Raw genomic sequence first — 70,575 nt, forward strand, 5'->3', positions numbered from 1 at the left:
TCTCTCTGGCCTCTCTCTGGCCTCTCTCTGGCCTCTCTCTGGCCTCTCTCTCGCCTCTCTCTGGCCTCTCTCTGGCCTCTCTCTGGCCTCTCTCTGGCCTCTCTCTCTGGCCTCTCTCTGGCCTCTCTCTGGCCTCTCTCTCTCGCCTCTCTCTCTCGCCTCTCTCTCTGGCCTCTCTCTGGCCTCTCTCTCGGCCTCTCTCTCTCGCCTCTCTCTGGCCTCTCTCTGGCCTCTCTCTGGCCTCTCTCTCTCGCCTCTCTCTCTCGGCCTCTCTCTGGCCTCTCTCTGGCCTCTCTCTGGCCTCTCTCTGGCCTCTCTCTCTGGCCTCTCTCTGGCCTCTCTCTGGCCTCTCTCTCGCCTCTCTCTGGCCTCTCTCTGGCCTCTCTCTGGCCTCTCTCTGGCCTCTCTCTCTGGCCTCTCTCTGGCCTCTCTCTGGCCTCTCTCTCTCGCCTCTCTCTCTCGCCTCTCTCTGGCCTCTCTCTCTGGCCTCTCTCTGGCCTCTCTCTGGCCTCTCTCTCTGGCTCTCTCTCTGGCCTCTCTCTGGCCTCTCTCTGGCCTCTCTCTGGCCTCTCTCTGGCCTCTCTCTGGCCTCTCTCTGGCCTCTCTCTGGCCTCTCTCTCTGGCTTCTCTCTCTGGCCTCTCTCTGGCCTCTCTCTGGCCTCTCTCTGGCCTCTCTCTGGCCTCTCTCTGGCCTCTCTCTGGCCTCTCTCTGGCCTCTCTCTCTGGCCTCTCTCTGGCCTCTCTCTGGCCTCTCTCTCTCGCCTCTCTCTCTCGCCTCTCTCTGGCCTCTCTCTCTGGCCTCTCTCTGGCCTCTCTCTCTGGCCTCTCTCTCTGGCCTCTCTCTGGCCTCTCTCTGGCCTCTCTCTGGCCTCTCTCTCTGGCCTCTCTCTGGCCTCTCTCTGGCCTCTCTCTGGCCTCTCTCTCTGGCCTCTCTCTCTGGCCTCTCTCTGGCCTCTCTCTCTGGCCTCTCTCTGGCTTCTCTCTCTGGCCTCCCTCTGGCCTCTCTCTGGCCTCTCTCTGGCCTCTCTCTGGCCTCTCTCTGGCCTCTCTCTGGCCTCTCTCTCTGGCCTCTCTCTCTGGCTTCTCTCTCTGGCCTCCCTCTGGCCTCTCTCTGGCCTCTCTCTGGCCTCTCTCTGGCCTCTCTCTCGGCCTCTCTCTGGCCTCTCTCTGGCCTCTCTCTGGCCTCTCTCTGGCCTCTCTCTCTGGCCTCTCTCTGGCCTCTCTCTGGCCTCTCTCTCGCCTCTCTCTCTCGCCTCTCTCTGGCCTCTCTCTCTGGCCTCTCTCTGGCCTCTCTCTGGCCTCTCTCTCTGGCTTCTCTCTCTGGCCTCCCTCTGGCCTCTCTCTGGCCTCTCTCTGGCCTCTCTCTGGCCTCTCTCTGGCCTCTCTCTGGCCTCTCTCTCTGGCCTCTCTCTGGCCTCCCTCTCGCCTCTCTCTCTGGCCTCTCTCTCTGGTCTCTCTCTGGCCTCTCTCTGGCCTCTCTCTGGCCTCCCTCTCGCCTCTCTCTCTGGCCTCTCTCTCTGGCCTCTCTCTGGCCTCTCTCTGGCCTCTCTCTGGCCTCTCTCTCTGGCCTCTCTCTGGCCTCTCTCTGGCCTCTCTCTGGCCTCTCTCTGGCCTCTCTCTCTGGCCTCTCTCTGGCCTCTCTCTGGCCTCTCTCTGGCCTCTCTCTGGCCTCTCTCTCTGGCCTCTCTCTGGCCTCTCTCTCTGGCCTCTCTCTGGCCTCTCTCTGGCCTCTCTCTGGCCTCTCTCTGGCCTCTCTCTCGCCTCTCTCTGGCCTCTCTCTGGCCTCTCTCTCGCCTCTCTCTCGCCTCTCTCTCGCCTCCCTCTCGCCTCTCTCTCTGGTCTCTCTCTGGCCTCTCTCTGGCCTCTCTCTGGCCTCCCTCTCGCCTCTCTCTCTGGCCTCTCTCTGGCCTCTCTCTGGCCTCTCTCTGGCCTCTCTCTCTGGCCTCTCTCTGGCCTCTCTCTGGCCTCTCTCTGGCCTCTCTCTGGCCTCTCTCTCTGGCCTCTCTCTCTGGCCTCTCTCTCTGGCCTCTCTCTGGCCTCTCTCTGGCCTCTCTCTCGCCTCTCTCTGGCCTCTCTCTGGCCTCTCTCTGGCCTCTCTCTGGCCTCTCTCTGGCCTCCCTCTCGCCTCTCTCTCTGGCCTCTCTCTGGCCTCTCTCTGGCCTCTCTCTGGCCTCTCTCTCTGGCCTCTCTCTGGCCTCTCTCTGGCCTCTCTCTGGCCTCTCTCTGGCCTCTCTCTCTGGCCTCTCTCTCTGGCCTCTCTCTCTGGCCTCTCTCTGGCCTCTCTCTGGCCTCTCTCTCGCCTCTCTCTGGCCTCTCTCTGGCCTCTCTCTGGCCTCTCTCTGGCCTCTCTCTGGCCTCTCTCTCTGGCCTCTCTCTCGCCTCTCTCTCGCCTCCCTCTCGCCTCTCTCTGGCCTCTCTCTCTGGCCTCTCTCTCTGGCCTCTCTCTCTGGCCTCTCTCTCTGGCCTCTCTCTGGCCTCTCTCTGGCCTCTCTCTCGCCTCTCTCTGGCCTCTCTCTGGCCTCTCTCTGGCCTCTCTCTGGCCTCTCTCTGGCCTCTCTCTCGCCTCTCTCTCGCCTCCCTCTCGCCTCTCTCTCGCCTCTCTCTCGCCTCTCTCTCGCCTCCCTCTCGCCTCTCTCTGGCCTCTCTCTGGCCTCTCTCTGGCCTCTCTCTCTGGCCTCTCTCTCGCCTCTCTCTCGCCTCTCTCTCGCCTCCCTCTCGCCTCTCTCTCGCCTCTCTCTCGCCTCTCTCTCGCCTCTCTCTCGCCTCTCTCTGGCCTCTCTCTGGCCTCCCTCTCGCCTCCCTCTCGCCTCTCTCTCGCCTCTCTCTCGCCTCTCTCTCGCCTCCCTCTCGCCTCTCTCTGGCCTCTCTCTGGCCTCTCTCTGGCCTCTCTCTCTGGCCTCTCTCTGGCCTCTCTCTGGCCTCTCTCTGGCCTCTCTCTCTGGCCTCTCTCTGGCCTCCCTCTCGCCTCTCTCTCTGGCCTCTCTCTCTGGCCTCTCTCTGGCCTCTCTCTGGCCTCTCTCTGGCCTCTCTCTCGCCTCTCTCTGGCCTCTCTCTGGCCTCTCTCTCGCCTCTCTCTCGCCTCTCTCTCGCCTCCCTCTCGCCTCTCTCTCTGGTCTCTCTCTGGCCTCTCTCTGGCCTCTCTCTGGCCTCCCTCTCGCCTCTCTCTCTGGCCTCTCTCTGGCCTCTCTCTGGCCTCTCTCTGGCCTCTCTCTCTGGCCTCTCTCTGGCCTCTCTCTGGCCTCTCTCTGGCCTCTCTCTGGCCTCTCTCTCTGGCCTCTCTCTCTGGCCTCTCTCTGGCCTCTCTCTGGCCTCTCTCTGGCCTCTCTCTGGCCTCTCTCTGGCCTCTCTCTGGCCTCTCTCTGGCCTCTCTCTCTGGCCTCTCTCTCGCCTCTCTCTCGCCTCCCTCTCGCCTCTCTCTGGCCTCTCTCTCTGGCCTCTCTCTGGCCTCTCTCTGGCCTCTCTCTGGCCTCTCTCTGGCCTCTCTCTGGCCTCTCTCTCGCCTCTCTCTCGCCTCTCTCTCGCCTCCCTCTCGCCTCTCTCTGGCCTCTCTCTGGCCTCTCTCTGGCCTCTCTCTGGCCTCTCTCTGGCCTCTCTCTGGCCTCTCTCTCTGGCCTCTCTCTGGCCTCTCTCTGGCCTCTCTCTGGCCTCTCTCTCTGGCCTCTCTCTGGCCTCTCTCTCGCCTCTCTCTCTGGCCTCTCTCTCTGGTCTCCCTCTCGCCTCTCTCTCTGGCCTCTCTCTCTGGTCTCTCTCTCTGGCCTCTCTCTCTCGCCTCTCTCTGGCCTCTCTCTCTGGCCTCTCTCTCTGGCCTCTCTCTCTGGCCTCTCTCTCTGGTCTCTCTCTGGCCTCTCTCTGGCCTCTCTCTGGCCTCTCTCTGGCCTCTCTCTGGCCTCTCTCTGGCCTCTCTCTGGCCTCTCTCTGGCCTCTCTCTGGCCTCTCTCTGGCCTCTCTCTCGCCTCTCTCTCGCCTCTCTCTCGCCTCTCTCTGGCCTCTCTCTCTGGCCTCTCTCTGGCCTCTCTCTGGCCTCTCTCTGGCCTCTCTCTGGCCTCTCTCTCTGGCCTCTCTCTGGCCTCTCTCTGGCCTCTCTCTGGCCTCTCTCTGGCCTCTCTCTCGCCTCTCTCTCGCCTCTCTCTCGCCTCCCTCTCGCCTCTCTCTGGCCTCTCTCTGGCCTCTCTCTGGCCTCTCTCTGGCCTCTCTCTCTGGCCTCTCTCTGGCCTCCCTCTCGCCTCTCTCTCTGGCCTCTCTCTGGTCTCTCTCTGGCCTCTCTCTGGCCTCTCTCTGGCCTCTCTCTCGCCTCTCTCTCGCCTCTCTCTCGCCTCCCTCTCGCCTCTCTCTGGCCTCTCTCTGGCCTCTCTCTGGCCTCTCTCTGGCCTCTCTCTCTGGCCTCTCTCTGGCCTCCCTCTCGCCTCTCTCTCTGGCCTCTCTCTGGCCTCTCTCTGGCCTCTCTCTCGCCTCTCTCTCGCCTCTCTCTCTGGCCTCTCTCTGGCCTCTCTCTGGCCTCTCTCTGGCCTCTCTCTCTGGCCTCTCTCTGGCCTCTCTCTCTGGCCTCTCTCTGGCCTCTCTCTCTGGCCTCTCTCTGGCCTCTCTCTCGCCTCTCTCTCGCCTCTCTCTCGCCTCTCTCTCGCCTCCCTCTCGCCTCTCTCTGGCCTCTCTCTGGCCTCTCTCTGGCCTCTCTCTCTCGCCTCTCTCTCGCCTCTCTCTGGCCTCTCTCTGGCCTCTCTCTCGCCTCTCTCTCGCCTCCCTCTCGCCTCTCTCTGGCCTCTCTCTGGCCTCTCTCTGGCCTCTCTCTGGCCTCCCTCTCGCCTCTCTCTCTGGCCTCTCTCTGGCCTCTCTCTGGCCTCTCTCTCTGGCCTCTCTCTGGCCTCTCTCTGGCCTCTCTCTGGCCTCTCTCTCTGGCCTCTCTCTCTGGCCTCTCTCTGGCCTCTCTCTGGCCTCTCTCTCTGGCCTCTCTCTCGCCTCTCTCTGGCCTCTCTCTGGCCTCTCTCTCTCGCCTCCCTCTCGCCTCTCTCTGGCCTCTCTCTGGCCTCTCTCTCTGGCCTCTCTCTCTGGCCTCTCTCTCTGGCCTCTCTCTCGCCTCTCTCTGGCCTCTCTCTGGCCTCTCTCTGGCCTCTCTCTGGCCTCTCTCTCTCGCCTCCCTCTCGCCTCTCTCTGGCCTCTCTCTGGCCTCTCTCTGGCCTCTCTCTGGCCTCTCTCTGGCCTCTCTCTGGCCTCTCTCTGGCCTCTCTCTGGCCTCTCTCTGGCCTCTCTCTCTGGCCTCTCTCTGGCCTCTCTCTCGCCTCTCTCTGGCCTCTCTCTGGCCTCTCTCTGGCCTCTCTCTCTCGCCTCCCTCTCGCCTCTCTCTGGCCTCTCTCTCTGGCCTCTCTCTCGCCTCTCTCTGGCCTCTCTCTGGCCTCTCTCTGGCCTCTCTCTGGCCTCTCTCTCTGGCCTCTCTCTGGCCTCTCTCTGGCCTCTCTCTGGCCTCTCTCTGGCCTCTCTCTGGCCTCTCTCTGGCCTCTCTCTGGCCTCTCTCTGGCCTCTCTCTGGCCTCTCTCTGGCCTCTCTCTCTGGCCTCTCTCTGGCCTCTCTCTGGCCTCTCTCTGGCCTCTCTCTGGCCTCTCTCTGGCCTCTCTCTGGCCTCTCTCTGGCCTCTCTCTGGCCTCTCTCTGGCCTCTCTCTGGCCTCCCTCTCGCCTCCCTCTCGCCTCTCTCTCTGGCCTCTCTCTCTGGCCTCTCTCTCGCCTCTCTCTGGCCTCTCTCTGGCCTCTCTCTGGCCTCTCTCTGGCCTCTCTCTCTGGCCTCTCTCTGGCCTCTCTCTGGCCTCTCTCTGGCCTCTCTCTGGCCTCTCTCTGGCCTCTCTCTGGCCTCTCTCTGGCCTCTCTCTGGCCTCCCTCTCGCCTCCCTCTCGCCTCTCTCTCTGGCCTCTCTCTCTGGCCTCTCTCTGGCCTCTCTCTGGCCTCTCTCTGGCCTCTCTCTGGCCTCTCTCTCTCGCCTCTCTCTGGCCTCTCTCTGGCCTCTCTCTCGCCTCCCTCTCGCCTCCCTCTCGCCTCTCTCTCTGGCCTCTCTCTGGCCTCTCTCTGGCCTCTCTCTGGCCTCTCTCTCTGGCCTCTCTCTGGCCTCTCTCTGGCCTCTCTCTGGCCTCTCTCTCTGGCCTCTCTCTGGCCTCTCTCTCTGGCCTCTCTCTGGCCTCTCTCTCTGGCCTCTCTCTCTGGCCTCTCTCTGGCCTCTCTCTCTGGCCTCTCTCTGGCCTCTCTCTGGCCTCCCTCTGGCCTCCCTCTCTCCTCTCTCTGGCCTCTCTCTGGCCTCTCTCTGGCCTCTCTCTGGCCTCCCTCTGGCCTCCCTCTCTCCTCTCTCTGGCCTCTCTCTGGCCTCCCTCTGGCCTCTCTCTGGCCTCTCTCTGGCCTCTCTCTGGCCTCTCTCTGGCCTCTCTCTGGCCTCTCTCTGGCCTCTCTCTGGCCTCTCTCTCGCCTCCCTCTCGCCTCCCTCTCTGGCCTCCCTCTCGCCTCTCTCTCGCCTCCCTCTCGTCCTCTCTCTGGCCTCCCTCTGGCCTCTCTCTCGCCTCCCTCTCGCCTCCCTCTGGCCTCCCTCTCGCCTCCCTCCTCGCCTCCCTCTCGCCTCCCTCTCGCCTCCCTCTCGCCTCTCTCTGGCCTCTCTCTGGCCTCCCTCTCGCCTCTCTCTCGCCTCTCTCTCGCCTCTCTCTCGCCTCCCTCTGGCCTCTCTCTCGCCTCCCTCTGGCCTCTCTCTCGCCTCCCTCTCGCCTCCCTCTCACCTCCCTCTCGCCTCCCTCTGGCCTCCCTCTCGCCTCCCTCCTCGCCTCCCTCTCGCCTCCCTCTCGCCTCCCTCTCGCCTCTCTCTGGCCTCTCTCTGGCCTCCCTCTCGCCTCTCTCTCGCCTCTCTCTCGCCTCTCTCTGGCCTCTCTCTGGCCTCCCTCTCGCCTCCCTCTCGCCTCTCTCTGGCCTCCCTCTCGCCTCCCTCTGGCCTCTCTCTCGCCTCTCTCTCGCCTCTCTCTGGCCTCTCTCTGGCCTCTCTCTGGCCTCTCTCTCGCCTCTCTCTCGCCTCTCTCTCGCCTCTCTCTCGCCTCTCTCTGGCCTCTCTCTGGCCTCTCTCTGGCCTCTCTCTGGCCTCTCTCTGGCCTCCCTCTGGCCTCCCTCTGGCCTCCCTCTGGCCTCCCTCTCTCCTCTCTCTGGCCTCTCTCTGGCCTCCCTCTCGCCTCCCTCTGGCCTCCCTCTGGCCTCTCTCTGGCCTCTCTCTGGCCTCTCTCTGGCCTCTCTCTGGCCTCTCTCTCGCCTCTCTCTGGCCTCCCTCTGGCCTCCCTCTCTCCTCTCTCTGGCCTCTCTCTGGCCTCTCTCTGGCCTCTCTCTGGCCTCTCTCTGGCCTCTCTCTGGCCTCTCTCTCGCCTCCCTCTCGCCTCTCTCTCGCCTCTCTCTGGCCTCTCTCTCTGGCCTCCCTCTCGCCTCTCTCTCTGGCCTCTCTCTCTGGTCTCTCTCTGGCCTCTCTCTGGCCTCTCTCTGGCCTCTCTCTGGCCTCTCTCTGGCCTCTCTCTGGCCTCTCTCTGGCCTCTCTCTCGCCTCTCTCTGGCCTCCCTCTGGCCTCCCTCTCTCCTCTCTCTGGCCTCTCTCTGGCCTCTCTCTGGCCTCTCTCTGGCCTCTCTCTGGCCTCTCTCTCGCCTCCCTCTCGCCTCTCTCTCGCCTCTCTCTGGCCTCCCTCTCGCCTCCCTCTCGCCTCCCTCTCGCCTCCCTCCTCGCCTCCCTCCTCGCCTCCCTCCTCGCCTCAGACAAAGGCTCCGGGTCTCTCCGCCGCCGCTCGCTCCTAATTGCCGCTGGAGGATCCGCTTGAGCCTCACAGATCGATCCTCAGAGCCTTTATTGCGCCTCTTTGTGCCGAGGCGAAAGCGAATCCCCGGTTTTGTCGCGTTCATTATGTCGGGACGAGCCGGGAGCGCGACACGTTCGGGTTTCCGGGAGGCGCCGGCGAGGCCCGCGAGGCGCCGGCGTTTGTGAGGAGGAGAAAGGACGAGATGCAGATCGAGAGTGACAGGCGGCGGAAGAAAGAGGCGCGTTTGTGCGGCGCCTCCTCACAAACGAGAGGGAAGAAAAGGAGCCGAGCGGCGCAGACGAGTCCAGGCGTTTAGAAAAGCAGAGGCTGTCAGTCCATCACGTCCTCATTACTGAAGCTTTCAGTCGTCCAGAGGAAAAACAAACACATTAAAGATGAAATGATGAAAGTAAATTAACCTCTTAGCTCCCGCCTGAACCGAGCACGTTTTCTCCAGCTTTACCCCAATCCAAAAGCTTCTGGAAAACAGGTGTGAAAATAGCGACAGCACTGAGACGAAAACAAGGATGGAAATGTGACAAAAAAGCGCCGAAAAAAATTATGAAAAAGTGGCAAAAATGTCACAAAAATGTCACAAGAAATTGACAAAATGTGAAAAAAATGACAAAAAATGGACAAAAAATTGATACAAAATTGACGAAGAAATGACAAAAAAAACCAAAATTTGATAAAAAATGGACGAAAAAATGGACGAAAAAATGACAAAAATGTGACAAAATGTGACAAAAAATGGACAAAAATGTGAAAAAAAAGACAAAAAATTGATTAAAAAAATTGACGAAAATTACGAAAAAAATTACGAAAAAATAACAAAAATGTGACAAAAAATTGACGAAAATGTGACAAAAAATGACAAAAAATTACCAAAATTTGATAAAAATTTGACTAAATAATTACAAAAAATGTGACAAGAAAATTACAAAAAATTGATAAAAAAATTGTTCGAAAAATGCCAAAAATGTGACAAAAAAAAAGAAAAAGTGACAAAAAAATTATTAAAAAATTGACGAAAACATTTACGAAAAAATGACAAAAATGTGAAAAAAAAGGACAAAAAATTGATAAAAAATTGACAAAAAAATGACAAAAAAGTTACAAAAATGAGTTGAATACCCAACAAAAAAATGATGGAAAACAAAATCTGATGACGTGAGGAAAAAGCTTCTCTCTGTTCAGGCGGGAGTTAAGAGGTTAAAAGACACATGTTTGATCCTCGGGCAGATCCAGGCTCGTCTTTACGCCGGGTTTACTCATAAAGTCATGGAAGTAACGACACGACTCACGGTCATAGATTTGTGTCTCAGGCTGATGAGACTTTAGGCCGGAGCCGAGGCAGATCCACAAAGCGGGTTCACCGTGCGCCCTCTGCTGGTGTGTTTTATGTTTCACAATTACACTGTTCAGGGTCATTAGGGAACAAATATAAGCAGTTCGTTTGCAGAATGATCTCGTTACACTTTCCAAATTTGTTCATGAGACATTAATCTCTTACCACCCGCCTAAACCGAATGCCTTCTGTCCTCTTTGGCTGTAGGCCTGTGTAACATCTCATTTGAAAGCTAAGACCCGCAAAACTGATCTTTTTTCCCTGCGTTAATGCTGTGTTGTGTCACCTTTTTATGTTTTATTTATTTTATTTTTGTCACATTTTTGTTGAATTTTTGTCACTTTTTTGTTGAATTTTTGTCACTTTTTGTTGAATTTAACGTTAACGTGTGGCGCCTCAGCTAAACACTCGCCTTCTGAACCTGAAACTGCTACGATAAAACTCTGGTCGCAGCTACGATTGTCTCTGAACAATCGATGTTTCCATCCACACGTCTGTGATGTGAATCTAAAAGTCCCACATTGAAGACCAGGCATAGACGCTCAGAAAGGAACAGGTGTGAAATACTGGCAGGAAACGTCCACACCAGACCTTCAGGAGGGAACTGTCACTGACCACGAGTTTCTCAATGTCCAGGATCCTTCCTCTGTGTCCACTTCCTTACGTCCTCAGGAGGAAAAGCTCCTCCAAAGCAGAGCCCAGAGTCTCTAACGCCGAGTCTGAGCTAAAAAAAATGACTAAAAAATTGATAAAAAATTGAAGAAAAAATGGACGAAAAAATGACAAAAATGTGACAAAAAATGTGATAAAAAATGACAAAAATGTGAAAAAAAATTGACGAAAAAATGACAAAAAAAATGAAAAAAATGACAATTTTTTTTTTTTTTAATTGACGAAAAAAATACCAAAATGTGACAAAAAAATGACAAAAAAGTGACAAAAATGGACTAAAATGTAAAAAAAAAAAAAACTCCAAAAATGAAAAAAAAAATAAAAAAAAAATGAAATAAAATTGACGAAAAAATGACAAAAATGTGAAAAATTTTTTTAAAAAGAGACAATTTTTAAAAAAATGAAAAAAATGGACGAAAAAATGACAAAAAAAATTGAAAAAAAATGGAGAAAAAATTGACGAAAAAATGACAAAAATGTGACAAAAATTGACGAAAAAAGACCAAAAAATTGAAAAAAATGACAATTTTTTTTTTTTAATTGACGAAAAAAAATACCAAAATGTGACAAAAAAATGACAAAAAAGTGACAAAAATTGACTAAAATGTAAAAAAAAAAAAATACAAAAAAAATACAAAAAATGACAAAAAAATGAAAAAAAAAATGAAATAAAATTGACAAAAAAATGACAAAAATGTGAAAAAAAATAAAAATAAATAAATTAAAAAAAAGACAACAATTTTAAAAAAATTGAAAAAAATGGACGAAAAAATGACAAAAATGTGACAAAAATGTGACAAAAATGAGTTGAAAACCCAACAAAAAAATGATGGAAAAAAAAATCTGATGTGAGGAAAAAGATCCTCTCGGTTCAGGCGGGAGTGAAGAGGTTAATCAGCTAAAGAGCGACGAAAAATCCATCTGCACTGAACAAATACAACTGTTTAAGAAGCCGTTGATCAAATATGAACCTCTCACCTTCCACTTTAACCGATCTTCTCCAGTTCGGCTCAGGCCCCTCTGCGAGCCCGGCCTGTGGTGGGGAGTGGAACCTGTGACCTGCTTCTGCCGAGGCTGTTGGAGCCTGAGAGCGGCTGCAGTCTGTGGTCGGCCACTTCCTGCTGCTCGGAGCTGATACAGAGAAACACGGACAAATCTGAAGCAACTGAAGTGCGGCTCATCCCTGTTTCCTGTGAGAGGAGCTGCTCCGACCACAGACACTTCATCATCTACTCAATCCTTTAACATCATCTACTCAATCCTTTAAGACTCAAACATCATCTACTCAATCCTTTAACATCATCTACTCAATCCTTTAACATCATCCACTCAATCCTTTAACATCATCCACTCAATCCTTTAACATCATCTACTCAATCCTTTAACATCATCTACTCAATCCTTTAACATCATCCACTCAATCCTTTAACATCATCCACTCAATCCTTTAACATCATCTACTCAATCCTTTACAAAAACATCATCTACTCGATCCTTTAACATCATCTACTCGATCCTTTAACATCATCTACTCGATCCTTTAACATCATCTACTCAATCCTTTAACATCATCTACTCAATCCTTTAACATCATCTACTCAATCCTTTAACATCATCTACTCAATCCTTTAACATCATCCACTCAATGCTTAAAAAAAATGACTAAAATGTGACAAAAATGTGATAAAAAATTGACACAAAATGACAAAAATTTGATAAAAAATTGATAAAAAATGGACAAAAAAATGACAAAAATGTGACCAAAAATCGATAAAAATTTGATTAAAATGTGACTTCTTTTTTTTTAAATGTAAAAAAAATGACAAAAAATGTATAAAAAATTACAAAAAAGTGACAAAACTGTGACAAAACATCATCTACTCAATCCTTTAAAAAAATGACACAAATGTGACTAAATGTGATAAAAAATGACTAAAAAATGACAAAAATGTGACAAAAAAATTATAAAAAATGTATGAACAAATTGACGAAAAAATTACAAAAATGTGATAAAAAGTTACAAAAAATTACAAAAAATTGACGGAAATGTGACAAAACATCATCCACTCAATCCTTTAACCCCTTAACTCCCGCCTGAACCGAGCACATTTTCTCCAGTTTGGCTTTACCCCAATCCAAAAGCTTCTGGAAAAAAGGTGTGAAAATAGCAACAAAACTGAGACGAAAACAATGAAGATGCGACAAAAAATTGACCAAAAAAGACAAAAAAAATGAAAAAAAAAGTGACAAAAAAATGACAAAAATTTACAATAAAAATGAAACAAAACAAAAAATGGACCAAAAAATTACAAAAAATGTGACAGAACTGTGACAAAAAAGACAAAAAAGTAAGAGTTGAAACCCCCCCCCCCAAAAAAGACGGAAAAAAATGTGATGACATGAGGAAAAAGATCCATTTAGATGAGTTCTGTAGATCTTAGCTTTCAAATGAGGCGTTACACTGGCCTACAGGATTTGGGTAAAGCTGAACTGGAGAAGATGCTCTCGGTTCAGACGGGAGTTAAGAGGTTAAGACTCAAACATCATCAAACCTGCAGTTACGCGTAAGACCTGAGGTGGCAGTGATGAGTAAAAAAACGGCAACTTCCATTTAGTCCCTTTAATAAAGCAAATCATAAATAACAAAACAGAGACGATCAGAATTTAAAAAACGGAACAACCCGGACCTGACGACAACTGCCGTTAATTCATAAAGACGAATCTATAAAACAAAGACTGTTATAGAGAAAAGGGAACAGGGGAAAAAAGTAAATGTAGAGATATTAATTTGAAACTTCTGCTGTAGATTATTCACATAAACACGAGGAAAAAATGTACTGCAAGTTTTCTGTCATTTTATCTTTTCCTATAAAAATAAGAGTTTTTTGGTTCAAAGCTCGAAGTCTCGCTGTTCATCTGTAAAGCACTGTATAGTAGGGCTGTGCAATTAATCGAAATTCGATTACGATTACAACAGTAAACGATTACAAAATTAGCATAATCTCAAAAAATCGATTGTAATTATTTTTTCAATTTTTTTTATTTTTTCCAAAAAAAAAAAATTCAATTTTTTTTTTCAAATTTCAAATTTTTGGATTTTTGTCTTTTTTCTGCTGGATTTTCGTATTTTTTTTGCTGGATTTTTGTCACTTTTTTGATGGATTTTTTTAAATGCAACAAATAATCGTGATTTCAATTATGACAAAAATAATCGTGATTATTATTTTTTCAATAATCGAGCAGCCCTACTGTATAGTTGTATTAAGGTGGTACTAAGGTGGTATTAAGGTGGTACTAAAGTGGTATTAAGGTGGTACTAAAGTCTGATTAAAGGATCATCTCCCGCAGCCGAAGGTCTGGTTCCACCCCTCGTACAGCTCCAGGTCTCGGCCGCAGACGCTCGGCCTCACCGTCTTCAGCGCCTCCTGGAAGTCCTCGAAGGCGATGGGCCGGACCTGCTCCGCGGAGATGGTGGCGATGTCGCTGAAGCGGAGGCTCCTGATTGGCCCGAGCGCCGCCTCCCTGCACAGCTGCGTCATGTCGGCCCCGGAGAAGCCGTCGCTCGCCGTCACCACGCGCTCCAGCTCGTCCGGGCGCAGGACGTTCCTCTCCCGCGACATGAGGCCGCTCACGATCTGCCTCCGGGCGCCCCCTTCAGGCAGCGGGATGTACAGCCGCTTGGCCAGGCGTCTGCGCGCCGCCTCGTCGATCTCCTGCGGGCGGTTTGTGGCGCCCACCACCAGCACGCGGTCCTCGGCCGCCGTGGTGGCGCCGTCGAGCTGGACCAGGAACTCCGTCTTGATCCTTCGGGAGGATTCGTGTTCGCTGTCGGACCTGGAGAAGCAAAGGGAAGGAAAACAAATGTAAATAATATAATAGAGATGATTGTCCTGAACAGAAAAAACACTTTCCACATTTTCTGTTCCATTTTCTTACACATTTATTACTCGAATATGGTCAAACAAAGCAGCTCCTATAGGGCTGTGCAATTAATCGAAATTCGATTACGATTTCGATTATTACACTAGACGATCACAAAAATAGCATAATCGAGAACAAACGATTATTAAGGATGCTCACGCTCGTCCATCCAAAGCGCAAAAAGTCCGTCCTGCGCGGTTTGTGTGACGCGTCTGATCAGCTGAAACACCAGCGTGATAGAACTGTGAATAATATCGTACTCATATTTTTATACCTAACTCTTGAGAAAACGCCACTGTTCAGAGTTCACCTTGTGCTGAAGGAGAACAGCTGTTTTAGAAGACTCGACATCCTTTGGGCCCTGGTTTTGTTTAGTAGAAAAGTCTAAAACTCTTCTTCAGGAGCAGATCAGCGGAGCTCAAAGCAAACTCTTATTATTTCATGCAGCTGTGATGATTGTTTCTGTTCCCTTCGTATTTCACGTGCTAGAGGCTCAGGCTTTGGTTTGACATAAAAACATTAGCGCTGTGTGATGATGTCATCAGGCCGCGCCGCCCCGTTGGACAGGTGTGAGGGCTGGCCAGCAGGGGGCAGGTGTCGTGAGCATATTAAAAAAAAGCTTTTATTGTCCAAAGAAAATGTAGTCCAGAGTTGTTTTTTAAAATAATAATAAAAATGAATAAATAAAATAAAGATTTTTTTTTTTAAGGCAACAAATAATCGTTTGAATAGTCGCGATTTCAATTATTACTAAAATAATCGTGATTATTATTTTTTCTATAATCGAGCAGCCCTAGCAGGTCCAGTTGGTCTTTTGATTCGCTGCATCTGACCTGTTATTGTATAAAATGACCAGTAAGATATGAGACGTTATTGATCTAAACATGAACCTGTTACTGCACTAAATATTTATGGAGGCGTTATGGGCAGTTCCCCGTCTTAAATAAAATGTTTTAGTTTGTGCTAACGTTAAAAGAGTCTGTTCTGAGTCTGTTCTGGTGAATTTTCTTGGGAAAATGTTTCCAATCTTTTCAACTCCTCATTACACGCAGTTTAGTGCTAGATCGTCTGCTCCGGAGGGACGGTCTGCTGTGAGTTTGTATAGATCTATGAGTTGGTTTGTCTAAAAATACAAATAATCCTAATCCTTAAAGTTAACCCCTTAACACCCACCTGAACCGAGCACATTTTCTCCAGTTCGGCTTTACCCCAATCCAAAAGCTTCTGGAAAAAAAGGTGTGGAAATAGCAACAGAACTGAGACGAAAACAATGACGGAAATGTGACAAAAAAAGTGACATTAAATTAACGAAAAAATGACAAAAATGTGACAAAAAAATGACAAAAAATTGATAAAAAATTGACAAAAATGTGACAAAAAGTGACAAAAATGTGACAAAAAATGACAAAAAAATTATAAAAAATGACAAAAATGTGATAAAAAAATGACAAAAATGTGACAAAAAATGACAAAAAAATGACAAAAAATTGATAAAAAATGACAAAAATGTCACAAGAAATTGACATTAAATTGACGAAAAAATGACAAAAATGTGACAAAAAAGTGACAAAAATGTGACAAAAAAATGACAAAAATGTGACAAAAAAATGACAAAAATGTGACAAAAAAGTAACAAAAAATGACAAAAATGTGACAAAAAAATGACAAAAATGTGACAAAAAAGTAACAAAAAATGACAAAAATGTGACATAAAAGTAACAAATATGTGACATAAAAGTAACAAAAAATGACAAAAATGTGACAAAAAAATGACAAAAAATTGATAAAAAATTGACAAAAATGTGACAAAAAATGACATAAAAATTATAAAAAATGACAAAAAAATGATAAAAAATGACAAAAATGTGACAAAAAAATGACAAAAATGTGACAAATAATGACAAAAAAATGACAAAAAATTGATAAAAAATGACAAAAATGTGACAAAAATGTGACAAGAAATTGACATTAAATTGACGAAAAAATGACAAAAATGTGACAAAAAAGTGACAAAAATGTGACAAAAAAGTAACAAAAAATGACAAAAATGTGACAAAAAAGTAACAAATATGTGACATAAAAGTAACAAAAAATGACAAAAATGTGACAAAAAAATGACAAAAAATTGATAAAAAATTGACAAAAATGTGACAAAAAATTACAAAAAAATTATAAAAAATGACAAAAAAATGATAAAAAATGACAAAAATGTGACAAAAAAATGACAAAAATGTGACAAAAAATGACAAAAAAATGACAAAAAATTGATAAAAAATGACAAAAATGTGACAAAAATGTGACAAAAAAGTGACAAAAATGTGACAAAAAAGTAACAAAAAATGACAAAAATGTGACAAAAAAATGACAAAAATGTGACAAAAAAATGACAAAAATGTGACAAAAAAGTAACAAAAAATGACAAAAATGTGACAAAAAAATGACAAAAATGTGACATAAAAGTAACAAAAAATTGATAAAAAATTGACAAAAATGTGACAAAAATGTAACAAAAAATGACAAAAATGTGACAAAAAAATGACAAAAATGTGACAAAAAAATGACAAAAATGTGACAAAAAAGTAACAAAAAATGACAAAAATGTGACAAAAAAATGACAAAAATGTGACATAAAAGTAACAAAAAATTGACAAAAAATGACAAAAATGTGACAAAAAAGTAACAAAAAATGACAAAAATGTGACAAAAAAATGACAAAAATGTGACAAAAAAATGACAAAAATGTGACAAAAAAGTAACAAAAAATGACAAAAAAATGACAAAAATGTGACAAAAATGTGACAAAAAAGTAACAAAAATGTGACAAAAAAGTAACAAAAAATGACAAAAATGTGATAAAAAAATGACAAAAAAGTTGGAAAAAAAATGTGATGACGTGAGGAAAAAGATCCTCTCGGTTCAGGCGGGAGTTAAGAGGTTAAACCATTTCCCTGGCCCTAACCTTAATTTGTGTCATGATATCTCACGTTTTCACAGCAGACTGTCCCTCCGGAGCAGACGATCCAGCACTAACCTTTTTCTAATGATGCAATAACAAAGCTCACCACTGGAGGGCGCCACAGACATTTAAGAAACACTTCTTAAAGAGGGGGTGTTCTGCTTTTTTCAGTCCCATAGCACCAGTCTATATCACACTACAATGATGACAAACCTTCTGTTGGTCTGTAAATGCAGTAAATTAGAATAACTGCCTTGTATAAAATGTCTCTCTCAAAATGGCTGTAGTGAATGTCTTGAAATAGGCGTCTGTCTCTTTAAGAACCTCTGAGCCTTTAGACACGCCCCCTCCACACGCTGTCTGTGGCATCAGTGGGGAGGGGGTTCTGCTGAGGAGCAGTGGTTGGTTACTCGGCTGGTGACCAAAGCTCGGAGGCGTCTCCAGGAGGTGGGGGCGTTCCTAGGAGGACTCAGGCAAACCTATCCCTAAAATGGCCGCCACCAGCCAAAAAATCAACAAAAAAGTGACAAAAATTCAACAAAAATATGACAAAAATTCAACAAAAATTCAACAAAAAATCAACAAAAAATCAACAAAAATTCAACAAAAATGTGACAAAAATTCAACAAAAATTCAACAAAAATGTGACAAAAATTCAACAAAAATTCAACAAAAATTCAACAAAAATTCAACAAAAAAGTGACAAAAATTAAACAGAAAATGACAAAAATTCACCAAAAATTCACCAAAAATTCAACAAAAATGTGACAAATTCAACAAAAAATTAACAAAAAATGACAAAAATTCAACAAAAATTCAACAAAAATTCAACAAAAAATCAACAAAAAATCAACAAAAATTCAACAAAAAAAGTGACAAAAATTAAACAGAAAATGACAAAAAAATCAACAAAAATGTGACAAATATTCAACAAAAATTCAACAAAAATGTGACAAAAACCTATCCCTAAAATGGCCGCCATCAGAGTTTTTACAGATTACTCAGAAATACGTGAATGTGCCAAGGCAACACTTCAGCCATGTTTTTAATGAGGGAGTGACAGAATAACATGATGGAAAGCTGGAAAAAGTCCATTTTGCAGAATACCCCCCTTTTAAAATCACTACATATGATTGTTTACAAGGTTATATTGTGCCTTAGTTGTTTCTCTTTAACTTCCTTCAGCTCTTTTCATGTTTGGGCGGTATGTTTGTACAGATTATGAAATATTCGATGTCCCAGTTTTGCAATAAGGATATTACTGTGTACAGGACTTCTCTCCCCCCTCTGGCCTGTGGCTGTAGGGGGCGCCCTCTCCCGTCCTCTCACACACAACCCCCTCTGGCCTGTGACTGTAGGGGGCGCCCTCTCCCGTCCTCTCACACACGACCCCCCTCTGGCCTGTGACTGTAGGGGGCGCCCTCTCCCGTCCTCTCACACACGACCCCCCTCTGGCCTGTGACTGTAGGGGGCGCCCTCTCCCGTCCTCTCACACACGACCCCCCTCTGACCTGTGACTGTAGGGGGCGCCCTCTCCCGTCCTCTCACACACGACCCCCCTCTGGCCTGTGACTGTAGGGGGCGCCCTCTCCCGTCCTCTCACACACGACCCCCCTCTGGCCTGTGGCTGTAGGGGGCGCCCTCTCCCGTCCTCTCACACACGACCCCCCTCTGGCCTGTGACTGTAGGGGGCGCCCTCTCCCGTCCTCTCACACACGACCCCCCTCTGGCCTGTGGCTGTAGGGGGCGCCCTCTCCCGTCCTCTCACACACGACCCCCCTCTGGCCTGTGACTGTAGGGGGCGCCCTCTCCCGTCCTCTCACACACGACCCCCCTCTGACCTGTGACTGTAGGGGGCGCCCTCTCCCGTCCTCTCACACACAACCCCCCTCTGGCCTGTGACTGTAGGGGGCGCCCTCTCCCGTCCTCTCACACACGACCCCCCTCTGACCTGTGACTGTAGGGGGCGCCCTCTCCCGTCCTCTCACACACGACCCCCTCTGGCCTGTGGCTGTAGGGGGCGCCCTCTCCCGTCCTCTCACACACGACCCCCCTCTGACCTGTGGCTGTAGGGGGCGCCCTCTCCCGTCCTCTCACACACGACCCCCCTCTGACCTGTGACTGTAGGGGGCGCCCTCTCCCGTCCTCTCACACACGACCCCCCTCTGACCTGTGACTGTAGGGGGCGCCCTCTCCCGTCCTCTCACACACGACCCCCCTCTGGCCTGTGGCTGTAGGGGGCGCCCTCTCCCGTCCTCTCACACACGACCCCCCTCTGGCCTGTGGCTGTAGGGGGCGCCCTCTCCCGTCCTCTCACACACGACCCCCCTCTGACCTGTGACTGTAGGGGGCGCCCTCTCCCGTCCCCTCACACACGACCCCCCTCTGACCTGTGGCTGTAGGGGGCGCCCTCTCCCGTCCTCTCACACACGACCCCCTCTGGCCTGTGACTGTAGGGGGCGCCCTCTCCCGTCCTCTCACACACGACCCCCCTCTGGCCTGTGACTGTAGGGGGCGCCCTCTCCCGTCCTCTCACACACGACCCCCCTCTGACCTGTGGCTGTAGGGGGCGCCCTCTCCCGTCCTCTCACACACGACCCCCTCTGACCTGTGACTGTAGGGGGCGCCCTCTCCCGTCCTCTCACACACGACCCCCCTCTGACCTGTGGCTGTAGGGGGCGCCCTCTCCCGTCCTCTCACACACGACCCCCCTCTGGCCTGTGACTGTAGGGGGCGCCCTCTCCCGTCCTCTCACACACGACCCCCCTCTGACCTGTGGCTGTAGGGGGCGCCCTCTCCCGTCCTCTCACACACGACCCCCTCTGGCCTGTGACTGTAGGGGGCGCCCTCTCCCGTCCTCTCACACACGACCCCCCTCTGACCTTTGCGACAGCAGCGAGTCGATCTCGTCGATGAAGATGACGGCGGGCTGGTGGCAGCGAGCGATGGCGAACAGGGCGCGCACCATCTTCTCTCCCTCCCCCACCCACTTGGACGTGAGCGAGGAGGCGCTGATGCTGAAGAAGGTGGCTCCGGATTGGCTGGCGATGCACTTGCCGATGAGCGTCTTGCCGGTGCCCGGGGGCCCGAACAGCAGGATGCCTTTGGGGGGGCCGCGCAGCCCGCTGAAGATGTCCGGCCGCAGCATGGGCCACACCACGATCTCTTTGATGGTGGCTTTGGCGAAGTCCAGCCCCGCGATGTCGTCCCAGGACACCGGGGGCCCGTGGTCCATGATCTCGCTCAGGATCAGCTCCACGATCTTCGGCTCGAAGTTCTTCAAACGCTCGTCCAGGACGGCGCCGTCGCGGGTCCCGGCGCCGCCCTGGAGGCCTGTCCCGAGAGAGATGTGGAGGGTGAGATTGAAAGGCAGGAAAATATAAAAGATATTATTGACTATAAAGATACTGGATACTGTCGAGCATAAAAACAATTAACATAATATCGGCATCGGAAACCAAGTATCGTTAACCTCTTAACTCCCACCTGAACGTGTTTTCTCCTGTTCTCCAAATTCTCCAAATCTAAAAGCTTCAAAATGGCAACAAATAAGGAGAAGAAAATGAGGATGTGAATTGACAAAAATGACAAAAATCCAGCAAAAAAAAGACAAAAAAAAGACAAAAATCCAGCAAAAAATTCAGCAAAAAATTCAGCAAAAAATTCAGCAAAAAAAGACAAAAAAAGAGACAAAAATCCAGCAAAAAATTCAGCAAAAAAAAGACAAAAAAAGACAAAAATCAAACAAAAAAAAACAAAAATCCAGCAAAAAAAGGACAAAAATCTAACAAAAAAAGACAAAAAATTCCACAAAAAAGTGACAAAAATTCTACAAAAAAAGACAAAAATCCAGCAAAAAAAAAAAGACAAAAAAAGACAAAAATCCAGCAAAAAAAAAAAGACAAAAAAAGACAAAAATCCAGCAAAAAATTCAGCAAAAAAGTGACAAAAATTCAACAAAAAAAAGACAAAAATTCTGCAAAAAAAGACAAAAATCCAGCAAAAAAAAAGACAAAAATAAAAAAAAAAGACAAAAATCCAGCAAAAAATTCAGCAAAAAAAAAAAAAGACAAAAATCCAACAAAAAATCCAACAAAAAAGTAACAAAAGTGCCATAAAAAAAGTGACAAAAACACATGAGGGAAAAAAAAAGTGAGGACAATGGCAAAGAGGAGAGAATGCATTTGGTTTTGGCGGGTGGTAAGAGGTTAAAGTACATGTATCTATTTTTCATGTACGGTCTCCACCCCGAGTGATTAGGGCGGGGCACCGTAGCATTACATGTTTTGACACCAGTACTTTAGCGATACTTGGTTTCTGATACTGACTAAAATATTTGTAAAATGGGGAATGAATTGGGTAAAAAAAACAACAACCCTGGACCAACAACATGAAAACCTGGATCTAAAGATGGAGGATTTACTTTCCTGTCTCTGATTAGAACCTAAACCTTTCCTCCGATAACCGACTGATATCGTAGTCATTTACTGAACCAGAAGTCGTTACCGCTCTCGCTCGCGTTCTGCTCCTCCTCCGGCCGCGGCAAAGGCGACACGAACTTGGAGAAGGCGCCGCGGGGTCTGTTGGCGCCGAGGGACTTCTTCATGGCCGCCGCGCTGCAGGAGGAGGAGGAGGAGGAGGAGGAGGAGGAGAACTTCTTCTGCTGCTCCACGAGGAGCTGCTCGCGCGCCGTTTTGAAGTTTCCTCCCGGTCTCGCCGCTGGTTGAGCTCCACACTGCCCCCTGCTGGTTTCTCCCACCTCTGACCCGGAGAAGGCCTTTCGTTTCGACGGGTTTGAGACGTTCACTGCAAAGAGAACAGCACCAGATCAGATTAAATGTCTCTGTTTGGGCATAATCATGAATGGGTTTATCGCAGGGGCCATTAACAAAAGCTCCTAAGTAAAAACATGTTTTGATTGGAAAAATACAATTGAGGAAACTTTTATCAGTAAATGAAAAGTAATGAGCCTGACTGTGTTGTTTGTAGGGCTGCTCGATTATTGAAAAAATAATAATCACGATTATTTTTGTCATAATTGAAATCACGATTATTCAAACGATTATTTGTTGCCTTTAAAAAATCCATCAAAAAAGTGACAAAAATCCATTAAAAAAAAGACAAAAATCCATAAAAAAAAGACAAAAATCCATAAAAAAAAAACAAAAATCCATCAAAAAAGTGACAAAAATCCATCAAAAAAGTGACAAAAATCCATCAAAAAAGTGACAAAATTCCATCAAAAAAGTGACAAAATTCCATCAAAAAAGTGACAAAATTCCATCAAAAAAGTGACAAAAATCCAAAAATTAAAAATTATAATCAAAAAAATATAATCGATTTTTTGCGATTATGCTAATTTTGTAATCGTTTACTGTTGTAATCGAAATCGTAATCAAATTTTGATTAATTGCACAGCCCTAGCTGTTTGTATCCTGATCTCTCATCATGTCAGCGCCCTCTGCTGGACACGCGTGGAATTCTTTCCTCTTATCTTTATTGAAGCCGCCCCCTAGTGGCTGGAGTGAGCGCTCTGGTCGTTTCTTTAAAAAGGAATGGGCTGAGTCTTTTTTTTTTTGACATACTCAGGAATTTATGTCCTACAAGTCGAGGGCCGGATTCAATCATCTCACAGGCCGGATGTGGCCCGCGGGCCGTAAATTGCAGTACAAAACATGCTCCCAATGAGCAGCTCGACCCAGGAAATGCTCTTACTGCAGTGAGAAATCAAAGAATGGATTTGGATGGGAACCTAACCTGTTTAAATGTCACATTCTGCTGCCTTTAGTCGATATCTCCATGGAAACGAGCTGGAGACGTCCCCACTCCCGGTAAAGTTATGTCATGTCTTAGGAGAGCTGAGCCGCTCACAGCAAAATCACATGTATCACAGGTGTTTGTCAATGCTGAAAATATCTGTCACAAAATAAAAGCTCGTATTTCAATTTCATTTTTTGGGTAAAATTCTACGCGGTGTGGCTTTAAGATGATGTTTCAATTGTGTTTTTTCCTCAATTTACCCCCATTTTTTCCAAAATTTCCAAAAGTTTTTTCTTCAAATATTCCCCCAGATTTTATTTTATTTTTAATAAGTTTTCCTTAATTTCCTTAAATATTTCCTAATGTTTTGTTTTTTTTCCCTAACTTTTCCCATTGTTTTCTGCATTTCTTAACTTTTTTCTACATTCGTTCCTCAATTTTCCCCCCATTTTTTCCACTTACTTTTCCAATTTTATACTTGTCGAATTGGCCGTTTTACTTCATTATTTCAAGCGAGTTTGTGTTTTTGTGTGTTTTGTGTTTCTTTGTCATCCTCAGGTTAACAGCTTAAGCCGATGTTTGATATTTACTTTTCGTGGCGTTGTGGTTGGAAAAGGCGGGCGGCGGCGGCGGGTTCAGAGGAGGACAGAACGCGGCGCTCGAGTTCGGAGAAGGATTTCCAGAAGTCGAAGTCTGGAAGCTTCTCGTTTGCTCAAAGGCGGAGGAAGTATCTGTGGATTTGAAAAGTGCGTTCTCAGCTCTGAAGTCGCCTCCCACGGTGACGTCCGCCTCCTCCGGCCTCACCGCCGCCGCTCGCTCGTCTCCTTCCGCTCGGATCATCCTCTGCACGCAGGGCATGGCGCGCAGGCTCTCGGCGCTCAGCCCGGACTCCCAGCGGGCGCTGTGGTTCTTCTGGCTGCGCGCCAGGTGCAGGGCGCTGTCCGCGTAGTTGTTGAGGCCGGCGCGGGGGTCGTCGGAGTCCAGCACGGCGGCGTAGCGCTCGCTGTACACGCGCAGCAGCCGGGACCGCGCGGCCCGGGACAGCCGGGAGTCCGCCCATGCATACTGAATGTCCAGGACGTGGGCTCGCAGCGCGTCGGCCGTCTGGCGAGGGGAGGCGCTGCCAGACGAAATGTCAAAGGACCGACGCTGCCACTCGTCCAGGTGTGCGGCGTCGCTCATGCCTGGCCTGAAGGAGGAGGAGATGAAACATGAAACAAACATGAGACAAACATGAGGGCACGCGACACCTCTGACCCGGGACGAGGAGCGGAGCTGGACAAGAGTCACGCTCAGCTTTCAAATCAAGACCAGACACGCAAAGATAACTGTCCTCAACACATTACACTTTATACATGATGTTTCCTACATTTTTATCCTCCTTTTTCCCCCAAACATTTTTCACATTTTTCTTTCTTTTTTCCCCCATGTTTTCCTTAAAGGGGGGGTATTCTTTTAAATGGACTTTTTCAAGCTTTCCATCCTGTTATTCTGTCACTCCCTCATTAAAAACATGGCTGAAGTGTTGCCTTGGCACATTCACGTATTTCTGAGTAATCTGTAAAAACTCTGATGGCGGCCATTTTAGGGATAGGTTTGCCTGAGTCCTCCTAGGAACGCCCCCACCTCCTGGAGACGCCTCCGAGCTTTGGTCACCAGCCGAGTAACCAACCACTGCTCCTCAGCAGAACCCCCTCCCCACTGATGCCACAGACAGCGTGTGGAGGGGGCGTGTCTAAAGGCTCAGAGGTTCTTAAAGAGACAGAGGCCTATTTCAAGACATTCACTACAGCCATTTTGAGAGAGACATTTTATACAAGGCAGTTATTCTAATTTACTGCATTTACAGACCAACAGAAGGTTTGTCATCATTGTAGTGTGATATAGACTGGTGCTATGGGGCTGACAAAAGCAGAACACCCCCTCTTTAAATTTTCTAATACTCCCTGCATTTGTTTTCCTAAAACAACCCATTTGTAAATAGCACGGAGTCTGTGTGAATGTAGGTGTGAGCGAACACAGTGTGTGTGAGTGTGACTGACAAAGTTTTATACAAATGTTGTATTTATGTATTTTATTATTGTAAACTGTGTAGAAAGGCCCAACCAGGGACATGAGCTGCGAACTAGCACTAGCTACAAGCTCTTCATGCATCGCATCAGCTGCAAATATTAATTGTAACTATGTTGATTGTATCGTCCCTGATAAATAAATAAATAAATAAATAAATAAATTTTTCCCACTGTACTGATAATATTGAAAAAACACTTTCCACATTTTTTAACACAATTTTCTATTTTTTTTCTCTAAATTTTCCCCTATTTTTTTCAAATATTTTTCTAAATGTTTCCCTAATTCTCATTGCATTTATTTTCCTCATTCCCGCACTTCTTAACATACAGAACTGCCCTGAACATAATACAGAAAAAAAAAAACTTTCCACATTTTTCCATGTTTTTATATATATATCCGTCAATTTTTACCGTATTTTTCCCTCTTTTTTTTTTCAATACTCCTAATTTTTATCGCATTTCTTGACTTTTTTCCCCTCCAAATTGTCATTTTTTAAACCTTTTTTTCTTTCTTTTTTTCCCCAAGTTTTCCTTATTTTTTCCAATTCTCCCTGCATTTGTTTTCCTCATTTTTCCCGCTGTATTGAACATAATACTGAAATACACTTTCCACATTTTTTTCGACACAATTTTCTATTTAAAAAAAATATATTTTTCAAAATTTTTCCCAATTTTTCCCTGCATTCATTTTCCTCATTCCCGCACTTCTTAAAGAAATAGGCCACCTATTTTATATACTGAGATATGTTCTTACCTAACCTTAGCCGAGTTAATATATCCCCGTCTGGTCTTTGTCCGTGCGCTCACACATACGCAGCCTCTCCCACATGTCATATAGCTCCAAAAAAGCTCACGATAGAAGCTACCAAGCTCTTCCATGTGTTCCCTATTTAAATAAAGTTACGTGAAGTGTTTTCATGCGAAGTATATTTACCCAGAAATGTAGCATGTGGATTTTATAAGCAGATAAAAAGGGGGACTATATTGTGAGGCGTAATGATACGAGGAGTAAAACGTCCGCGCAGTAACTCCTAAAGACTTCCCCCCGCTCACTTCCGTCAATAACCTTTAGGAGTTACTGCGCGGACGTTTTACTCCTCGTATCATTACGCCTCACAATATAGTCCCCCTTTTTATCTGCTTATAAAATCCACATGTTACATTTCTGTGTAAATATACTTCGCATGAAAACACCTCACGTAACTTTATTTAAATAGGGAACACGTGGAAGAGCTTGGTAGCTTCTATCGTGAGCTTTTTTGGAGCTATGTGACATGTGGGAGAGGCTGCGTATGTGTGAGCGCACGGACAAAGACTAGACGGGGATATATTAACTCGACTAAGGTTAGGTAAGAGCATATCTCAGTATGTAAAAACGGTGGCCTGTTCCTTTAACATACAGAACTGCCCTGAACATAATACAGAAGAAAAAAAACACTTTCCACATTTTTTTCCTTGTTTTTTCCCCACATTATTCTGCATGTCTTCCTCCCCCCCCCCCCCCCCCCAAAAAAAAAATGTCTATTTTTTATTTTATGTTTTCAAATATTTTTTCTAATTTTTTCCCAAATACATCCGTCAATTTTTACCTTATTTTTCCCCATTTTTTTCCTCAATTCTCCTCATTTTTTCCGCATTTCTTAACTTTTTTTTCTCAAATTTTCGCTTATTTTTCCTCGTAATTATTCAACAGTAACGTTACTCTTGAGTAAACATTTTGTCGAATCTACCACATTCTCAGCTTTGACAGAAATGCTGGAAAACTCTCTTGAGGGTTGATAAATGTAATACAAACGCTTATAATTAGTGTTATTGCCACAATGTCAGAGTTTATTACACTATGGAGGACGAAATACAGTTTGTTCCATTAATCAGTGACAGTACTCACAGTGGGAAAAGTACAATGTACCGTATAATAAAACTATTCTTTAAGGAGGCGTTTTTCTGTTTCTTTAACCACTTTAAAACTTCTCTTTCAATAAAACTAAATCTGGCACAACGGAGCAGAAACAAAACCAAACTTACGGTTAAATATCCAGTTCATTTCACAGAGAAAAGGAAAGAAAAGGTGAATCTTCCGGAAAATTACTAATGTTTTGTTTTGGGTCGTTCCCGCCGCGCATGCGCATTTATGCTTCTCCGACTTCCTGCTCAGCTTTGTAACATCCGGTGCGTATCTTTCGACTTTTATTTATTTTTATTGTTTTATTGCGTGAATAAACTCTAATATCACGGCTAGTTTTCCATAAATCGGATTTTGGTTATATAAAAATCTACAAGAAAAAATGAAGAGAAAAAAAGTATAAACGTGGTCACCGATTAGCTTAAACATACTTTATTTGTGCTTTAATTGGGTTAGATAAAATAATAAGGATAAAATTGGTGAAAAATGTGAATTATATGGGGACAAAATAAAACTAAATGTTTTGCCCCAACATATTTTCCTAAATGTTTAAAAAATGTTCCCACTTTTTTTTTTCTTGCATTAAAAAAATATTTTTTCATTCCTCAATTTTCCCACATTTTTCCCTCAATTATTCAAATGTTTTTCCTCAAAAGTAAAAGTATAAACTTGCGGTTTAAAGCACGTTTCTATTAACCTATTAATTTAACTTTAAAAAAATATATATATTATTATAATATAATATAATATAATATAATATAATATAATATAATATAATATAATATAATATAATATAATATAATTATTATTATTATTTATATAATAATTGTTTCGCTCACTAATGTGAATAATATTTATTTTATTTTAAACGTGGCTCAGCCTCTACACTTTCGTGGACTTGGCCTCCATCTTGTGGCCATTTGGAAGAACTACACTTTACGCTAAAAGCAGTCGTATTGCCGCAATGCTTTCTGGGAAGAGTAGTTCAAATCAGAATTCGCTTGCTTGTCTTTTACATATCTAAATGACTTTATTCTCAGACGCGATTACATAAATACATATTTTAATTCCCGTTACTTATTTGCTTAAAATCGCGTGAAACGTAAGAAAAATGACGTAGTTTTGGGGAAACCCCGTAGCGGAATAAAACTCCATCCCCCAGCGCCGCTAAGCCCAGTGTTTACAGCGATGACAGCAGCTGCGGAGAATAAAGCACGCTGCCGGGTGGAAACTCTCCCTTCTACGTTTAAGTACGCCTGGTTAGCTAACTTTGAACACACGCTAGCGACTTCTCGGACACATTTAGACATTTACAACAGGTCTCCGGCAGATTATTCAGCTTTATCTCCGCCATTTAGCCCCAGACCGGCCGGGATGACAGTGAGCGCTGTCGGGACCAGGCTGCAACGCCAGGAGACGCGGTAGCACCAGTCAGTCACACCCTTTTCCTGGGGATTTAAATGACAATATTGTTGCAGCGAATGTACAAGACTCTGCCTATATCCATATTTAATGCGCATGACAACTTTTTGTAGCGTTAGCCTTGTAAACCGCTGCGTAATAGCGAGTTTCTGCGCGGTGAACATGACAGAAGCATCATGCCACGGCAGGATGAGATAGCCCGGAGTCCTCCTGCTGCAGTGACGAGGGCGAGTCCGCGAGGCTAAGCTCCCAGGAACACTTTTTGAAGCCCCTTTTTTTTATGTTTGCACGCGCAGTTGGGCAAGTATGAGCGGCCCACTGTACACGTTTGTCAGCAGAGATGACAACAGCACCGTGTACGCTGAAGTTTCCAAGATCCTGCTCGCAACAGGACACTGGAAGAGGCTGAAGAAGGACAACCCCAGGTTCAACCTCATGCTCGGGGAGAGGAACCGGCTGCCCTTTGGGCGTCTGGGTAAATTATGCTGTCATACAGTGTCACGACTGTTTTACTATAGTGAAGGAAACATGGAAATGATGTATGGGAGGAAGTGAGGAAATATAGGAAAAAATACTGGAATAAATATTTAGATAAAGTAGGTGACAAAGTGGGGGGTGTTTGTAAATGGGAGGAAAATAGGAAAAATATTTAGGAAAAAATAAGGAAAAAACTGGTGACTTTTTTTTTTTTTTACAAATATTGCTCAGTTATTTAGAGAAAAATGGGTGAAAAAGTGTGGGGGGAATGAAAAATGGGGAATAATAGGCAAAATATTTGGGGAAAAATAAGGATTTTACATGAATGCAGAAAAAAAATAGGAACAATTTGAGAAAAATTAAGATGAAATTGATTAAAAGCAATAAATAGGAAAAAATGTAGGGGGAAAATTAGGAAGATTGGAAACATATTTAGCAAAAATGTAAAAAAAAATTGAGGAAAAAAATTTGGTGGAAAAAAATGTTATAAAACGTTTTTCTCCGCTTTTGTATGATTCATGTGATTTCTGTTTGTCGTCATTAACAATAAAATCCCCATATCTAATGATTTATTAATTGTCAGTTTAGCCCAGACCTCGTCACATAACAGCTCATTAAACATACATGATATGTCTGTATGTTAATGTTTATACTAAAGTGATAAACGACTGAAATAATGTCACTGTGGGGTTTTCCTTCCTTTGTATTTGCCATGTTTTTGTTCTCTGTAAAACTCTAACGTGTGTTTTCTGTGAACTCTCCCTTTGCTGCGTGTCTCTCCAGGTCACGAGCCGGGCCTGGTGCAGCTGGTGAACTATTACCGAGGCGCCGACAAGCTCTGCAGGAAGGCGTCGCTCGTCAAGTGAGAGTCGACTCCGGTCGTTTTACTAACTTCTGTCGACTCCTTTACTCACACGTGTCCTTCTGTAACCGCTAACGCCCTGACTGTAGCCGCTAACGCCCTGACTGTCGCCGCTAACACCCCGACTGTAGCCGCTGACGCCCTGACTGTAGCCGCTAACGCCCTGACTGTAGCCGCTAACGCCCTGACTGTAGCCGCTAATGCCCTGACTGTAGCCGCTAACGCCCTGACTGTAGCCGCTAATGCCCTGACTGTAGCCGCTAACACCCTGACTGTAGCCGCTAACGCCCCGACTGTAGCCGCTAACGCCCCGACTGTAGCCGCTAATGCCCTGACTGTAGCCGCTAACACCCTGACTGTAGCCGCTAACGCCCCGACTGTAGCCGCTGACGCCCCGACTGTAGCCGCTAACACCCTGACTGTTGCCGCTAACGCCCTGACTGTAGCCGCTAACGCCCTGACTGTAGCCGCTAACGCCCTGACTGTAGCCGCTAACGCCCCGACTGTAGCCGCTAACGCCCTGACTGTAGCCGCTAACGCCCCGACTGTAGCCGCTAACGCCCTGACTGTAGCCGCTAACGCCCTGACTGTAGCCGCTAACGCCCTGACTGTCGCCGCTGACGCCCTGACTGTCGCCCTGACTGTCGCCGCTGACGCCCTGACTGTAACCGCTAACGCCCTGACTGTCGCCGCTGACGCCCTGACTGTCGCCGCTGACGCCCTGACTGTCGCCGCTAACGCCCTGACTGTCGCCGCTAACGCCCTGACTGTCGCCGCTAACGCCCTGACTGTAACCGCTAACGCCCTGACTGTCGCCGCTGACGCCCTGACTGTCGCCGCTGACGCCCTGACTGTAACCGCTAACGCCCTGACTGTCGCCGCTAACGCCCTGACTGTCGCCGCTAACGCCCTGACTGTCGCCGCTAACGCCCTGACTGTCGCCGCTAACGCCCTGACTGTAGCCGCTAACGCCCTGACTGTCGCCGCTAACGCCCTGACTGTCGCCGCTAACGCCCTGACTGTAGCCGCTAACGCCCTGACTGTAGCCGCTAACGCCCTGACTGTAGCCGCTAACGCCCTGACTGTAGCCGCTAACGCCCTGACTGTGACCGCTAACGCCCTGACTGTAACCGCTAACGCCCTGACTGTAACCGCTAACGCCCTGACTGTAGCCGCTAACGCCCTGACTGTAGCCGCTAACGCCCTGACTGTAGCCGCTAACGCCCTGACTGTAGCCGCTAACGCCCTGACTGTAGCCGCTAACGCCCTGACTGTAGCCGCTAACGCCCTGACTATAACCGCTAACGCCCCGACTGTAGCCGCTACCGCCCTGACTGTAGCCGCTAACACCCTGACTATAACCGCTAACACCCTGACTGTCACCGCTAACGCCCCGACTGTAGCCGCTACCGCCCTGACTGTAGCCGCTAACACCCTGACTGTACCCGCTAACGCCCTGACTGTCACCGCTAACACCCTGACTGTCACCGCTAACGCCCCGACTGTAGCCGCTACCGCCCCGACTGTAGCCGCTAACACCCTGACTGTACCCGCTAACGCCCTGACTGTCACCGCTAACACCCTGACTGTCACCGCTAACGCCCCGACTGTAGCCGCTAACGCCCTGACTGTCGCCGCTAACGCCCTGACTGTACCCGCTAACGCCCTGACTGTGACCGCTAACGCCCTGACTGTAACCGCTAACGCCCTGACTGTAGCCGCTAACGCCCTGACTGTAGCCGCTAACGCCCTGACTGTAGCCGCTAACGCCCTGACTGTAGCCGCTAACGCCCTGACTGTAGCCGCTAACGCCCTGACTGTAGCCGCTAACGCCCTGACTGTAGCCGCTAACACCCTGACTGTAGCCGCTAACACCCTGACTGTAACCGCTAACGCCCTGACTGTAGCCGCTAACACCCTGACTGTAGCCGCTAACGCCCTGACTGTAGCCGCTAACACCCTGACTGTAACCGCTAACACCCTGACTGTAGCCGCTAACACCCTGACTGTAACCGCTAACGCCCTGACTGTAGCCGCTAACACCCTGACTGTAGCCGCTAACGCCCTGACTGTAGCCGCTAACGCCCTGACTGTAACCGCTGACGCCCTGACTGTAGCCGCTGACACCCTGACTGTAGCCGCTGACGCCCTGACTGTAGCCGCTAACGCCCTGACTGTCGCCGCTAAAACCCTGACTGTAGCCGCTAACGCCCTGACTGTAGCCGCTAACGCCCCGACTGTAGCCGCTAACGCCCCGACTGTAGCCGCTAACGCCCCGACTGTAGCCGCTAACGCCCCGACTGTAGCCGCTAACGCCCCGACTGTAGCCGCTAACGCCCCGACTGTAGCCGCCAACGCCCTGACTGTAGCCGCTGACGCCCCGACTGTAGCCGCTGACGCCCTGACTGTAGCCGCAAACACCCTGACTGTAGCCGCTAACGCCCCGACTGTAGCCGCTAACGCCCCGACTGTAGCCGCTAACGCCCTGACTGTAGCCGCTAACGCCCTGACTGTAGCCGCTAACGCCCTGACTGTAGCCGCTAACGCCCCGACTGTAACCGCTAACGCCCCGACTGTAACCGCTAACGCCCCGACTGTAACCGCTAACGCCCTGACTGTGGCCGCTAACGCCCTGACTGTGGCCGCTAACCCCCTGACTGTGACCGCTAACGCCCTGACTGTAGCCGCTAACGCCCTGACTGTAGCCGCTAACGCCCTGACTGTCGCCGCTAACGCCCTGACTGTAGCCGCTAACGCCCTGCCTGTAGCCGCTAACGCCCTGACTGTGACCGCTAACGCCCTTACACTAACCGCTAACGCCCTGACTGTCGCCGCTAACGCCCTGCCTGTAGCCGCTAACGCCCTGACTGTAGCCGCTGACGCCCTGCCTGTAGCCGCTAACGCCCTGACTGTAACCGCTAACGCCCTGACTGTCGCCGCTGACGCCCTGACTGTCGCCGCTGACGCCCTGACTGTAGCCGCTAACGCCCTGCCTGTAGCCGCTAACGCCCTGACTGTGACCGCTAACGCCCTTACACTAACCGCTAACGCCCTGACTGTCGCCGCTAACGCCCTGCCTGTAGCCGCTAACGCCCTGACTGTAGCCGCTGACGCCCTGCCTGTAGCCGCTAACGCCCTGACTGTAGCCGCTAACGCCCTGACTGTAGCCGCTAACGCCCTGACTGTAGCCGCTAACGCCCCCTGACTGTCGCCGCTAACGCCCCCTGACTGTCACCGCTAACGCCCTGACTGTAGCCGCTGACGCCCCGACTGTAGCCGCTGACGCCCCGACTGTGACCGCTAACGCCCTGACTGTCGCCGCTAACGCCCTGACTGTAGCCGCTAACGCCCTGACTGTAACCGCTAACGCCCCGACTGTGACCGCTAACGCCCTGACTGTGACCGCTAACGCCCTGACTGTGACCGCTAACGCCCTGACTGTCGCCGCTAACGCCCTGACTGTAGCCGCTGACGCCCCGACTGTAGCCGCTGACGCCCCGACTGTGACCGCTAACGCCCTGACTGTCGCCGCTAACGCCCTGACTGTAGCCGCTAACGCCCTGACTGTAGCCGCTAACGCCCCGACTGTAGCCGCTAACGCCCCGACTGTAGCCGCTGACGCCCTGACTGTAGCCGCTAACGCCCTGACTGTAACCGCTAACACCCTGACTGTAGCCGCTGACGCCCTGACTGTAACCGCTAACACCCTGACTGTAGCCGCTGATGCCCCGACTGTAACCGCTAACACCCTGACTGTAGCCGCTGATGCCCTGACTGTAGCCGCTAACGCCCTGACTGTAGCCGCTAACGCCCGACTGTAGCCGCTAACGCCCGACTGTAACCGCTAACGCCCTGACTGTCGCCGCTAACGCCCTGACTGTAGCCGCTAACGCCCTGACTGTAACCGCTAACGCCCCGACTGTGACCGCTAACGCCCTGACTGTGACCGCTAACGCCCTGACTGTAGCCGCTAACGCCCCGACTGTAGCCGCTGACGCCCCGACTGTAGCCGCTGACGCCCTGACTGTAGCCGCTAACGCCCTGACTGTAGCCGCTAACGCCCGACTGTAGCCGCTAACGCCCGACTGTAACCGCTAACGCCCTGACTGTAGCCGCTAACGCCCGACTGTAACCGCTAACACCCTGACTGTAGCCGCTGATGCCCCGACTGTAACCGCTGACGCCCTGACTGTAGCCGCTGACGCCCTGACTGTAGCCGCTGACGCCCTGACTGTAGCCGCTAACGCCCTGACTGTAACCGCTAACACCCTGACTGTAGCCGCTGACGCCCTGACTGTAACCGCTAACACCCTGACTGTAGCCGCTGATGCCCCGACTGTAACCGCTGACGCCCTGACTGTAGCCGCTGACACCCTGACTGTAGCCGCTAACGCCCTGACTGTAACCGCTAACACCCTGACTGTAGCCGCTGACGCCCTGACTGTAACCGCTAACACCCTGACTGTAGCCGCTAACGCCCTGACTGTAGCCGCTGATGCCCTGACTGTAGCCGCTAACGCCCTGACTGTAGCCGCTAACGCCCTGACTGTAGCCGCTGATGCCCTGACTGTAGCCGCTAACGCCCTGACTGTAGCCGCTAACGCCCTGACTGTAGCCGCTAACGCCCCGACTCTAGCCGCTAACGCCCCGACTGTGGCCGCTAACGCCCCGACTGTAACCGCTAACGCCCTGACTGTAACCGCTAACGCCCTGACTGTAGCCGCTGATGCCCCGACTGTAACCGCTAACACCCTGACTTTAGCCGCTAACGCCCGACTGTAACCGCTAACACCCTGACTGTAGCCGCTGATGCCCCGACTGTCACCGCTAACGCCCTGACTGTGACCGCTAACGCCCTGCCTGTAGCCGCTGACGCCCTGACTGTAGCCGCTGACGCCCTGCCTGTAGCCGCTAACGCCCTGCCTGTAGCCGCTAACGCCCTGCCTGTAGCCGCTAACGCCCTGACTGTAACCGCTAACGCCCTGCCTGTAGCCGCTAACGCCCTGACTGTAGCCGCTAACGCCCTGCCTGTAGCCGCTAACGCCCTGCCTGTAGCCGCTAACGCCCTGCCTGTAGCCGCTAACGCCCTGACACTAACCGCTAACGCCCTGACACTAACCGCTAACGCCCTGCCTGTCACCGCTAACGCCCTGACACTAACCGCTAACGCCCTGACACTAACCGCTAACGCCCTGACACTAACCGCTAACGCCCCGACTGTAGCCGCTAACGCCCTGACACTAACCGCTAACGCCCTGACTGTAGCCGCTAACGCCCTGACACTAACCGCTAACGCCCTGACTGTAGCCGCTAACGCCCTGACACTAACCGCTAACGCCCTGACACTAACCGCTAACGCCCTGACACTAACCGCTAACGCCCTGACTGTAGCCGCTAACGCCCTGACTGTGACCGCTAACGCCCTGACACTAACCGCTAACGCCCTGACACTAACCGCTAACGCCCTGACTGTAGCCGCTAACGCCCTGACACTAACCGCTAACGCCCTGACACTAACCGCTAACGCCCTGCCTGTCGCCGCTAACGCCCAGACTGTAGCCGCTAACGCCCCGACTGTAGCCGCTAACGCCCTGCCTGTCGCCGCTAACGCCCTGACACTAACCGCTAACGCCCTGACACTAACCGCTAACGCCCTGCCTCCCTGCCAGGCTGATAAAGACCAGCCCGGAGCTGCGCGACTCCTGCACCTGGTTCCCCGAGTCGTACATCATTTACCCGACGAACCTGAAGACGCCCGTGGCCCCGGCGTCGTCCAACGGCATCAGCCACCTGAAGAGCCACCCCAGAACCGACGAGCGCGAGGTGTTCCTGGCCTCCTACAACGCCAAGAGGGAGAGCGGCGAGGGCGGCGAGGGCAGCGCGTGGATCGCCAAGTCGTCCGCCGGAGCCAAAGGTGAAAACGCTGAGATTTAGATTCGTTTCCTCCAGAACGTCTTAGCTTGAAAGCGATACTTCAGGATTTTTCACATAGTAATTCATGCAGTTCTTATATTTGAAGAGTTTCGTGGCGCTAGGCTAATGCTAGGCTAGTGCTAGGCTTGTGCATTTCTATGGTATCAGCTAGCCTGCATTAACTTCTTAACTCCCACCTGAAAGTTTTTTCTCCAAATTCTCCAAATCTAAAAGTTTCTTCAAAACAGAGACAAAAAAATGAGAGGAAAATGAGGATGTAAACGCAAAAAAAAGATAAAAAATGACAAAAATCCGGAAAAATGTGACAAAAGAGCAGCAAAAAAGTAACAAATGAGCAAAAAGATGACAATGATCCAGCAAAAAAGTGACAAAAATCCAGCAAAAAAACAAAACAAAAATCCAGCAAAAAAAGACAAAAATCCAGCAAAAAAGTGACAAAAATCCAGCAAAAAAGTGACAAAAATCCAGCAAAAAAAGTGACAAAAATCCAGCAAAAAAGTGACAAAAATCTAGCAAAAAAGTGACAAAAATCCAGCAAAAAAAAATCCAGCAAAAAAGCAAAAATCCAGAAATAAAACACAAAAAATCAGCAAAAAAGGAAAAAAATCCATCACAAAAGAAAAAAATCCAGCAAAAATGTGATAAAACAGCAGCAAAAAGGGAGAAAAATGCATTAAAAAAGGTAACGAAAGTGCCATTAAAAAGTGACAAAAACACATATGGGAAACAAAAAGTGATGACAATGGCAAAGAGGAGATAATGCATTTGGTTTTGGCGGATGGCAATAGATTAACCCCTTAGCTCCCACCTGAACCGAGCACATTTTAAAAGGAAAAAAAGGTGTGAAAATAGCGACAGAACTGAGACGAAAACAATGATGAAGATGTGACAAAAAATTGACGAAAAATGACAAAAATGTGCCAAAAAATGATAACAATGACAAAAAAATGACGAAAAAGAAAAGAAAAAACGACAAAAATGACTTGAATACCAAAATAAAATGATGGAAAAAAAATCTGACGTGAGGAAAAAGATCCATTTAGATGAGTTTTGTAGATCTTTCTTTCAAATGAGGCGCTACACTGGCCTACAGGATTTGGGTAAAGCTGAACTGGAGAAAATGCTCTCGGTTCAGGCGGGAGTTAAGAGGTTAAAACTCTGTCAGAGAAAAAAAAAAAATCTCTCTTTACGATGTTTATTCTGTGATTTATCCAGGAAGTGACTCCAAAATGGCCGCCCCTGTTTTTTCCCGCGCTTCATTCATTCACAAATACTCACATGTTTGGTATCCACGTGTAGCAGGAAAGGCTGTGAACGAGATGACGCTGTGATCCAAATATGGTCATTTCCTTTGTGGGGACAGATTTAGAAGAATTTTGATTTTTGAAATATTGTTTTTGAGAATGGCGGTTCCTGGTCCCGCAGGAGCCGGGATCCTGATCTCCCATGATGCCGCAGAGCTGCTGGATTACATCGATAACCAGGGCCAGGTCCACGTCATTCAGAAGTACCTGGAGAGGCCGCTGCTGCTGGAGCCGGGACGCCGCAAGTTCGACATCAGGCGAGTCACGAAAACCAGAGTCTGAAAACCAGAGTCTGACTGTAAAACATACTGTAAACACACGGTAAACACACTGTAAACACACTGTAAAACATACTGTAAACACACGGTAAACACACTGTAAACACACTGTAAAACATACTGTAAACACACAGGAAAACACACTGTAAACACACTGTAAAGACAAACACTGACATACAATTAAAACTACCATTAAAAGTAATTTATATTTATAGATAAGATTAATTTGGGGTTGATTTATTCCTTTTGAAACAGGACTGTGGTTTGTGGATTATTTAAATGTAAATGAAGTCAGATCTAAAAACCCATCTTCAGTGAGTCTGGGATTGTTTAACCCCTTAACTCCCGCCTGAACCGAGCACATTTTCTTCAGTTTGGCTTTACCCCAATCCAAAAGCTTCTGGAAAAAAGGTGTGAAAATAGCGACAAAACCGAGACGAAAACAATGATGGACATGTGACAAAAAAGTGACGAAAAAAGGACAAAAATGTGACAAAAAACACACAAAAAAATACTAAAAATGACCAAAAATATGACAAAAAATGACAAAAATGTGACAAAAAAATGACCAAAAAAAATACTAAAATGTGACAAAAAAGACAAAAAATGTAAAACAAAAAAAAGACAAAAAAAGACAAAAAAAGACCAAAAGGTGACAAAAATATGACAAAAAAATGACAAAGAAATGACAAAAAATGACAAAAAATGACCAAAAAAATGACAAAAATATGACAAAAAAATGACAAAAAATGACTAAAAAATGACCAAAAAAATGACAAAAAATGTGACAAAAAATGTGACAAAAAATGACAAAAAAAAATACAAAAATGTGACAAAAAATGACAAAAAGTGACAAAAATATGACAAAAAAGACAAAAAAATGTTTAAAAAAAAAAAAAAAACAAAAAAAAAAAAATGACAAAAAATGACAAAAAAAATGACAAAAATGTGACAAAAAAGACAAAAAAATGTAAAACAAAAAATGACAAAAAATGACCAAAAAAATGACAAAAATATGACTAAAAAATGACAAAAAATGACCAAAAAAATGACAAAAATGTGACAAAAAAATGACAAAAAGTGCCAAAAAATGACAAAAATGTGACAAAAAAAGTTACAATAATGAGTTGAATCCCCCCCCCCCAAAAAAAACAGATGGAAAAAAATCTGATCCATTTCCAAGATCCATTTAGATGAGTTTATTAGACCTTAGCTTTCAAATGAGGCGTTACTCTGGCCTACAGGGTTTGGGTAAAGCTGAACTGGAGAAAATGCTCTCGGTTCAGGCGGGAGTTAAGAGGTTAAAGACACAGAGAACATGAGAAGAAATGTAAATGATGAGTAATAGGAAGTATGTTTAAAGTAGTTTTTTTTATTTATCGTGATGCATCGTAGGTTATTTTTGTGGAATATATCGATTATCGCAGTATCGAATCGTGAGGTACCCAGAGGTTCCCAACCCTGTGTGTGTGTGTGTGTGACCAGTTTCAGTTTTTAACAGAGTGAGGACATTTTGGGTGGTTCTCTCTTATTTGAAGGACAGTTTGAAGGTCGAGATGTGGTTTTGGGCTAGAACTGGGTTTACATTAGGGTTAGGATTAAGGTCAGGGTCTGGGTAAAACATCATGTCTGAGTGTCCTCACTAAGACAGCGCTCCAAACGTGTGTGTGTAGGAGCTGGGTGCTGGTGGACCATCAGTACAACATCTACCTGTACCGGGAGGGCGTTCTCAGGACGTCCTCGGAGCCGTACAACAGCCAGGACCTCGGGGACATGACCAGTCACCTGACCAACCACTGCATCCAGAAGGAGCAGTCGCAGAACTACGGCCGCTACGAGGAGGGCAACGAGATGTTCTTCGACGACTTCAGGCTCTACCTCCTCAAGGCTCACGGGGTCACGCTGGAGACGAGCGTCCTGCCGCAGATCAAGCACATCGTCAAGTCAGTGCCTCCTCCTCCTGTTCCTCCTGCTCCTCCTCCTCCTCCTGTGGTTCTGAGACAGATGTTTTCTCTGCAGGAGTTGTCTGTCTTGTGTCGAAGCCGCCATCAGCACCAAACATCTGTCGTACCAGAGTTTCCAGCTGTTCGGCTTCGACTTCATGCTGGACGAGAACTTCAAAGTGTGGCTGATCGAGATCAACGGAGCGCCGGCCTGTGCACAGTCAGTACATGCTAAATACACGCTTCATACACGCTAAATACACGCTAAATACACCCCAAATACACTCTTAATACATGCTAAATACACGCTAAATACACTGGACTGGCGATCTCTCCTTAAGCTCCGCCCACCCCCCATCTCTGCCCGTTTCACTGAGCAGCTGGACCCATATATTTGTGTTTTACCGAATCGGCTCAAGTGACTTTACTTAGAAAGACGAGTCAGAAGCAGTGACACAAATAAATAAGAGTAAAAGTACCTGAGGACAATACTACTCGAGTATTACATTTTTCTAAACTGTAAAGTCTCTTCGTTCTGTTCTCAGAATTAAACATCTTTATTCCTGTAATAACTTTAATGTCATGTCACTTCTACAGCAGCAAAGATCTGAACGTCCTGGTCTTTTGACAGATTATGGTGTTGATCAATATTTTGACGTCAGATGAATAAATATTTCATGAAAACTTAAAGATTTAAATGAGACTCACACGACAGCTTGAAATAAACATTATGAAACTTAGAATCAAATAAAACACAAGTCTGTCATTAAAAACAAATATTACTTTTTAAAATAAAGGTTTTCTGAAAATGAAAGTCCATCCCAGGACACTTAACTCGTGTATAATACTTAGAGATGCACTGATCCAGCTGTTTTGCCACCGAAACCGATACTGGGTTTTGTGTATCTGCCGATACCCGATATTTGCCGATACCACTGTCTTAAAAGTGTCTTTCTCCGAGTGAAACTCAACTTTCAAGTTCAAGTTTCAAGTTTAATGGTTTTGTATAGCCCAATATCACAACAGAAGTCGCCTCAAAGGGCTGCAACAAATATCAAGGCAATAAAACACAGCAATAAATATGACAATTAAAAGTTCAGGTGAATCCAGGCAAATATTTTTTTTCCACATTAAAGATAAATAAAGTCATATTTTATTGTCATGATATTACGGATCAATTATTTCTATTGATAAACTCTTGGATAAACGATTAACAAAGATCACTGGACTTTTCTACAATGAATATCCTCAGGAACCACAGGAGTACACAGTAGAATTAAAAGTTTTGTTGTGAGTATTTCTCGCCTCCATGAACGACGTCTCCAGAACCAAACGTTTTCCCGTCTTTACTTTGGGGAAAGTTGAGTCAGAGATTTAAAGGAACAGCCAGTATTTCCAGACTGAGATATGTTCTCACCTGAGCTTAGACGAGTTGATGTGTACCTGTCTGGTCTTTGTGTGTGTCCTCAGTCACACACAAAGACCAAAGATGTTGTTAGTGTTTGGCAAAAAAATGACAAAAAGTGACAAAAATGTGACAAAAATTCAACAAAAAAATGACAAAAAATCAACAAAAAAGTGACAAAAATTCAACAAAAAATGACAAAAAATCTACAAAAAGTGACAAAAACTCAACCAAAAAAGTGACAAAAATTCAACAAAAATGTCACAAAAATTCAACAAAAAGTGACAAAAACTCAACAAAAAGTGACAAAAACTCAACCAAAAAAGTGACAAAAATTCAACAAAAAGTGACAAAAACTCAACAAAAAGTGACAAAAACTCAACAAAAAGTGACAAAAACTCAACCAAAAAAGTGACAAAAACTCAACCAAAAAAATGACAAAAACTCAACCAAAAAAGTGACAAAAACTCAACCAAAAAAGTGACAAAAACTCAACCAAAAAAATGACAAATCAACAAAAAATGACAAAAAATCAACCAAAAAAATGACAAAAAACTCAACCAAAAAAGTGACAAAAACTCAACCAAAAAAATGACAAAAAGTGACAAAAAACTCAACCAAAAAAGTGACAAAAACTCAACCAAAAAATGACAAAAAGTGACAAAAAACTCAACCAAAAAAATGACAAAAATTCAACAAAAATGGAAAAAAAAAAAAAAAGGAAAAAAACCTACAAAAGGTGACTCAACACAGCAACAACGTGAGGAAAAAGATCAATTTTGTGGGTCTTAGCTTTCAAATGAGGTGTTACACAGGCCTGTATAATGACCAAAGAGGACAGAATGCATTGGGTTCAGGCGGGTGGTAAGAGGTTAACATTTGCTCATGAATAATCGGTCTCTTGTATCGGTTAATATCGGATATCGGTGAATCTCTCTGACTGTGACCTGGTGAAAGGCGTATATTATGTTTAACCCCTTAACTCCCACCTGAACGGATCCCATTTTCTCCAGTTTGGCTTTACCCTAATCAAAAAGCTTCTTGGGGAAAAAGCAACAAAATAGCCACAAAAATGAGGAGAAAACAAGGATGTAAATGCAACAAAAATGTGACAAAAAAATGACAAAAATTCAACAAAAAAAGACAAAAAGTGACAAAAATTCAACAAAAATTCAACAAAAATTCAACAAAAATTCAACAAAAAATCAACAAAAATTCAACAAAAATTCAACAAAAATTCAACAAAAAAAGTGACAAAAATTCAACCAAAAAAGTGACAAAAATTCAACAACAAAAATGAAAAAAATTCAACAAAAAAATGACAAAAATTCAACAAATTCAACAAAAAAAATGAAAAAAATTCAACAAAAAAATGACAAAAATTCAACAAAAAAAGTGAAAAAAATTCAACAAAAAAATGACAAAAATTCAACAAATTCAACAAAAAAAATGACAAAAATTCAACAAATTCAACAAAAAAAATGACAAAAATTCAACAAAAAAGTGAAAAAATTCAACAAAAAAATGACAAAAATTCAACAAAAAATGACAAAAATTCAACAAAAAATGACAAAAATTAAACAAATTCAACAAAAAAATGACAAAAATTAAAAAAAAAAGTGACAAAAAATCAACAAAAAAATGACAAAAATTCAAAAAAAAAGTGACAAAAATTCAACAAAAAAATGACAAAAATTTGATTAATAAATGACAAAAATTCAACAAAAAATTCAACAAAAAAACACAAATTCAACAAAAATTCAACAAAAAGTGCCAAAAAAAATTGAAAAAAAGAAAGAAAGAAAAAAAAGCAAAAGGTGACACAACACAGCACGTGAGGAAAAAGAATAATCAGTCTCATGTATCGGCTGATATCGGTTAATATCGGTTAATATCGGTAAATATCGGTTAATATCGGATATCGGTGCCTCTCTCTGACTGTAACTTCCTCTGCCACAGGAAGCTGTACTCGGAGCTGTGCCAGGGCATCGTGGACGTGGCCGTGGCGTCCGTCTTCAGCCTGAGCGGAGACTCGGGCAGCTCCTCGCCGTACTCCTCCTCCCCCTCCTCCACCTTCAACCTGTCCACCGCCAACGCCAACGCCTGCTCCTCCCCCAAGCTCCGCGGGCCGCTGCACGTGGGGCCGTTCACTCGCCTGTGAGCTCACACGAGGGCCACAGCGCCCCCTGCTGGCCGCTGTGGGAACCAGTCATGTTAAAGGTCGAATATTCCTCCAATACAAGCAGAAGTTACCAGGAAAAGTACTACAGTATTCAAAGTATTCAGTCCAAACCTGTTTAAACAAGAGTCAGGAAGAACAACCTCCTCTTCGCCGTGAGTCAGTGACAGTAACATCTGCACAGCGCCACCTGCTGTTCACAGAAGCCGCTTTATATGGACTTTAGAGACAGTGTTATATTTATCTTTCTAATGTGATGAAGGAAAAGGAACGAAATCAGTCCCTCCAGGATCCGTGATGTTGTGATCGCAGCTTTTAACACGACGGGAAATCAGAGGCTTCGTGAGTCGTGTTTCTTTGCGTTCCATGTTTATAGAGGGATATTTTCTTCTTAAAGAGGGGGTGTTCTGCTTTAAAGAGGGGGTGTTCTGCTTTAAAGAGGGGGTGTTCTGCTTTAAAGAGGGGGTGTTCTGCTTTTTTCAGCCCCATAGCACCAGTCTATATCTCACTACAATGATGAGCAAACCTTCTGTTGGTCTGTAAATGCAGTAAAAAACATGACAAAAAAATTACAAAAATTTGATAAAAAAATTAGAAAAAAATGATAAAAAATTTGACAAAAAATGTCAAAAAAGGACAAAAATTTGACCAAAAAATTTGACCAAAAAATTAGAAAAAATTGATAAAAAATTTGATTAAAAAATTGACAAAAAAAAATACAAAAATGTGACAAAAAATGACAGAAAAATTACAAAAAATTACAAAAATTTGACCAAAAAATTAGAACAATTAGATTAAAAAATTGATTAAAAAAATGGACCAAAAAATGACAAAAAAGTTACAAAAATGAGTTGAATACCCAACAAAAAAATGATGGAAAAAAAATCTGATGACGTGAGGAAAAAGATCCCCTCGGTTCAGGCGGGAGTTAAGAGGTTAAAGAGGGGGTGTTCTGCTTTAAAGAGGGGGTGTTCTGCTTTAAAGAGGGGGTGTTCTGCTTTAAAGAGGGGGTGTTCTGCTTTAAAGAGGGGGTGTTCTGCTTTAAAGAGGGGGTGTTCTGCTTTAAAGAGGGGGCGTTCTGCTTTAAAGAGGGGGTGTTCTGCTTTTGTCAGCCCCATAGCACCAGTCTATATCTCACTACAATGATGACAAACCTTCTGTTGGTCTGTAAATGCAGTAAATTAGAATAACTGCCTTGTATAAAACGTCTCTCTCAAAATGGCTGTAGTGAATGTCTTGAAATAGGCCTCTGTCTCTTTAAGAACCTCTGAGCCTTTAGACACGCCCCCTCCACACGCTGTCTGTGGCATCAGTGGGGAGGGGGTTCTGCTGAGGAGCAGTGGTTGGTTACTCGGCTGGTGACCAAAGCTCGGAGGCGTCTCCAGGAGGTGGGGGCGTTCCTAGGAGGACTCAGGCAAACCTATCCCTAAAATGGCCGCCATCAGAGTTTTTACAGATTACTCAGAAATACGTGAATGTGCCAAGGCAACACTTCAGCCATGTTTTTAATGAGGGAGTGACAGAATAACATGATGGAAAGCTGGAAAAAGTCCGATTTCCCGATGAATCGATGAATCGCTTGGCTGTGAAAGGTTTCTGACATGTATCACATGACGCTAAAGAGGCACCACTTGAGGACATGGAGGCTGTTTACTCTAATTCTGCTTCTGATGAGACACAGACACAATATTCAATGTACAAAATGGATCTAAACTAAACCTGATCTGAACAGAGTCACGACTTTTGCAGAAATGTGTTAAAACTCGTGCGTAAAGTCTGAGAGGAGAACGACTTATTCAGAGCCTCAACTCCTCCTCAATACCAAGACTCTTTTCACACTAATACAAATGTAAATCAGAGCTTATTATTTACGTAATGTTTAAGAAACAGTGGGTGAACGGGACAATATTTACACGTTAGCGTCGTAGCTACGTGTTTGAAGCCGCTCCACGCGCCGCCCGGTCTGTGAGCTCGTAACCTCGTACCTCCTGCCCCGCCTCTTTCTCTCCTCTCTCTCCTCTCTCGGCCCTTCGTGAGAATAATCCAAACCCATGCGCGATGTGAGAGCCCTCTCGTCATTTTAAGTAAGGGATAATGTATAGAACGCTGGTCATTATCGGGAAAATAATGACCAGCGTTCTATACATGATCCGCTTATTATTCAGCCATTTGCCAACTGAACACACACAACATAAACTTCGTACACTTTTATGAAGGTCCAAAGGTTTATTTAATGACTTCCGCGACAAATAGTTCCCAAAAGTTTGCGCATAAAGCAGCTAGGCTAGCAGCTAGCCTAGCTACTTAGCTGAAGGCGCAGTTGGAGGAATGGTGGTGAATCTCTGGGTAAGTTGAAAGTCAGACTCACGATTCCCCGACTTCTCTCTCAGTGACGGGACAGATAGTGTCGCTGCTACGTACGTGTGGAGTGATATGAAAGCACCAACTCAGAGGAACTTTATCAGGAAATAATGACCGGGAGAACGATGGGAAATCCCATTCAAATCAACAGAGCTTCTACTGACGTTGTGAAGAGCCGTGTAATAAAATGGTTTAAATGCAGAGAGAGAGAGAGCAGCTGCGTCTTTACTTTAATAATTACGGCGAACACATCACGGCTTCTGGCAGGTACTGAAACTAGTGCGTATATTAGTTATATCCGTGACTTAATTTACAGTGCAATCCCTGCAAAGTTTGTAGGTTTACAAGGCCCACAGAAGATCAGTGCGTGTTTCTGACAGGAGGGGGCGTGGCCCATCGGCACAACCCTACAAAACACCACAGACCCAAACTTTAAAAACAAAGCAGGTTTCCATAAAAGATACACATGTCATTTTCCTTTGAGTCTGTGTTTACTAGAGAACATGGAGATCACTGAATAGTTGTCGACTCAGTAATCGTGAGTTGTTCCAGCCCTAACACCGTGTCCCTCACCTTTCACGGCCTCGCCTTTTCACCGATTTACTTCTGCAGTGTATGAACGTCCTGATTGGTTAGTCTCAGAGTGAGCCTCCTCTCATTGGCTTAAACTGATGTAAAATACAAACAAGCAGAAAAATGTCTCACAACAATCCTGGAGGGTCTGATTCTCAACACAAACACAAACCCTCTGCTGTAAAGCTCTTCTGTAGTAAAGTTCTTCTGCAGTAAAGTTCTTCTGCAGTAAAGCTCTTCTGCAGTAAAGTTCTTCTGCAGTAAAGTTCTTCTGCAGTAAAGTTCTTCTGTAGTAAAGTTCTTCTACAGTAAAGTTCTTCTGCAGTAAAGTTCTTCTGTAGTAAAGTTCTTCTGCAGTAAAGTTCTCCTGCAGTAAAGCTCTTCTGCAGTAAAGCTCTTCTGCTGTAAAGTTCTTCTGTAGTAAAGCTCTTCTGTAGTAAAGCTCTTCTGCTGTAAAGTTCTTCTGCAGTAAAGTTCTTCTGCAGTAAAGTTCTTCTGCAGTAAAGCTCTTCTACAGTAAAGCTCTTCTGCTGTAAAGTTCTTCTGCAGTAAAGTTCTTCTGTAGTAAAGTTCTTCTGCAGTAAAGTTCTTCTGTAGTAAAGCTCTTCTGTAGTAAAGCTCTTCTGTAGTAAAGTTCTTCTGTAGTAAAGCTCTTCTGTAGTAAAGTTCTTCTGCAGTAAAGTTCTTCTGCAGTAAAGCTCTTCTACAGTAAAGCTCTTCTGCAGTAAAGTTCTTCTGTAGTAAAGTTCTTCTGCAGTAAAGCTCTTCTACAGTAAAGTTCTTCTGTAGTAAAGCTCTTCTACAGTAAAGTTCTTCTACAGTAAAGTTCTTCTGCAGTAAAGTTCTTCTGCAGTAAAGCTCTTCATGCTCTTCCTCACTGACTCCTGGCTCCGTGTTTCTTCTTCCGGGCGGAGAATAGAAAAGTGGGAGCTGTTCCCCTTCAGACTTTAGTGCCTTACGTTTCCGTCGTCCCTGGACCTGAGGCTCCACAGTCGTGACCTTCATGTGTAGCTGAGTTTCTTCTCGTCTGTGTTGCTTTACATGGTGTTGAAGAGTCTTTGAAAACATTCCTCTCTGTGGACACAAACCCAGAACGATGGACGGAGATCCAGGATTGTTCCGACACAAATGTCATAAACTTAAGCAGCCTCTGAACACGGTCTTTAAAGGCCCTGGACCTGATGTTCTGCTGATGAATATGAGAGGGATCTTCAGATGTTTGGATGAAGTTTAGATAAAGATAAACCTTTATTGTTTCCAGACAGGAGAAATCATGGGCATCAACACAAACACATCCCTATCAGAGCTGACGTTATCACATCCTCACACTTTACATCAGCCGTGCTGCCATGCTAGCATGTAGCATCATGTTAGCATTCTCTGTTGTTTCTGTATTTATGGGCTGTTGAACCACTTTGCTCCTCTGTGTCTTTGTATCTTTATTTAGTAGAAACTATGTTCATAATTCAGGATTTGTTAAAGTCGTTTTTGAATTGTTTTCCCCCTTAACTGTTTTCAGACATGACCATATACGGGCGATTCCAGAGACGCGTCTGTATCTGTGTTTAACCTCTTAACTCCCGCCTGAACTGAGAGCATTTTCTCCAGTTCAGCTTTACCCAAATCCTGTAGGCCAGTGTAGCGCCTCATTTGAAAGCTAAGACCTACAAAACTAAATGGATCTTTTTCCTCACGTCATCAGATTTTTTTCCATCTTTTTTGGGGGGGGGTTTCAACTCATTTTGGAACTTTTTTGTCATTTTATTTAATCAATGTTTTGTCTTTTTTTCTAATTAAATTTTTTTTTTGTAGTATATATTTTTTTTGTTTGTCCTTTTTTGTAATTTTTTTTTTTTCATTTTTTGCCTTTTTTTTTAATTTTGTGTCATTTTTTGTCATTTATTTATTTAATTTTTTTGTTATTTTTTGTAATATTTATGTAATTTTTTTATTTTTATTTTATTTTATTTTTTTAGTCTTTTTTTTCTTTTTTTTAGTCTTTTTTTTGTCATTTTTTTTTCTTTTCTTCTTTTTTTTTGTCTTTTTTTTGTTATTTTTTGTAAAAAAAAATTCTTTTTTCTTTTCTTCTTTTTTTGTCATTTTTTGTCATTTTTGGTCATTTTTTTGTCTTTTTTTTTGTTATTTTTTTGTCTTTTTTTGTTATTTTTTGTCATTTTTTTGTCCTTTTTTTTGTCATTTTTTTTGTCATTTTTTTGTTATTTTTTAGTTATTTTTTCGTCAAACTTTTCTCACTTTTTTGTCACATTTTCATCATTGTTTTCGTCTCAGTTTTGTTGCTATTTTCTCATCTTTTTTCCAGAAGCTTTTGGATTGGGGTAAAGCCAAACTGGAGAAAATGTGCTCGGTTCAGGTGGGAGTTAAGGGGTTAAGTGTGACCTCACCTAATTATATAATAAAAGTCTCCATTTCTCCAGGAAAAATGTAAATGTTTCTCTTTAAAACAAGCCTCCGTTGTGTTTGGAAAAGACTTGAATAATCCCCACAGCTGGTCTCGCCTTAAAGCTTAAAACACTTTTTTAGTCACATAAATCTGGTTTAGGGCCTTTAAATCTGAGACACTGATCCCGCATCGGAACAATCCTGCTGTAAATGAAGGTTTTTATGAAATATAAACAGACGCATGTTCGTGTGGAAGCATGTGATTCCCATATGCAAAGGTTTAAAGCACCTTTTTCTCATTTCTATTCCAGACTCTTTCAGTAGATGTTAGTGTTTTATATTTGTAAAAACCCCATGAAGCTCAGAAACTGCTGGACGTCGATATCGAAACATTTCATGGGGTTTTTACAAATACATTTACTTTATTCAGAGCAGTTCTGTTTGTTTCTGTCCGTTTAAAGCAGCATTCTGGAACTTTTCATCAAGTCTTCACAGTGTAAAAAGTTCCACGATGCAGCTTTAAACCTCGTGTTTGTATCGTTTCTCTTTAGACAAAGTGTGGCCTGTTGTTTTTGTTCTGATGTTTTATTTTAGCGTTAGCTTCGTGAAACTGAAGGGACGGCGGCGTTTAAGCCTTTTATTTATCAATTATTTTAATCAGTGTTTCGTTTTAGAAAGAAGGATCTGTGAAGGTGAAGGTTCCGGAAGTTAGAGACGCTCAGTGTTAATATCGAGGGACGATCTGATCCTAGTATCGGAAATCGGCTACAAATATCCAATACTGAACCGATACCTGCTTTGGCTCTCGACATTTAAAAACACACTTTCATGAAGAATCCACGAATGTGTTTTTAGTCGCCGCGGTTAGCTAGCATGCTAAAGCTAGCGGCAACGAATCAAGACTGAGTAACGTAAAGACGCCGAGGAAAATCAGATCTGAGCGACCAAGTGTTTGTGTTTTAGTTTCTGAACCTCTTCACCGCCTCCTGAAGCGAGCACGTTTTCTCAAGTTTGGCTTTACCCAAATCTAAAAGCTTCTTGAGCACAGTAGAGACAAATTGAGAGGAAAACTTGTATGAAAACACAACAAAACGAGACAAAAATATGATCAAAAAGAGACAAAAATGTGGTGAAAAAGAGACAAAATGTGACAAAAAGTGGCAAAAATGTGGTGTTAAAGAAAACACAGCAACAACGCAAGAAAAAAGATCCATTCCCATCAGTTTTGTAGGTCTTTCAAATGAGACGTTACTCTGGTCTACAGACTGTAAGCTCCAGCCAAGAAGATACTAGATTTGGGTAAAGCTGAACGGGAGAAAACTTGCTTGGTTCAGGCGGGAGTTAAAAGGTTAAAGGATCTGTATCTGCTATGGGAGCCATTCAAAGTAAAGTACAGGCCTTTATATGATACCACTATGGAGCACTCATCTTTGTGAGAAATATAAGTATTTTCTGGAGGTTTTCTTTCAACCTGGGAAGAGTGTTTTTGATCAGGAAATAGCAGAACATGGTAAAAAGCTCCAAAAAGTGGACTTTGCGGGATATAAGCTCCTTCACCTCTTAACTCCCGCCTGAACCGGATCTTTTTCCTCATTTTTTTTCCATCATTTTTTTGTTGGGTATTCAACTCATTTTTGTAACTTTTTTTTTTTTTGGTCATTTTTGGTCATTTTTTCGTCAACTTTTAGTCAATTTTCTATCACATTTTTGTAATTTTTTGGTCATTTTTTGGTCTAATTTTTGTCATTTTTTGGTCACATTTTTATCACATTTCTGTAATTTTTTTTGTCATTTCTTTTGTCATTTTTGTGACATTTTTGCCACTTTTTCATCCATTTTTTGTCACGTTTTTTTGTCAAACTTTTCTCATTTTTTTCTCACATTTCCATCATTGTTTTCGTCTCAGTTTTGTCGCTATTTTCACACCTTTTTTCCAGAAGCTTTTGGATTGGGGTAAAGCCACACTGGAGAAAACGTGCTCGGTTCAGGCGGGACTTAAGGGGTTAAAAAATACTAAATCTAAAGTATTAACAAACTGTAACGATCAGATCGATTTATCTGCGTTCATGTGGAGAAAAGAGGACCAACTTTTTCAGGGAAGTCTCCTGGTATCGGTTCATATCGGATATCGGCCGATACTCGAACCACCTTGATCAGCATCGTGAGCATAAAAGTTAGATTCAGCAGTTTCCATATGATTTTGTTGTTTTGTCCTGATGTTTATGAAGGATTTTGTTTAGTGTTTTTGTCGTTTTAAGTCTGTTTAAACCCATCAGTGTTGCCGTGACGACGGGAGTGTCTCCGGAGCAAAGGGAAGCTGCTTTAGAGACGCAGTAGCAACAGACCTCCAGATCCTAAAGCACCTTAGTTTATGTTTCACTGTCGTTTGTGTGGATTTCTTTCTTCACTTCAACCAAAGATCCGGCTCCTGTGGCTCCTCCCCCCCCGTGGCCCCTCCCCCCCCCCGTGGCCCCTCCCCCCGTCGCTCCTCCTGAACATCTGTATTTGAGGCATTGACTTCCTGTGTGCTGTGTTTTGTTACAAACCGCATGAACATTTCTGTCTTTTCTGAACCTGCGTGTATTATGGAAATAAAAGAAATCCAGTGTGACCTTTGATTTGTGTCATTCATTTTGTTTATAAAGTTTAAAAGCTCAGACTGCCTTTGTTTTGTTTTATCATAGTTTTTGGATTTTGGAATGCAGTATTTGTGGCGATTGGAGTGATTGAGTTTGTTTTTCACCAGGGGGCGCTAACGTCCAAGTGCTTTGGATAACTTTTGATTCCACATTTCTCTCAAATGGGACGTTCTGCTCATCCCAACAACTAAATGGAATAGAGTTCGGGAGTGTGACGTCATGTCGCTAAGCATTATGGGATTAGCAGCAATTATAAACTGAGATTTTGAAAGTTAAAATACTGGAGATGTTGTTCACATTAACCTCTTAACTCCCGCCTGAACCGAGAGGATCTTCTTTTTCTCCACATGTCATCAGATTTTTTTCCATCATTTTTTTGTTGGGTATTCAATTCATTTTTGTAACTTTTTTTGTCATTTTTTTGTCAATTTTGTTTAAATTTTTTTTTTTTTTGTCAAATTTTTGTCACATTTCTGTAAAATTTTTTGTCACATTTTTGTCATTTTTTTGTATTTTTTTCGTCAATTTTTTATCAATTTTTTGTCATTTTTTTGTCACATTTTTGTATTTTTTTCATACATTTCTTGTCACATTTTTGTCACTTTTTTTTTCCGTCAATTTTTTATCAAATTTTTGTCATTTCTTTGTCACATTTTTGTTTTTTTTTCATCTTTTTCTCGCATTTTTGTCATTTTTTTGTCAATTTTTTATCACATTTTTGTTTTGTTTTTCATCTTTTTCTCGCATTTTTGTCATTTTTTTGTCAATTTTTTATCACATTTTTGTTTTTTTTTGTCCATTTTTTGTCAATTTCTTGTGACATTTTTGCCACTTTTTCATCCATTTTTCATCACTTTTTTGTCAATGTTTTCTTACTTTTTTGTCACATTTCCAACATTGTTTTCGTCTCAGTTTTGATTGGGGTAAAGCCAAACTGGAGAAAATGTGCTCGGTTCAGGCGGGGGTTAAGGGGTTAAAACACTTGGACGCCGCAGTGAGTTAGATGGATTTACCAGCAGTGACTCAGCAGCTCAACATGTTTTACTGTTTTAAGCTAATGTTATTTATGGAAATGTATGCTAACAGCTGCGAAGATGGCGGATCTCCATGGTAACTGGAATTTCCCAAACTCTATTTTGAGCCAAATCATTTTAATTTTCGTTAAAGTAAAATTTTTAATCTCCATATAATTTTAATTTAGCCAAAAGTGAGTGTTAAGGACTGGACAAAATGGGTGAACGGAGCAATTTTTGCGTTTGTTTACGAAAAAAAAAAAAAAAAAAAAAATTGTTCGAAATAAAATATATATTTTCCTCAAACTAATAACTTAATTGAGACAAAACATATCTTATCCTCAAGCTAAAATTCCCTAAAGTAAAAGAAAACAAAAAAAACGAGTTTATATATTGAGCCCGCGCGTGTCCTCTTGTTGCCGTGGCGTTACCATGGCAACCGCCGGCGTTTGTTTCCTCGCTCGTGTCTGCGGAGCGGTTGTTGTTGTTGTTACGCCAAAAAACAGGCTCGAAAAGAGTGTTTTATTGAAATAGTTTCTTTGTTTCGGAAAGTGTAAAGATGTCGGAGCCGGAGCCGGAGCTGGACAGACGAGCCGCGGCTTTCAAGGCTTTTCTCATGAAGTCCAGCTCCAGAAGCAACATCAACCTGTGAGAAACGAACACTATGCTAACACCTGCTAACGCCTGCTAACACTGTGCTAATACTATGCTAACACCTGCTAACACCTGCTAGCTCCTGCTAACACTATACTAACACCTGCTAACACCTGCTAACTCCTGCTAACACTATACTAACACCTGCTAACACCTGCTAACTCCTGCTAACACTATACTAACACCTGCTAACTCCTGCTAACACTATACTAACACCTGCTAACACCTGCTAGCTCCTGCTAACACCTGCTAACGCCTGCTAACACTATGCTAACGCCTGCTAACACCTGCTAACTCCTGCTAACACTATGCTAACACCTGCTAACACTATACTAACACCTGCTAACTCCTGCTAACACTATACTAACACCTGCTAACACTATGCTAACGCCTGCTAACACCTGCTAACTCCTGATAAAACTATGCTAACATCTGCTAACACTATACTAACACCTGCTAACACTATACTAACACCTGCTAACACTATACTAACACCTGCTAACTCCTGCTAACACTATGCTAACACCTGCTAACTCCTGCTAACACTATACTAACACCTGCTAACTCCTGCTAGCACTATACTAACACCTGCTAACACCTGCTAGCTCCTGCTAACACTATACTAACGCCTGCTAACTCCTGCTAACACTATACTAACACCTGCTAACTCCTACTAACACTATACTAACACCTGCTAACTCTTGCTAACACCTGCTAGCACCTTCTAACACTATGCTAACACCTGCTAACGCCTACTAACACCTGCTAACACCTGCAAACACTGTGCTAACACTATACTAACACCTGCTAACTCCTGCTAACACCTGCTAGCACCTTCTAACACTATGCCAACACCTGCTAACGCCTACTAACACCTGCTAACTCCTGCTAACACTATACTAACACCTGCTAACACCTGCTAACTCCTGCTAACACTATGCTAACACCTGCTAACGCCTGCTAACACTGTGCTAATACTATGCTAACACCTGCTAACACCTGCTAGCTCCTGCTAACACTATACTAACACCTGCTAACACCTGCTAACTCCTGCTAACACTATACTAACACCTGCTAACACCTGCTAACTCCTGCTAACACTATACTAACACCTGCTAACTCCTGCTAACACTATACTAACACCTGCTAACACCTGCTAGCTCCTGCTAACACCTGCTAACGCCTGCTAACACTATGCTAACGCCTGCTAACACCTGCTAACTCCTGCTAACACTATGCTAACACCTGCTAACACTATACTAACACCTGCTAACTCCTGCTAACACTATACTAACACCTGCTAACACTATGCTAACGCCTGCTAACACCTGCTAACTCCTGATAAAACTATGCTAACATCTGCTAACACTATACTAACACCTGCTAACACTATACTAACACCTGCTAACACTATACTAACACCTGCTAACTCCTGCTAACACTATGCTAACACCTGCTAACTCCTGCTAACACTATACTAACACCTGCTAACTCCTGCTAGCACTATACTAACACCTGCTAACACCTGCTAGCTCCTGCTAACACTATACTAACGCCTGCTAACTCCTGCTAACACTATACTAACACCTGCTAACTCCTACTAACACTATACTAACACCTGCTAACTCTTGCTAACACCTGCTAGCACCTTCTAACACTATGCTAACACCTGCTAACGCCTACTAACACCTGCTAACACCTGCAAACACTGTGCTAACACTATACTAACACCTGCTAACTCCTGCTAACACCTGCTAGCACCTTCTAACACTATGCCAACACCTGCTAACGCCTACTAACACCTGCTAACTCCTGCTAACACTATACTAACACCTGCTAACACCTGCTAACTCCTGCTAACACTATACTAACACCTGCTAACACCTGCAAACACTGTGCTAACACTATACTAACACCTGCTAACACCTGCAAACACTGTGCTAACACTATACTAACACCTGCTAACACCTGCTAACACCTGCAAACACTGTGCTAACACTATACTAACACCTGCTAACACCTACTAACACTGTGCTAACACTATACTAACACCTGCTAACACCTACTAACACCTGCTAACTCCTGCTAACACTATACTAACACCTGCTAACACCTGCAAACACTGTGCTAACACTATGCTAACACCTGCTAACGCCTGCTAGCACCTTCTAACACCTGCTAACTCCTGCTAACACTATGCTAACACCTGCTAACACTATACTAACACCTGCTAACACCTGCTAACGCCTGCTAACACCTGCTAACACTATACTAACACCTGCTAACACTATGCTAACGCCTGCTAACTCCTGCTAACACCTGCTAACACTATGCTAACACCTGCTAACGCCTGCTAACACCTGCTAACACTATGCTAACACCTGCTAACGCCTGCTAACACCTGCTAACACCTGCTAACGGCTAGCTTTACCTGGCAGACAGCAAGTTTGATTATATATTCATTTATAATCACATAAAGGATCGAGCAGCTAAAAGTAAAAGCACTTTGAAATAATTTAACTCAAGTAAAAAGTGAAGATTCAAAGGCGGGACTGAGATTTTAATACAGTATTTTTTATCCCAGTACAAAAATTGACGAAAAATTGTGACAAAAATGTGACTAAAAAAATTACAAAAATTTGATTAAAAAATGACCAAAAATGACCAAAAAATGACCAAAAAAATTACAATAAAGCTACAAAAATGAGTTGAATACCCAATAAAAAAATGATGGAAAAAAAAATCTGATGTGAGGGAAAAGGTCCTCTCGGTTCAGGTCCTCTCGGTACATGCAGTTTTAGTCGACTAAAGCTGGGCTCAAATTGAAGAGAAGTGAATTAAATATGTTTCCAAAATGAACACGCCCTGACCATGAATTAGACCCATTCAGACACTGATAGTGCTTGGGTTAGGGTTAGGGTTGGTCGTAGGTGTTCAGGTTCTCGGGTTCTATTTACTTCAGTAAAGGTCCGTCTGCGCCGCAGGTACGACCACCTGACGCAGGTGCTGCTGAGGATCATGGACGAGCGGCCGGACGACGCGGCCGACGTGTTCGAGGACATCAGCCGAGACGTGAAGAAGATGCAGTACGTGGACAAACAGAGCACGCTGCGCGACGAGAGCGAAGCCACGGCCACGGAGGAGCACGCCGGCCTGCAAAAGCAGCTGTTCGTCCACAACGACGAGGCGGATCAGGAGGACGAGCTGGTGAGTGTTTACCTGGATCAGGAGGACGAGCTGGTGAGTGTTTACCTGGATCAGGAGGACGAGCTGGTGAGTGTTTACCTGGATCAGGAGGACGAGGCGGTGAGTGTTTACCTGGATCAGGAGGACGAGGCCGTGAGTGTTTACCTGGATCAGGAGGACGAGCTGGTGAGTGTTTACCTGGATCAGAGGGACGAGCTGGTGAGTGTTTACCTGGATCAGGAGGACGAGCTGGTGAGTGTTTACCTGGATCAGGAGGACGAGCTGGTGAGTGTTTACCTGCTCTGACGAGGAGGATCAGGGGGACGAGCTGGTGAGTGTTTACCTGCTCTGACGAGGCGGATCAGGAGGACGAGCTGGTGAGTGTTTACCTGGATCAGGAGCACGAGCTGGTGAGTGTTTACCTGGATCAGGAGGATGAGCTGGTGAGTGTTTACCTGGATCAGGAGGACGAGGCGGTGAGTGTTTACCTGGATCAGAGGGACGAGCTGGTGAGTGTTTACCTGGATCAGGAGGATGAGCTGGTGAGTGTTTACCTGGATCAGGAGGACGAGGCGGTGAGTGTTTACCTGGATCAGAGGGACGAGCTGGTGAGTGTTTACCTGGATCAGGAGGATGAGCTGGTGAGTGTTTACCTGGATCAGGAGGATGAGCTGGTGAGTGTTTACCTGGATCAGGAGGACGAGCTGGTGAGTGTTTACCTGGATCAGGAGGACGAGCTGGTGAGTGTTTACCTGGATCAGGAGGATGAGCTGGTGAGTGTTTACCTGGATCAGGAGGACGAGGCGGTGAGTGTTTACCTGGATCAGAGGGACGAGCTGGTGAGTGTTTACCTGGATCAGGAGGACGAGCTGGTGAGTGTTTACCTGGATCAGGGGGACGAGGCGGTGAGTGTTTACCTGGATCAGGAGGACGAGCTGGTGAGTGTTTACCTGGATCAGGAGGACGAGCTGGTGAGTGTTTACCTGGATCAGGAGCACGAGCTGGTGAGTGTTTACCTGGATCAGGAGGACGAGCTGGTGAGTGTTTACCTGGATCAGGGGGACGAGGCGGTGAGTGTTTACCTGGATCAGGAGCACGAGCTGGTGAGTGTTTACCTGGATCAGGAGGACGAGCTGGTGAGTGTTTACCTGGATCAGGAGGACGAGCTGGTGAGTGTTTACCTGGATCAGGAGGACGAGCAGGTGAGTGTTTACCTGGATCAGGACGAGCTGGTGAGTGTTTACCTGGATCAGGATTACAACACTGTGAAAAATCAGAACGACTAAATGGAATAGAGTTCGGGAGTGTGACGTCATGTCGCAAAGCATTATGGGATTAGCCACAATTATAAACTGAGATTTTAAAAGTTAAAATACTGGAGATGTTGTTCACATTAACCTCTTAAGTCCCGCCTGAACCGAGAGGATCTTTTCTCCTCACGTTATCAGATTTTTTTCCATCATTTTTTTGTTTTGAAACTTTTTTGTAATTTTTTCTCACATTTTTGTCTTTTTTTTTTTTCCTTTTTTGTCATTTTTTCTTCCATTTTTTATCAATTTTTTGTCATTTTTTTTGTCACATTTTGTCATTTTTTTGACATTTTTTTTAATCAAATTTTTGTCATTTTTTCATCAATTTTTTATCCAATTTTTGTCATTTTTTTGACATTTTTGCCACTTTTTCATCAATTTTTCGTCACTTTTTTGTCACTATTTTCACACCTTTTTTCCAGAAGCTTTTGGATTGGGGTAAAGCCAAACTGGAGAAAATGTGCTCGGTTCAGGTGGGAGTTAAGGGGTTAAAAAAATAAGTGTTTACCTGCTCTGGCGAGGCTTTGGAGCCTTTATAGAAACGTAGTGGACCAGGGGGTTGCAGTGAAGTTCAGATCCTCCAGTCGTACCTTTGCTGAGTGAGCGTGTGGTGCCGCAGGTGGAGAGCGCGCTCCCGAACCTGCCGGAGGTGGGCTTCTACCTGGAGCAGCTGGGCGTGGCCCTGGGCCGCGAGGAGCTGCAGAGGGTGTTCCTGGCTCTGAAGCAGCTGGTGGACGCGCACGCTCTGCCGCGCTGCCGATTCTGGGGCAAGATCTTGGGAACGGAGGGCAGCTACGTGATCGCGGAGGCGGAGTACCGCGAGGGCGAGGAGGACGAGGAGCACGCCGGGGAGGAAGGCTTCGGAGACAGAAGCGACGAGGACGAGGAGAACGAGGTGAGACGGGAAGAACTGCAGCACAACCACAGGAGGGAATCTGCAGCCGCGACTTAAGACGAGACACTTTAGGTGAAAGTATTGATGTTTCACAGTGGTGGAAGTGGAGATTTGTATCTGTTTTCCTCCCTTTACATCTTAGTTTTCATGTCAGATATAAAAATGATGATGTTTATTTGATGATGTTTTGTCTGCGAGGTGGGGGCGACCCGGAAGTAGAAAGGCCGTCTTTCCCGCGGGTTTTCATTCATAAATATTGACAGATTTGACATCCACGTGTCCTGCTAAGGGGCCCCGTGATGACGTTTTCACCCAAATATGGTGTTTTTCCTCCTACGAGACGCTGGAGCGGAAAAGTGGAAGAACGGGCCGAGCATGCGCACTCGCTACAAAACTTCAGGGCTGGTTTTCTCTGAATGAGAGAAGCCGCACTCGGGCAGAGCCTGAGCCCTTATAGAAGCTCCCACAGACTCCACACTTTACAGGCTGAGACACAACAAGAGTCTGAAGGTTTTTTCAGAGGGATTTTTTAATATCTAATTCCTAGCCTGATTTATTCAGCTTTGAAACCAAAAAAACAGGCGGAATTTGAGTTTTTACAGATTTTTTCACTGATGATTAGTTTATTGAAAAACTAAACAAAATATCCAGAATCCCCTCTGAAAAAAATCTTAGTTACTAATATGTCAATAAAATAAAACCATTGAATCTGGATCAATTCATTATTTTGATTACATTGCCCAAAATATAGGCAATTTTGGCCATTTTAATGCTCATTTTTTTCTCATATTTATATCTGTGATGTTCAGCAAAAGTTTCCAGATTCCAAATGAAAGTAACAATAAGTCTCTGATGTTTCTGAAATGATAAAAGTCTGAAACATGAAATATTTAACATCAGATCCGTGAACAAACCTGTGGCTGTTTTTCACCGCGATGTTTCTCTTTCCAAACGCTCTCTGTCACTGTCGGTTCCAGAGATTTAACCTCTTAACTCCCGCCTGAACCGAGAGCGTTTTCTCCAGTTCAGCTTTATCCAAATCCTGTAGGCCAGTGTGACGCCTCATTTGAAAGACCTACAAAACTGAATTGATCTTTTTCCTCACATCAGATTTTTTTTCATCACTTTTTTTGTCGGGCAGTCGTCTCTTTTTTGTCAAATTTTCGTGCCTTTTTGTCACTTTTTTGTCAAATTTTTCGCATTTTTTTGTCAAATTCTTATCACTTTTTTGTCACTTTTTCGTCCTTTTTCTCTCAATTTTTCGTCAAATCTTTATCTGTTTTTTGTCAAATTTTTCGATTTTTTTTGTCCATTTTTGTCAGATTTTTTGTATTTTTTTGTAATTTTTTGGTCATATTTTTTTAATTTTTTCGTCAATTTTTTATCAAATTTTTATCAAATTTTCGGCGTTTTTTTGTGGATTTTTTATCCATTTTTATCACATTTTTGTCACATTTTTGTCATTTTTTGGTCATATTTTTTTTATTTTTTCGTCACATTTTTGTAATTTCTTTGCCACTTTTTCATCAATTTTCCTCACTTTTTTGTCAACGTTTTCTCACTTTTTTCACAGTTTCGTCCTTGTTTTTGTCTCAGTTTTGTTGCTATTTTCACACCTTTTTTCCAGAAGCTTTTGGATTGGGGTAAAGCTGGAGTTAAGGGGTTAATCAGCCGATAGCCGATATAGTAAAATACCCAAATATCGGCCCGATACAGTATGTCATGGATCTATCTCCACACGGTGTCTCGTCTCCTTCCAGATGAACCTCCTCCCACAGTCGACCCACAAACCCCCGCCCGTCGTCCCCATGGAGGCCCCCGGGACGGGCACCAACAAGTACGTGTACTACGTGTGCAGCGAGCCCGGCTTCCCCTGGACCAGGCTGCCCGCCGTGACCCCGGCCCAGATCACCGCGGCCCGGCAGATCCGCAAACTCTTCACCGGGAGGCTGGAGGCGCCGGTCCAAAGCTACCCCCCCTTCCCCGGCAACGAGGGCAACTACCTGAGGGCGCAGGTGGCACGCATCTCCGCAGGGACGCAGGTGAGGGGGGGGAGAGACAGGTGAGGGGGGGGAGGTGAGGGGGAGGGGGGGCAGGTGGCACGCATCTCCGCGGGGACGCAGGTTTGTTTGTTTGTTTGTTTGTTTGTTTGTTTGTTTGTTTGTCCTGAATCACCTTTTATCTTCTTCCTAAACGAGCGTTAACGCCTGTGCGTGTGCGCCCCCTGCAGGTGAGTCCTGGGGGGTTTTATCATCTTAAAGAGGAGGAGGAGCACGAGGACGAGGCCGCGGGGCCCGAAGGCTTCGAGCTGAACCCGGACTTCGAGGGCGTCTCTGTGGCCAAACTGATGGATTTATCCAGCTGGGCCCATCACACGCAGCACATCCTGCAGCAGGTGAGGGGCGGGGCCGTGAGGGGCGGGGCAGGCGCAGCTTTACGCCTCAGGGGGCGCTATAGTAACGTGTTCATGTGGCAGGGCCGATGCACCTGGGTCAACCTCGCCCTGAAGACCCAGGAGTCAGAGGGCGAGGAGGAGGGAGACGAGGAGCGAGAGGAGCCGGAGCCAGAGGTGGGACCGCCCATGTTCACCCCCCTGTCCCAGGACGAAGGTAACTCCTCCCCCTGTCCCAGGACGAAGGTAACTCCTCCCCCTGTCCCGGGACGAAGGTAGCTCCTCCCCCTGTCCCGGGCCGGGGTCAAAGGTCGCCTAAAGTCTGTTTCCTTGTGTGGCAGAGCTGTTCCACACTCCTCCCTGGACCCTGAAGACGTCGTCCCAGCTCACGCCTGAACACGCCGTGGCCTTCGTCCGCTCGAACCTGTGGCCCGGCGCCGTCGCCTACTGCACCGGGAGGTAAGACCCCATCACCTTCTCCTACTGCACCGGGAGGTAAGACCCCATCACCTCCTCCTACTGCACCGGGAGGTAAGACCCCATCACCTTCTCCTACTGCACCGGGAGGTAAGACCCCATCACCTTCTCCTCCTGCACCGGGAGGTAAGACCCCATCACCTCCTCCTACTGCACCGGGAGGTAAGACCCCATCACCTTCTCCTACTGCACCGGGAGGTAAGACCCCATCACCTTCTCCTCCTGCACCGGGAGGTAAGACCCCATCACCTTCTCCTACTGCACCGGGAGGTAAGACCCCATCACCTTCTCCTACTGCACCGGGAGGTAAGACCCCATCACCTTCTCCTCCTGCACCGGGAGGTAAGACCCCATCACCTTCTCCTACTGCACCGGGAGGTAAGACCCCATCACCTCCTCCTACTGCACCGGGAGGTAAGACCCCATCACCTTCACCTACTGCACCGGGAGGTAAGACCCCATCACCTTCTCCTACTGCACCGGGAGGTAAGACCCCATCACCTTCACCTCCTGCACCGGGAGGTAAGACCCCATCACCTTCTCCTCCTCCCCCGGGAGGTAAGACCCCATCACCTTCTCCTACTGCACCGGGAGGTAAGACCCCATCACCTTCTCCTCCTGCACCGGGACGTAAGACCCCATCACCTTCACCTCCTCCTGCACCGGGACGTAAGACCCCATCACCTTCTCCTCCTGCACCGGGAGGTAAGACCCCATCACCTTCTCCTACTGCACCGGGAGGTAAGACCCCATCACCTTCACCTACTGCACCGGGAGGTAAGACCCCATCACCTTCTCCTCCTGCACCGGGAGGTAAGACCCCATCACCTTCTCCTCCTGCACCGGGAGGTAAGACCCCATCACCTTCTCCTACTGCACCGGGAGGTAAGACCCCATCACCTTCACCTACTGCACCGGGAGGTAAGACCCCATCACCTTCACCTCCTGCACCGGGAGGTAAGACCCCATCACCTTCTCCTCCTCCCCCGGGAGGTAAGACCCCATCACCTTCTCCTACTGCACCGGGAGGTAAGACCCCATCACCTTCACCTACTGCACCGGGAGGTAAGACCCCATCACCTTCTCCTCCTGCACCGGGAGGTAAGACCCCATCACCTTCACCTCCTGCACCGGGAGGTAAGACCCCATCACCTTCTCCTCCTGCACCGGGAGGTAAGACCCCATCACCTTCACCTCCTGCACCGGGAGGTAAGACCCCATCACCTTCTCCTCCTGCACCGGGAGGTAAGACCCCATCACCTTCTCCTCCTGCACCGGGAGGTAAGACCCCATCACCTTCACCTACTGCACCGGGAGGTAAGACCCCATCACCTTCTCCTCCTGCACCGGGAGGTAAGACCCCATCACCTTCTCCTCCTGCACCGGGAGGTAAGACCCCATCACCTTCACCTCCCCCGGGAGGTAAGACCCCATCACCTTCTCCTACTGCACCGGGAGGTAAGACCCCATCACCTTCACTTACTGCACCGGGAGGTAAGACCCCATCACCTTCTCCTCCTGCACCGGGAGGTAAGACCCCATCACCTTCTCCTCCTCCCCCGGGAGGTAAGACCCCATCACCTTCTCCTCCTCCCCCGGGAGGTAAGACCCCATCACCTTCACCTCCTCCCCCGGGAGGTAAGACCCCATCACCTTCTCCTCCTCCCCCGGGAGGTAAGACCCCATCACCTTCTCCTCCTCCCCCGGGAGGTAAGACCCCATCACCTTCACCTCCTCCCCCGGGAGGTAAGACCCCATCACCTTCTCCTCCTGCACCGGGAGGTAAGACCCCATCACCTTCTCCTCCTCCCCCGGGAGGTAAGACCCCATCACCGATCACCATGGAGACGCTTTGTCTGGACTGCTTTGCGTGTCCCGTGTTCTTCTCCTTCAGGAAGTTGGAGAACGTTTACGTGGGCTGGAGGACACAGATAAAGACGTGTTTAAACCTGTTCTCCGTGTTCTTCTCTCTCAGGAAGTTGGAGAACGTTTACGTGGGCTGGAGGACACAGATAAAGACATGTTTAAACCTGTTCCCGTGTTTACAAATTACAAAAAATTGAGAAAAATTTGATGAAAAAGTGACAAAAAATGGACAAAAAAATTAGAAAAAATTTAGAAAAATTCGCGGAAAAAATGACAAAAAATTTAGAAAAAAATGACAAAAAATGTACGAAAAAATGTACGAAAAAATGACAAAAAAGTGCGAAAATTTTGGCGAAAAATTTAGAAAAAATGGACGAAAAAGTGACAAAAAATGTACAAAAAAGACAAAAATGGACAAAAAATTGAGAAAAAATTGATGAAAAATTGACAAAAAATGACAAAAAAGTGACAACAAATTTACGAAAAAGTGAGAAAAATTTGACGAAAAATTAGAAAAAATTGACGAAAAAGTGAGAAAAAATTGACGAAAAATTGAGAAAAAATTGCCGAAAAAGTGAGAAAAAATTTACAAAAAAGTGAGAAAAAATGGACGAAAAAGTGACAAAAAATTGACAAAAAATTGACAAAAAATGACAAAAAAATTGAGAAAAAATTGACGAAAAAATGCGAATAATTCTCTGCTGTCACCACACACTTTAATATTACATTCTAACCAACAATGTGTAAGTGAGAAAGATGCATTAGACATTATTCACTCTTAAAGGATCTACACCAGATTCAAAATGTTACTTAAAGGGACACTTTCACAAAAATGCTCCTAAACTGGCCTGGAAGTTCAGAGTTTAAAATAAACTTCTTATATCGTTTCGCCACGAGAAATCAGCTATAGGGCCTTTCTTCTCTCTCAGGAAGTTGGAGAACGTTTACGTGGGCTGGAGGACACAGATAAAGACATGTTTAAACCTGTTCCTCGTGTTCTTCTCCCTCAGGAAGTTGGAGAACGTTTACGTGGGCTGGAGGACACAGATAAAGACGTGTTTAAACCTGTTCTCCGTGTTCTTCTCTCTCAGGAAGTTGGAGAACGTTTACGTGGGCTGGAGGACACAGATAAAGACGTGTTTAAACCTGTTCTCCGTGTTCTTCTCCCTCAGGAAGTTGGAGAACGTTTACGTGGGCTGGAGGACACAGATAAAGACGTGTTTAAACCTGTTCTCGTGTTTACAATTTACAAAAAATTTAGAAAAATTTGACGAAAAAGTGACAAAAAATGACAAAAATTGACAAAAAATGACAAAAAAATTAGAAAAAATTAAGAAAAAATTTACGAAAAATTTTGAAAAAATTGACAAAAAATGACAAAAATTGACACAAAATTTAGAAAAAAATTTGAAAAAATGTACGAAAAAGTGAGAAAAATTTGAAAAAAAATTGAGAAAAAATTGACGAAAAATTGAGAAAAAATGGACGAAAAAGTGAGAAAATTTTTTCAAAAAATTGACAAAAAAATGACAAAAATTGACAAAAAATGACCAAAATAAATAGAAAAAATGTACGAAAAATTGACAAAAAAGTGAGAAAATTTTGACAAAAAATTTACGAAAAAAGACAAAAATGGACAAAAAATTTAGAAAAAATTGACGAAAAATGGATGAAAAATTGACAAAAAATTTACAAAAAAGTGAGAAAAATTTGACGAAAAATTGAGAAAAAATGGACGAAAAAGTGACAAAAAAATGACAAAAATTGACACAGATAAAGACATGTTTAAACCTGTTCTCCGTGTTCTTCTCTCTCAGGAAGTTGGAGAACGTTTACGTGGGCTGGAGGACACAGATAAAGACGTGTTTAAACCTGTTCTTGTGTTCTTCTCCCTCAGGAAGTTGGAGAACGTTTACGTGGGCTGGAGGACACAGATAAAGACGTGTTTAAACCTGTTCTTGTGTTCTTCTCCCTCAGGAAGTTGGAGAACGTTTACGTGGGCTGGAGGACACAGATAAAGACATGTTTAAACCTGTTCCTCGTGTTCTTCTCCCTCAGGAAGTTGGAGAACGTTTACGTGGGCTGGAGGACACAGATAAAGACGTGTTTAAACCTGTTCTCGTGTTTACAATTTACAAAAAATTTAGAAAAATTTGACGAAAAAGTGACAAAAAATGACAAAAAAATTAGAAAAAATTAAGAAAAAATTTACGAAAAATTTTGAAAAAATTGACAAAAAATGACAAAAATTGACACAAAATTTAGAAAAAAAATTGAAAAAATGTACAAAAAAATTGAGAAAAAATTGACGAAAAATTGAGAAAAAATGGACGAAAAAGTGAGAAAATTTTTTCAAAAAATTGACAAAAAAATGACAAAAATTGACAAAAAATGACCAAAAAAAATAGAAAAAATGTACGAAAAATTGACAAAAAAGTGAGAAAATTTTGACAAAAAATTTACGAAAAAAGACAAAAATGAACAAAAAATTTAGAAAAAATTGACGAAAAATGGATGAAAAATTGACAAAAAATTTACAAAAAAGTGAGAAAAATTTGACGAAAAATTGAGAAAAAATGGACGAAAAAGTGACAAAAAAATGACAAAAATTGACACAGATAAAGACATGTTTAAACCTGTTCTCCGTGTTCTTCTCTCTCAGGAAGTTGGAGAACGTTTACGTGGGCTGGAGGACACAGATAAAGACGTGTTTAAACCTGTTCTTGTGTTCTTCTCCCTCAGGAAGTTGGAGAACGTTTACGTGGGCTGGAGGACACAGATAAAGACATGTTTAAACCTGTTCTCCGTGTTCTTCTCCCTCAGGAAGTTGGAGAACGTTTACGTGGGCTGGAGGACACAGATAAAGACATGTTTAAACCTGTTCCTCGTGTTCTTCTCCCTCAGGAAGTTGGAGAACGTTTACGTGGGCTGGAGGACACAGATAAAGACGTGTTTAAACCTGTTCTCGTGTTTACAATTTACAAAAAATTTAGAAAAATTTGACGAAAAAGTGACAAAAAATGACAAAAATTGACAAAAAATGACAAAAAAATTAGAAAAAATTAAGAAAAAATTTACGAAAAATTTTGAAAAAATTGACAAAAAATGACAAAAATTGACACAAAATTTAGAAAAAAATTTGAAAAAATGTACGAAAAAGTGAGAAAAATTTGAAAAAAAATTGAGAAAAAATTGACGAAAAATTGAGAAAAAATGGACGAAAAAGTGAGAAATTTTTTTCAAAAAATTGACAAAAAAATGACAAAAATTGACAAAAAATGACCAAAAAAAATAGAAAAAATGTACGAAAAATTGACAAAAAAGTGAGAAAATTTTGACAAAAAATTTACGAAAAAAGACAAAAATGGACAAAAAATTTAGAAAAAATTGACGAAAAATGGATGAAAAATTGACAAAAAATTTACAAAAAAGTGAGAAAAATTTGACGAAAAATTGAGAAAAAATGGACGAAAAAGTGACAAAAAAGTGACAAAAATTGACACAGATAAAGACATGTTTAAACCTGTTCTCCGTGTTCTTCTCCTTCAGGAAGTTGGAGAACGTTTACGTGGGCTGGAGGACACAGATAAAGACATGTTTAAACCTGTTCCTCGTGTTCTTCTCCCTCAGGAAGTTGGAGAACGTTTACGTGGGCTGGAGGACACAGATAAAGACATGTTTAAACCTGTTCCCGTGTTTACAAATTACAAAAAATTGAGAAAAATTTGATGAAAAAGTGACAAAAAATGGACAAAAAAATTAGAAAAAATTTAGAAAAATTCGCGGAAAAAATGACAAAAAATTTAGAAAAAAATGACAAAAAATGTACGAAAAAATGTACGAAAAAATGTACGAAAAAATGACAAAAAAGTGCGAAAATTTTGGCGAAAAATTTAGAAAAAATGGACGAAAAAGTGACAAAAAATGTACAAAAAAGACAAAAATGGACAAAAAATTGAGAAAAAATTGATGAAAAATTGACAAAAAATGACAAAAAAGTGACAACAAATTTACGAAAAAGTGAGAAAAATTTGACGAAAAATTAGAAAAAATTGACGAAAAAGTGAGAAAAAATTGACGAAAAATTGAGAAAAAAATGCCGAAAAAGTGAGAAAAAATTTACAAAAAAGTGAGAAAAAATGGACGAAAAAGTGACAAAAAATTGACAAAAAATTGACAAAAAATGACAAAAAAATTGAGAAAAAATTGACGAAAAAATGCGAATAATTCTCTGCTGTCACCACACACTTTAATATTACATTCTAACCAACAATGTGTAAGTGAGAAAGATGCATTAGACATTATTCACTCTTAAAGGATCTACACCAGATTCAAAATGTTACTTAAAGGGACACTTTCACAAAAATGCTCCTAAACTGGCCTGGAAGTTCAGAGTTTAAAATAAACTTCTTATATCGTTTCGCCACGAGAAATCAGCTATAGGGCCTTTCTTCTCTCTCAGGAAGTTGGAGAACGTTTACGTGGGCTGGAGGACACAGATAAAGACATGTTTAAACCTGTTCCTCGTGTTCTTCTCCCTCAGGAAGTTGGAGAACGTTTACGTGGGCTGGAGGACACAGATAAAGACGTGTTTAAACCTGTTCTCCGTGTTCTTCTCTCTCAGGAAGTTGGAGAACGTTTACGTGGGCTGGAGGACACAGATAAAGACGTGTTTAAACCTGTTCTCCGTGTTCTTCTCCCTCAGGAAGTTGGAGAACGTTTACGTGGGCTGGAAGACACAGATAAAGACGTGTTTAAACCTGTTCCTCGTGTTCTTCTCCCTCAGGAAGTTGGAGAACGTTTACGTGGGCTGGAGGACACAGATAAAGACGTGTTTAAACCTGTTCTCGTGTTTACAATTTACAAAAAATTTAGAAAAATTTGACGAAAAAGTGACAAAAAATGACAAAAATTGACAAAAAATGACAAAAAAATTAGAAAAAATTAAGAAAAAATTTACGAAAAATTTTGAAAAAATTGACAAAAAATGACAAAAATTGACACAAAATTTAGAAAAAAATTTGAAAAAATGTACGAAAAAGTGAGAAAAATTTGACAAAAAAATGACAAAAATTGACAAAAAATGACCAAAAAAAATAGAAAAAATGTACGAAAAATTGACAAAAAAGTGAGAAAATTTTGACAAAAAATTTACGAAAAAAGACAAAAATGGACAAAAAATTTAGAAAAAATTGACGAAAAATGGATGAAAAATTGACAAAAAATTTACAAAAAAGTGAGAAAAATTTGACGAAAAATTGAGAAAAAATGGACGAAAAAGTGACAAAAAAATGACAAAAATTGACACAGATAAAGACATGTTTAAACCTGTTCTCCGTGTTCTTCTCTCTCAGGAAGTTGGAGAACGTTTACGTGGGCTGGAGGACACAGATAAAGACGTGTTTAAACCTGTTCTTGTGTTCTTCTCCCTCAGGAAGTTGGAGAACGTTTACGTGGGCTGGAGGACACAGATAGACATGTTTAAACCTGTTCCTCGTGTTCTTCTCCCTCAGGAAGTTGGAGAACGTTTACGTGGGCTGGAGGACACAGATAAAGACGTGTTTAAACCTGTTCTCGTGTTTACAATTTACAAAAAATTTAGAAAAATTTGACGAAAAAGTGACAAAAAATGACAAAAATTGACAAAAAATGACAAAAAAATTAGAAAAAATTAAGAAAAAATTTACGAAAAATTTTGAAAAAATTGACAAAAAATGACAAAAATTGACACAAAATTTAGAAAAAAATTTGAAAAAATGTACGAAAAAGTGAGAAAAATTTGAAAAAAAATTGAGAAAAAATTGACGAAAAATTGAGAAAAAATGGACGAAAAAGTGAGAAATTTTTTTCAAAAAATTGACAAAAAAATGACAAAAATTGACAAAAAATGACCAAAAAAAATAGAAAAAATGTACGAAAAATTGACAAAAAAGTGAGAAAATTTTGACAAAAAATTTACGAAAAAAGACAAAAATGGACAAAAAATTTAGAAAAAATTGACGAAAAATGGATGAAAAATTGACAAAAAATTTACAAAAAAGTGAGAAAAATTTGACGAAAAATTTAGAAAAAATGGACGAAAAAGTGACAAAAAAATGACAAAAATTGACACAGATAAAGACATGTTTAAACCTGTTCTCCGTGTTCTTCTCTCTCAGGAAGTTGGAGAACGTTTACGTGGGCTGGAGGACACAGATAAAGACGTGTTTAAACCTGTTCTTGTGTTCTTCTCCCTCAGGAAGTTGGAGAACGTTTACGTGGGCTGGAGGACACAGATAAAGACATGTTTAAACCTGTTCCTCGTGTTCTTCTCCCTCAGGAAGTTGGAGAACGTTTACGTGGGCTGGAGGACACAGATAAAGACGTGTTTAAACCTGTTCTCGTGTTTACAATTTACAAAAAATTTAGAAAAATTTGACGAAAAAGTGACAAAAAATGACAAAAATTGACAAAAAATGACAAAAAAATTAGAAAAAATTAAGAAAAAATTTACGAAAATTTTTGAAAAAATTGACAAAAAATGACAAAAATTGACACAAAATTTAGAAAAAAATTTGAAAAAATGTACGAAAAAGTGAGAAAAATTTGAAAAAAAATTGAGAAAAAATTGACGAAAAATTGAGAAAAAATGGACGAAAAAGTGAGAAAAATTTTTCAAAAAATTGACAAAAAAATGACAAAAATTGACAAAAAATGACCAAAAAAAATAGAAAAAATGTACGAAAAATTGACAAAAAAGTGAGAAAATTTTGACAAAAAATTTACGAAAAAAGACAAAAATGGACAAAAAATTTAGAAATAATTGACGAAAAATGGATGAAAAATTGACAAAAAATTTACAAAAAAGTGAGAAAAATTTGACGAAAAATTGAGAAAAAATGGACGAAAAAGTGACAAAAAAATGACAAAAATTGACACAGATAAAGACATGTTTAAACCTGTTCTCCGTGTTCTTCTCTCTCAGGAAGTTGGAGAACGTTTACGTGGGCTGGAGGACACAGATAAAGACGTGTTTAAACCTGTTCTTGTGTTCTTCTCCCTCAGGAAGTTGGAGAACGTTTACGTGGGCTGGAGGACACAGATAAAGACATGTTTAAACCTGTTCCTCGTGTTCTTCTCCCTCAGGAAGTTGGAGAACGTTTACGTGGGCTGGAGGACACAGATAAAGACGTGTTTAAACCTGTTCTCGTGTTTACAATTTACAAAAAATTTAGAAAAATTTGACGAAAAAGTGACAAAAAATGACAAAAATTGACAAAAAATGACAAAAAAATTAGAAAAAATTAAGAAAAAATTTACGAAAAATTTTGAAAAAATTGACAAAAAATGACAAAAATTGACACAAAATTTAGAAAAAAATTTGAAAAAATGTACGAAAAAGTGAGAAAAATTTGAAAAAAAATTGAGAAAAAATTGACGAAAAATTGAGAAAAAATGGACGAAAAAGTGAGAAATTTTTTTCAAAAAATTGACAAAAAAATGACAAAAAATGACCAAAAAAAATAGAAAAAATGTACGAAAAATTGACAAAAAAGTGAGAAAATTTTGACAAAAAATTTACGAAAAAAGACAAAAATGGACAAAAAATTTAGAAAAAATTGACGAAAAATGGATGAAAAATTGACAAAAAATTTACAAAAAAGTGAGAAAAATTTGACGAAAAATTGAGAAAAAATGGACGAAAAAGTGACAAAAAAATGACAAAAATTGACACAGATAAAGACATGTTTAAACCTGTTCTCCGTGTTCTTCTCCTTCAGGAAGTTGGAGAACGTTTACGTGGGCTGGAGGACACAGATAAAGACATGTTTAAACCTGTTCCTCGTGTTCTTCTCCCTCAGGAAGTTGGAGAACGTTTACGTGGGCTGGAGGACACAGATAAAGACATGTTTAAACCTGTTCCTCGTGTTCTTCTCCCTCAGGAAGTTGGAGAACGTTTACGTGGGCTGGAGGACACAGATAAAGACGTGTTTAAACCTGTTCCCGTGTTTACAATTTACAAAAAAATTGAGAAAAATTTGACGAAAAATTGAGAAAAAATGGACGAATAATGACAAAAAATGACAAAAAAATTAGAAAAAATTTAGAAAAATTGTACGAAAAATTTACAAAAAATGGACGAAAAATTGATAAAAAATTTACAAAAAATGACAAAAATTTACAAAAAATTGACAAAAATGACAAAAATTTACAAAAAATTGACAACAAAGTGAGAAAAAATTGAAGAAAAAAATAGAAAAAATGGACGAAAAAGTGACAAAAAATTGACAAAAATGTGACGAAAAATTGACCAAAAAAATTGGGAAAAAATTTAGAAAAAAATGACGAAAAATTTAGAAAAAATGGACGAAAAACTTAGAAAAAATTGACAAAAAATGGACGAAAAAGTGACAAAAAATTTACCAAAAATGGACAAAAAATGGACAAAAAATGACAAAAAATTACAAAGAATTGACAAAAAATTGAGAAAAAATGGACGAAAAAGTGACAAAAAATTTACAAAAAATTTACAAAAAATTTACAAAAAATTAGAAAAAATTTACGAAAAATTGACGGCTGGAGGACACAGATAAAGACGTGTTTAAA

General features: G+C 44.0%; 3 protein-coding genes across 3 annotated transcripts in view; 2 read left to right on the top strand and 1 right to left on the bottom strand.

Moving 5' to 3' along the window:
* Positions 1 to 13,140: 13,140 nt before the first annotated feature.
* fignl1 (fidgetin-like 1) lies at positions 13,141 to 26,572 on the bottom strand. The gene is made up of 5 exons (XM_079568408.1): positions 26,542 to 26,572; positions 23,035 to 23,633; positions 21,191 to 21,490; positions 19,567 to 20,017; positions 13,141 to 13,641 (listed from the first exon to the last, which is right to left on the bottom strand). Exons 2-5 carry the CDS (start codon positions 23,624 to 23,626, stop codon positions 13,143 to 13,145), a joined length of 1,842 nt encoding a protein of 613 aa, XP_079424534.1. The 5' UTR covers positions 23,627 to 23,633; positions 26,542 to 26,572; the 3' UTR covers positions 13,141 to 13,142.
* Positions 26,573 to 27,612: 1,040 nt separating this feature from the next.
* On the top strand, positions 27,613 to 42,244 carry ttl (tubulin tyrosine ligase). The gene is made up of 7 exons (XM_079568175.1): positions 27,613 to 28,316; positions 29,102 to 29,180; positions 34,850 to 35,094; positions 36,540 to 36,675; positions 38,370 to 38,639; positions 38,716 to 38,859; positions 42,004 to 42,244. Exons 1-7 carry the CDS (start codon positions 28,148 to 28,150, stop codon positions 42,203 to 42,205), a joined length of 1,245 nt encoding a protein of 414 aa, XP_079424301.1. The 5' UTR covers positions 27,613 to 28,147; the 3' UTR covers positions 42,206 to 42,244.
* A 9,422-nt stretch (positions 42,245 to 51,666) lies between these two features.
* rsph4a (radial spoke head component 4A) overlaps positions 51,667 to 70,575 on the top strand; it is a gene marked incomplete at its 3' end in the record, with an annotated part of 19,162 nt that continues 253 nt past the window's right edge. The window contains exons 1-7 of the mRNA XM_079567601.1: positions 51,667 to 51,857; positions 54,848 to 55,070; positions 56,979 to 57,254; positions 59,015 to 59,296; positions 59,485 to 59,649; positions 59,731 to 59,863; positions 59,988 to 60,105. Coding sequence (XP_079423727.1) covers positions 51,769 to 51,857; positions 54,848 to 55,070; positions 56,979 to 57,254; positions 59,015 to 59,296; positions 59,485 to 59,649; positions 59,731 to 59,863; positions 59,988 to 60,105 — 1,286 coding nt within the window. The 5' untranslated portion in view covers positions 51,667 to 51,768. The remainder of the gene's footprint in view (positions 51,858 to 54,847; positions 55,071 to 56,978; positions 57,255 to 59,014; positions 59,297 to 59,484; positions 59,650 to 59,730; positions 59,864 to 59,987; positions 60,106 to 70,575) is intronic.

The sequence above is a fragment of the Gobius niger genome, assembly GCF_951799975.1.
Source record: "Gobius niger genome assembly, chromosome: 12".
Lineage (NCBI taxonomy): Eukaryota > Metazoa > Chordata > Actinopteri > Gobiiformes > Gobiidae > Gobius > Gobius niger.

What these genes read in the sequence shown, in the direction of transcription:
- fignl1 (XM_079568408.1), bottom strand. Translation starts at nt 23,626, where the DNA reads ATGAGCGACGCCGCACACCTGGACGAGTGGCAGCGTCGGTCCTTTGAC. An exon ending in GCAGAACGCGAGCGAGAGCG is followed by an intron (nt 20,018 to 21,190) that starts GTAACGACTTCT and finishes CTCTCGGGACAG; the next exon opens with GCCTCCAGGGCGGCGCCGGG. An exon ending in GACTCGCTGCTGTCGCAAAG is followed by an intron (nt 13,642 to 19,566) that starts GTCAGAGGGGGG and finishes TTGCTTCTCCAG; the next exon opens with GTCCGACAGCGAACACGAAT.
- ttl (XM_079568175.1), top strand. Translation starts at nt 28,148, where the DNA reads ATGAGCGGCCCACTGTACACGTTTGTCAGCAGAGATGACAACAGCACC. An exon ending in GCTGCCCTTTGGGCGTCTGG is followed by an intron (nt 28,317 to 29,101) that starts GTAAATTATGCT and finishes GTGTCTCTCCAG; the next exon opens with GTCACGAGCCGGGCCTGGTG. An exon ending in GTCGTCCGCCGGAGCCAAAG is followed by an intron (nt 35,095 to 36,539) that starts GTGAAAACGCTG and finishes CTGGTCCCGCAG; the next exon opens with GAGCCGGGATCCTGATCTCC.